General features: G+C 43.7%; 2 long non-coding RNA genes across 6 annotated transcripts; one reads left to right on the top strand and one right to left on the bottom strand.

Annotated features, from left to right (window-relative positions):
* Window positions 1–670: 670 nt before the first annotated feature.
* On the top strand, window positions 671–9,666 carry LOC134738401 (uncharacterized). Of its 4 annotated transcripts, XR_010124110.1 has the most exons (4): window positions 671–805; window positions 3,150–3,840; window positions 5,040–5,109; window positions 6,223–9,666. It is a non-coding gene; the product is annotated as an uncharacterized LOC134738401 (long non-coding RNA). The 4 variants fall into 4 exon arrangements; XR_010124119.1 differs by lacking the exon at window positions 3,150–3,840 and having other exon boundaries at window positions 675–805; XR_010124108.1 differs by lacking the exon at window positions 671–805 and having other exon boundaries at window positions 1,020–3,840.
* A 3,709-nt stretch (window positions 9,667–13,375) lies between these two features.
* Window positions 13,376–63,018, bottom strand: LOC134740019 (uncharacterized). 2 transcript variants are annotated; one of them, XR_010127234.1, is made up of 5 exons: window positions 62,713–63,018; window positions 43,929–44,153; window positions 39,751–39,871; window positions 37,499–38,113; window positions 13,376–13,629 (listed from the first exon to the last, which is right to left on the bottom strand). It is a non-coding gene; the product is annotated as an uncharacterized LOC134740019 (long non-coding RNA). The 2 variants fall into 2 exon arrangements; XR_010127233.1 differs by lacking the exon at window positions 13,376–13,629 and having other exon boundaries at window positions 36,900–38,113.
* Between the last annotated feature and the right edge of the window lie 9,071 nt (window positions 63,019–72,089).

The raw sequence follows: 72,089 nt of genomic DNA, 5'->3' as shown, positions 1-72,089 counted from the left end.
CACCCGGCTTGCAGCGCAAGGAGGGGAATCGCCTGACACCTTCCCCTTCTCCTCTGCCCCGCTTCCTTTCTCTGCTCCCACAGGTGGAAGTCACCAGCGGAAACAACCCTTCACTGTTTGGAGGGCTGGGAGAGAGGGGCCACGAGGGCCCCGGGAGAGCCACAGGGCGTCAGGCAAGGGGCGGGGCAGTCTCCCTTCCGGCTTCAGGGACCCAAGGGTGAAGGGCAAGGGGAGCTCAGGGAATGAACAAGTGCTCCCGACTAATGTTTAACCCAGGACTCCGAGACTCCGACTGGTCACAGTCCTGCAGACCTCCAGGTCCTGCACAGGCGACGCAGCGCTCCACTGGCCCGGAATGCGCACCCCGGGGGAAATGGAAAGTGCCATTGAAATGTCAGATGTCACCGTCTTCATCAGCACTCTTGGAATTTTGGCCAAAGTGGCTTCTTCTTTTGCCGAGACTTGACTCACTCCCGGCAGAGGGATGATAGCGGCCTCGCCCCGAGCTTTTATCCGGCTGCAGGCGTCATTCTTGGTCGCCTGTGTGTCCAGAGCCCCCGCGCAGGAAGGGAGCACAATTCCCACTGCGCCCGCTGGGTGGCGCTAGCGCCGCGCCGTGTCCCGGGCTGAAGGGAAACCGCGCTGCCCAGTGCCCGGACGCCCCCGCGCCCTTGTCCGGCCCCGCGCGCTGCAGCCACCGCCTCTTCTCGGCTTCCTCTTGCTTTCCAGTAACTCTCCTCCTGGGGAGAAGGCTTTTCACGGAGCAGGCTCACAGCCTACGGGGCTGGCCTCGGACTGGATGGGGGTAAGGACGGGTGGCGGCGCTCGCGCCGAGCGAACGGAGGGTTCAGGCGGCCGGTGATCAGGGCCGGGCTGCGGCCGACGTCTTGGGTGAGAGGCCCACCCCGAGCTCTGGGCCAGGGCTCGCGGCTCTCGTGCAGATGCTGGGCGGGGAGGTGTGGGGAGGGGGCTTCCCCAGGCGGGACAACCGGAGGGGAATGGGGTGTGCAGGCGGGGAGGGGAGGCGTGGAGCGCCCGGCCTGCAGGCACTGGGCGGCGCCCTCCCGCCTCCTCTTCTCCCGCCGGGTGCCTGGTGGCTTGGCCTCCCCTCCAGAGCTTCGCATATCCTGGCGGGAGCCGGCGCTCTCTCCATACTTAGGACTTGACCCTTCTTCCACACCCGGGCAGGGAATCATTTGCCCAATCCGAATTTGATTTTCTGCTTGTGAGAGGAGAAACCGTTGACAGTGTCGCATGGACAGTGTCGGGGAAGCCGAGACGTAGACCTGGAAGCCTATACCAGAGGCCTTGTGGACAGCTTTGGAGCATGCATCTTAAGGCACACCACCGGTTTCTGCTGCTTTGGCACAGCCACGCAGCATCTAGGATGCTTCTCTGCACGCAGCAGAGGCCTAATCCGTGCACCCTCTGACAGTGTTGGAGGGAGCTGGGGAGCAGCATCAGATTAACAGCCCCTGGGCTATTTGTATGACGTGCAGATTTCACCCTCTCATTCTTAAAGGGTGAAAGGCTCCAATTCAGAAAGGCGAAGATGGGGCCCAGGAATCTGCAGTCTGCGTAGGTTTTTGTTTTTTGTTTTTTGTTTTTTTTTGATGGAGTCTTGCTCTGTCACTCAGGTTGGGGTGCAGTGGCGCGATCTATGCTCACCGCAACCTCTGTCTTCCAGGTTCAAGCGATTGTCCTGCCTCAGCCTTCCGAGTAGTTGGGACTACAGGTGCACGACACCACACCTGGCTAATTTTTGTATTTGTAGTAGAGACGGGGTTTCACCATGTTGGCCAGGCTGGTCTTGAACTCCTGACATCAAGTGATACGCCCACCTTGGCCTCCCAACGTGCTGGGATTACAGGCACGAGCCACCGCGCCTGGCCAGAGTTTGCATTTTGTTGTTGTTGTTGTTTGTTTGTTTGAGACGGAGTCTCGCTCTGTGGCCCAGGCTGGAGTGCAGTGGCGCCGTCTCGGCTCACTGCAACCTCTGCTTCCCAGGTTCGAGAGATTCTCCTGCCTCAATCTCCCAAGTAGCGGGGATTAACAGGCGTGCACCACCATGCCTGGCTAATTTTTTTATTCTTAGTAGAGACAGGGTTTCTCATGTTGGGCAGGCTGGTCTCAAGCTCCTGATCTGCCCGCCTTGGCCTCCCAGAGTGCTGGGATTACAGGTGTGAGCCACCGCGCCTGGCCTGTTTTGTTTTCTTAAATCCAGAAGTTCTGATTCAAGCCTAAACCTGCCACTTCCATTCCCAATCCTCTGAGCTTCATGAGCTCCAGACACAGGGCTGTTAATCACAATTTCTTTAATTCTTTATATCTCTTGTGGAATTAGAGGGGTAGATGTTCTTTTTGGGAAAAACATTAGAAAATGCCTACATGTCTTTATTGAAAGAACTTAAAAACAACGTATTTCTCTAGGGTTTATTTTCCCTCACGGCTCTCAACCTTCTTAAAAATATAAGGTTGGTGGATTAATTATACTGAAAGTCTTCAGTTGGATATTTTATTATTGTATTTTTAAAGTCGTGTTTTGTAATTGCCCTGACAATGTAAGGAATGATATTTGTGAGGGTGAGTCAACAACACCTTCCCTGTTGGTGTCTGCCCTCTAATAACCCCACGGGCTGGATCCCCAGCACCTGGAAGGAGGCATCATGGAACGTTAATAAGGAGGAAGGCTGGTGCTGGCGCCTGGAACACTTCAGAGACAGAAAGCAGTGACTAGGCCAGACAGGCCCGTTGTTTTTGCGCTTTGAGAGAGAAGTGAGAAATGGAAAATAGTCTCTTTATCTTCTCAGCAAATACAGCCTATGCTCAGAATTTCTCCGACTTCCTATCTCTGAGATGCCAGATGCCCAGTTCCATGGAATTATGGCAAGCGAGAAACTGTCATTCATAAGAGTTCAAGAAAATGAATGTTCTCTCAACTCTGTGACGGCCAGTGGGTTCCAGGCGAGATGAGACAACTTGGTGAGGGCCGTAACTGAGCTCCCAATGCATTTAGAAGCCTCTGGATGGCTGGGGGGTGCATTCCAGCCGTGCTGGAAAAATTATATTTTGAAGTTAAATCTGGTAGTGTTTTTTCCAATATTGAATAGGCCTCAGGAAAGAGATAATACATTTCCTTCTTTGTTCAGAGGGTGCTCAACTTGCTGGAGTCATCTCTGCTATGGCTTTATTTGCCAACAACAGAGAACTTGCTCTGCAGCAGCCCCAGGCTCTCTGGGGACCCCACAGGCTGTGCAGATCCCCCATCCCAGAACCACAGAAGGAGACGGAGCAGAAGCACACCCTGTCTTCCAGGCCCAGGACAGCTGCTGAGCTCCAGGACACGGACTCTTGAAGGTTGATTTTAACTACCTACTAAGCTCCACCTGAACCAGTTCCACTTCTTTAACCTTCTTGTGATCCCTGTGAGGGGTCTGTGGTATTGCTATTTGCAAGTAAAGAAAGTGAGATTGAGGGAGGCTGAAAGACTTGGCCCCAAGTCACAATGCGCCGCTGAATGTGGTGCTGCCTACTGGATATCCTGGGTGCTTCAACATCAACAGCTCTTGGCAAGTGAGTACACCATGAAGGATGGACGAGGGACACGGGGGAGCAAGCCCAGCTGCACGGTTCCGGCTCTTTCCGCCACATCACAGCTTCTGCAGTTGGGAAGCCAGAACAGTGATCTTCAGTTTGTTCATCAAAGGGCCAAGAAATCTGTGTCCTCACCTTCTCTGCTTCAATTCTGGTGCTGCTTAAGCCGATTATCATTTCATGCCCTAAACCAAAAAATAAACTCTACAAACATCAACATTACATAGGACAGGATCTGGCCCACAGGTAAGAAAAGCACCTACAAGAGAGCTGCATGGAGCTGTGGGTGCATTTCCTGTTACCGCCAGGGCATCCCAGAACGCTGACAAAGAGAAAACTAAGACCTTCCCACTCTGATTTGTTACATGTCATAACACCAAGCAAGTGACGGAGGGGACAATTATGGGGCCCAGAGGAAAGTGCCTGTATCGTGTAGACAAAATCCAAACCAGCTTGTTTCAGACACAACATTTTGCTTTGGAAACTTCTGAAACTTCCATGGCCCTTGAATATAGCAGAGATGATCTAAAAATTTTAGAAGCGGTTGAGGTACCCGTGGTAGAGGCAAGGCATGGGAGTGGTGATCTTTAAGGGGCTTGTCTTTAGTTTGAGGGCCACACACAGAGGAGGTGGGCGGAAAACTGAGGTCTCCCCAGAGCAGCTTTCCAGACAAAAACTTAAAGAAAAAATGACCAAGAAAATACCTGATAGAATTGACAATGCCATGAAGTGAAAAGTTTATCATAAATTCTAATAAAAACTACCATGGGCTAGGCGCAGTGGCTCATCCCTGTAATGGCAGCAGTTTGGGAGGAGGAGGCTGGAGGATTGCTTGAGGCCAGGAGTTTGACACCAGCCTGAGGAACAAAGTGAGACTCTGTCTGTATTTTAAAAATATACTTTAAAAAAATTTTTTAAAAAACAGCAGATGGATATCCCTGCTGTATTTGAGACCTGGTTTTGGTTCGGCCTCCTCTAGGGAAGCTCACAAGCAACACTAGAATCTCAGCTCTTTCTGTTCACTGATGTAATCTGAGAGTTCTCTTTTTTTTTTTTTTTTTTTTTTTTTGGCGACAGAGTCTCGCTGCGATGCCCAGGCTGGAGTCTAATGGTGTGATCTCGGCTCACTGCAACCTCCGCTTCCCTGATTCAAGCAATTCTCCTACCTCAGCCTCCTGAGTAGCTGGGACTACAGGCGCCTGCCACCATGCGCGGCTAAGTTTTGTATTTTTAGTAGAGACCAGGTCTCACCCTGTTGGCCAGGCTGGTCTTGAATTTCTGACCTCAAGTGATCCACCCACCTCGGCCCCCCAAAGTGCTGGGATTATAGGTGTGAGCCACCACACCCAGCCCATCTGAGGTTTTTCTAATGTAGAGAATATACCATAGTGTTTTAAATAATCCACCCTCTTACATTTGACTGCACTCCCTTCTTCAACACACAGATTGGGGGCAGGAGCTGCTTTTTCAATGAGAAGAATGAACAGACCTAGTAGGCATTGCCTTTATACCCAGGTAAGAGGAATCTCAGCCTTGGGACAGCACTTTCAAGGGCTAAGCCCATAGGCCATCCTTCTAGAACATTCTCTGGGTAGCTAGGGCTTCATAAGTCACTTGCTGGGTTTGTCCTCCCTGAGTGGACTGTGTTGTTGGTGTGCACACCTGTATTTCCATGGAATGGTATTTTAGTCCTGCTGCTATAACAGAATACCTGAGACTGAAAAATGTATAAACAATAGACATTTATTTCTTATAGTTCTGGAGGCCAGGAAATCCAAGATCAAGGCACCAGCTGGTTTGGTGTCTGGCGAGGGCTGCTCTCTACTTCCAAAATGGTGCCTTGGGGCTGGGCGCGGTGACTCATACCTATAATCCCAGCACTTTGGGAGGCCGAGGCGGGCAGATCACCTGAGGTCGGGAGCTTGAGACCAGCCTGGCCAACATGGTGAAAACCCCATCCCTACTAAAAATACAAAAAATTAGCCGGGCGTGGTGATGCATGCCTGTAATTCCAGCTACTTGGGAGGCTGAGGCAAGACAATTGCTTGAACCCAGGAGGCAGAATTTGCAGTAAGCCGAGATTGCACCACTGCACTCCAGTCTGAGTGACAGAGTGAGACTCTGTCTCAAAAGACAAACAAAAAACCAAAATGGTGTCTCATTGCTGGATCTTCCAAAAGGGATGAATGTATGTTCTCGAATGACAGAAAAGACAGAAGGGCAGAAAGTGTCCAAACTCACTCCCTCAATCCCTTTTATAAGGTGCTAATCACTCCCTAAACGCCCCATCTCTTATTACTGTTGCACTGGGGATTCAGTTTCAGCATGAGTTTTGGAGGGATACAGACAGTCAAACCACAGCATTGTGCACACTCCTTTTTCTATGGAATGGCCAAGGCGCAGCTATTTGCAAGGGCTCTGACAGAGCTCCGCTGTGGAGCTGGGGTGTCCACATGCCTGTATGGAAGAGCTTTCATGGCACCGGAGCCTGGTGGGAAGAGAAGCGGGCTGGGCTGTAGGCTGGGCACCAGGGACTATCACCTTGTGCCACCACATTTAGTGGGAGTTCCAGAGAGGCCACAAATTCTTCATTTGAACTGGACTCCCCAGCCTCGTGTTCCTCTGCAGGATGTAAAAGGTAATGCCAGCAGACGGTGGCAGTGCTGGAGGCGCCTGGTGGGCAGAGGTTACCTGGCTGGAGTGGCAAGCGTGAGGAGATGCCTCCCAGCATAAGGAATGTGGGCTTCTGTTGGATCTCTTGTTCCAGGCCCCACACATGTTCGAGGCAGCCTGGGTATGTCTTGGCCTGCTCAATCCCTCAAAGCCCTGTTTAATTCTCATCTTGCTGTCACCTATGTAGTGCCAAGAAACAAGTCACCAAAATAATGAAATGCTGACCTAAGCTTAAAAACAAAACCATGAGGTCTTTCTAAATAAATTATGAAAAAGCGCAAACTGCAGCTCCCTGTAATGATTTCAAAGACTCCGTTCCAAGAATGCATTAATTTAAAAAGGGAGTATAAGGCAAAGGGGGGTGATTAGAAGAGGAAGGCAGCTGACATCAAACTGAATATACCAAGTTTCCTCCTCAAAAACAAGTGTGCATTATTTGTGGTGACCATTCTTGGTATTGTTCTATTGCTGTAAAACACAGCATAGCATCATTCTTTTAGATGCCATTCATTTCATATATGGGTAAATGTACATGGTTAGGCTAGACTGGAGTGCTTGTCTACACTGCTTAAAAGAAAAGATTTACTAAGAAAATTCGAAGGACAAACAAGAGTGCAAAGGGAATGTTAGGTTTAATTAAGAAATCAGCTCTTTAAAGGGCTTAACCAGAATAATTGTTGGTATGCAAGTGGGGTTGTGAATTATAAATGAATCATCCGTTCTTTGAAGGATGATCTCTTCTTGGAAAGACTTGGGGAGCATTTTAAGTTGTTGAAGGCCAGGTGTGGTGGCTCATGCCTGTAATCGCAGCACTTTGGGAGGCCAAGGTGGGTGGATCACCTGAGGTCAGGAGTTCGAGACCAGCCTGACCGACGTGGTGAAACCCCATCTCTACTAAAAATACAAAAATTAGCTGGACGTGGTGGCATGTGCCTGTAATCCCAGCTGCTTAGGAGGCTGAGGCAGGAGAATCACTTGAACCTGGGAGGCAGAGGTTGCAGTGAGCCAAGATCGTGCCATTGCCCTCCAGCCTAGGTGGCAGATAATAATAATCTGAGTCGTTTTAAGCCGGTAACATTTGTTAGGTGTTTATTACATGCTAGTTCCTCAGTTCCAAGTATTTAGTCTTCACAACAGGCCTATGATTATGACCATTTTATAGAGGAGGAAAATGAAGGCCTCTAAGTATCTTGCCTGAATTACCTAGCTAAATGCTAGGAAAGCAAAGACAGGTACAACAGGCTGTCTGCCTTTAAGAAGTTTACTACCTTGTATTTTTTAATGTAAATTCTCTAATAAGTTCAGGCCAGCTTCCTCTTCCAGCTCATGTGAATTTGGTGAATTTCAATAAAATAAAACAATATGAAAAACATTTCTATGCAATTAACTGTTAATTATTATTAATTATAATAGGAATGAGGGGGAAAGCTGTCTTATAGAATATTGAGTCCGCACTTGAGAGTCAATTGCCTGAAGAACATTCTTATTTCCAGTTTGTAGCATGGTCTTTTTACGCCTGAACAATGACAAAAAGAGTGATGATTTTGTAACAAAACCTCAGGGACGCTATTAACAAGTTGGCATTTCTAATTCGTGTGGAAATGCTATTTTATTTATCAGAGAATTGTAGCAGTGGTGTTCATTTAATTAAGAATCTGATGTTGCGTAAGGGCAATTGAGTGAAATTTATAATATCGTAGACAGACATGTATGCAAACACAAAAGAAAACTGGTTAAGGATCTAAGTGCCAGCTTATTTTCCCTTGAACAGCCCATTTTTACATGATTTGTGAGCTGTTTCATAAAGGAATCATGCAAGTATATTTTATCCTTTTAAAGATATTTTACAGTAAACTCATCTAACTAGTAATTGTACAAGGCTCATAAATAGTCAAAAAGAAAAGTGCCTGTAACTTTTGACAATATTGAAGGTGACTATCTCTGTATTAGAAGGCAGTTTAGGATCTAGTAGCTTTCCCAACTGCAAGTAAAGTAATGGCATATTCTAAATTATATGAACAACATCATAAAACCAAAAAGGTAAAGAAAATAGGTTTGAATGAGAAAGTATTCTGAGAAAGGTGGAGAATGGGTGTCAGATATGGATTGGAAGGAGACAAGAGATTGGAAAGGTGACAGAAGAGAGCCCCCACTACTATTGGTGGCTACTGCCTGCACCTTCACCAGGAAGTGTTGCTCACCTGTCCAAGCCACAAATTCTGGTCATCTTGTAGATCCAAGTGCCTCCAGGTGAATGTGCCACTTCCAAGGCCCAGCCTTCCTAAGCCACCTCACCTCAAGGTCTGGATACATTTGTTCACAGTATGCACTTTTTGAGTGCTAATTATGTGCCAGGCACTGGGCCGGGTCCTGGGGACACACCCAGGAACAAGGAGAGCAGGTACCTGGCCTCTTGGAGCTGACACTCTAGTCAGAGGAGACAGTCTGGAAACACATAAATAAATAATTGCAAGAGTTGCAGATGGCAATTTGCGCTGAGAAAATAAAGCAAGGTAAAGAGATTAAGTGTGAGAGAAGAAAAGGGGCTGTTTAAAGAGGTGGTTAGGGAAGGCCTCTCTGAGGTCAGGACATCTGAGCAGGGAAGGAGCCAGCGATGGGAAGCACCAGGGGCGGGGGGAGGACACTCCAGACAGAGCAAGTACAAAGGCCCTGGGGCAGGAAGGACCCTGATGTGCTGGATGAGGAGCAAGAGGGTGCCAATATCGCTGAGCTGGAGAAGAGGAAGAAAAGTGGGAGAGGAAGATGAAGAAGTCACAGAGGTCAGGCCATGTGGGCCTTTTAGGCAGGGCCAAATGCTTGGATTCTCTTCCAAGGAGAATGGGAAGTCGTTGGAAGATCTTAAGTAGGGACATGATAAGACTGATTTATACTTTCCAATTATTACTCTGACTCTCTCTGGGGACCAGATTATAGGAAGATGATAATAAGGTGAGTGAAAAGAGTGACCAGTTGTGGCATCCGCCTCCTTCCACAGAGGTGAGTACAGGCTGAAGTCTTGTCCTTAAGATGCTTCTGTGGAAGTTACAGGGAGCTGACCCTGGCCTTGGAACTAACTGTGGTGGGATCAGAGAGGGGGGAAGCAGAGATGGTGCAAGCTTTGGCCCAAAGATCAGAAGCAGAAAGGACTCTGTGCCTCTGGCAAAAGGACAACTCCATGTTTTCTGTGCAAACATCCAAGTTACCATTTCCCCAGGTGACACTGCAGCTGTGGGGCCTGTGAACAGGACAACAGCTAACCATTCTGAATTAAAAAAATCAAGGACAGTACCCTCATGTTTATAATATAGGGGTCAAAGCAAAATCCATTGACAAGCATTTCCTTTAAAATACAGGGAAGGAAGATTCCATTGTCTACAAATTCTAATGGAAATTAATAAAGATGAGCAAATACCACAAACGTTGTCTTTATTCTGTGTGGTGTCCTGGTTATATGAGTATTTACAGAAGTTTTTCTAGCTTCTCTGTTGTCTCAACTCCCAACTGTCTGTTTTTCCCCATAAGGGTTTAAATTCCTCAACCACGAATTGTCCTGCCGCTGAAGTTTGCAGCCTAATCCCATGCAGGGTTTAGAGGGGAATCGTTTGGTTTGGAATGACTGGAAATCAGGGTGCCTGCTTGGGGAGGGGGTTTATGAATCTAAAACGACAGGTAGGGGTTAGCTGTGGAAGGGGAGAAAGCCTTCATTTTAAAGTGGTGAGGTCCCGGTGTCCCTTGGCAGGCATTGCTGCCCTTTCACGCTGGTCTTCACCTTCTCCAGCCAGGCATCCCAACACACAGAGTCCTCGGGGGGCCAGAGTCACCCTGTGTGGAAGTGGGAGAAATGCTCTCCTAAAGGGGCCTCTAAAAAGTGCTGCTGCACGTGACTGCATGGGTGTGCGTGACTGCATGGGTGTGCGTGAGTGCATTAAGCAATGTTTAGTGCAATCGTACATCCAGATTTTACTTACGACTCCCTCTGTCCTTAGGAGTAATAAATCAGGGCCAGGTATCTATTTGGCTCTATTAACCAAGGGCCAAGTTAGTGCCAAGCACTGGCCTTTCCTCCTCACGAGGTCCAGCCTGCCCTGTCTCTTAAGTTCTTTCTCAGGTCAGGCAGCATCTCTGGCTCTCAGTAAAGAGACTTTGGGTGGCTCAATCCCACCAGTTCGTCTGGCACATCTAGACACATGCACCCCATCCCATGCCCACCCCAGCTACCTAAAGCAAGGGGGTGATATGAGCCAATCTATGTTTACATAAAATTAGATGGCAGCCAGGGAAAGAATGATTAGCCTGCAGCAGAATCTCCTAGACAGCTGGTTGGAGGTAAAGGTTCCTGTGCCCTACCTGGAAATTCTCATTCGCTAGGCCAGGGCAGGGCCTGAGAATTTGCATTGTAAGCATGTGTACTTGCTCCCTCACCTCGTGATTCTGACCGTTGGCAGACCTTATCAAACACTGGCCTAGAGAAAAGCTAAGCTGGTGGCCAGATCAGTATGGAGCTTGGATTGTGGGTGAGAGTTGGCAAAGGCCTGACTGAAGCAGGCGCCACCATAGAGAGGAAGAGAAGCTGGATTCCAGGGAGAGAACAGGGAGCGAGGACGGGCCCTGGCTGGGTGGGGAGAAAAGGAGGAGGGCAGGGAAGAGGCTGCCCCCAGGGCGGCCTCCTGACCAGCACCTGCTTTTCTGGGAGCTGGCGTCCGCGAGATCTGCAGCATCTCACACATGTAGGGGAGAGGTCCTGGGCTCCCTCTCCTCCTGCTGGTGCCAGCTGGCCCTGCTCTCCTGATAGCAGCTCTCAGCCTGGGGATAAGCCAGGGCCACTCCCTGGGAATGCTCAGGTTACAGATGCACCCTAGTCCCAAACAGAGCCTCTACATGGTCCCAGCTGATAAAGTTACCAAATGTCAGGTGTGACAGATTCCTGGAGGAGGACAGAGAGTGGAAATGATGGCTGATCCCAAAGGGTTGCCTTTTAAACCGCAAACCCATTTAGTGGTAACTACGCCTGACATTTCCAGAGCCCTCCCATTTAGGGAATTTAAAAATGCCTGGACTCCACATGGACATTTTTCTTCTTCTTGCGGGTTTTTTTGTTTGTTTTGTTTTGTTTTGTTTTTGGATACAGAGTCTCACTCCCACTCTGTCACCCAGGCTGGAGTGCAGTGGTGTGATCACAGACCACTGCAGCCTCAACCTTCCAGGCTCAAGTGGAGGTCTTCCCGAGTAGCTAGGACTACAGGCACACACCACCACTCCTGGCTAATTTTTGTATTTTTTGTGGAGATGGGGTTTCACCATGTTGTCCTGGCTGGTCTTGAACTCCTGGGCTCAAGCGATGCTCACGCCTGTAATCCTAGCACTTTGGGAGTGCTAGGAGACTTTGCCCAGGAGACAGCAAAGAGCCAGCAGACAAATTCCTTTTCCTTCCTCTCCTGCTCTGAGGTGTGGTGGGTGGAAGAGAGGCACCTGGCCTCTTCTTCTTTTAAAATGATTTACACAATGGACTGTCATGTACCATGTAGAAGTTATTTTTCTTTTTTATCTATTTGTTATTAAGTAGGGGCAGCATTAATATTTTTATAGATGTGAATAATTTCTGGATATAAATGGCTCCCTACTTTTAGAGATTTTGATTTGAAATTGCTATTTTCTTACAAAGTTGTCCCTTTTGTATTAAAGCAGTCCCTATCATTGTGAGTGGCACCCCTGAGTGCCGAGACCAGCTTGGTCGGGGAGACCCTAACCCAGCGGTGCTAGAGGAATTAAAGACACACACAGAAATATAGAGGTGTGAAGTGGGAAATCAGGGGTCTCACAGCCTTCAGAGCTGAGAGCCCTGAACAGAGATTTACCCACGTATTTATTAACAGCAAGCCAGTCATTAGCACTGTTTCTATAGATATTAAATTAACTAGAAGTATCCCTTATGGGAAACGAAGGGATGGGCTGAATTAAAGGAATAGGTTGGGCCAGTTAACTGCAGCAGGAGCATGTCCTTCAGACATAGATTGCTCATGCTACTGTTTGTGGCTTAGGAATGCCTTTAAGCGGTTTTCCGCCCTGGGCAGGCCAGATGTTCCTTGCCCTCATTCCCGTAAACCCACGACCTTCCAGTGTGGGCGTTATGGCCATCATGAACATGTCATAGTGCTGCAGAGATTCTGTTTATGGACAGTTTTGGGGCCAGTTTATGGCCAGATTTGGGGGGGCCTGCTCCCAACATGTCCCCCTTCTTTGATTTGCAAATCGATAAAATCAAGGGCAGTTTTGTCATGGTGAGCTACTTCTCACAGGAGTCAGGATCCACATCTGCAGACTATACAAAGACAAACAACATAGATTAAAAGCACAGTCATCATTGAAATTACAGAGCTTCCAAGTGTTTTTATCCATTTTAATGGGTTACTAGCTGCTAATTTGTCTGCAGCTCCTTTAAGCACTTCAGTTCCTGGCATTAAGGTCAGTTGTGTCTGGGATGCTTTAAATATTTGTTCTTTTAATTTTGCTATATCCAAAAACAAGTTTGTAGAGTGTCCTTCTAGATGCTTTTTTATTCTTTCCCAAATTTTGATCTTATTAAGAGCATTTAATAGTTTCTGTAAATCCTTATGTTTAGCTCCTAGAGCAGGCCATATCATTTGAGATTGAGGTGCCACTATACCGCCATGGTTCCAGATAATAGGAACTTTTGCCGTACTTCTTAACATTTCTACCATCTGACTGTTTTGTTCAGATCATCTGAACATAGTGTGACTGTGGCACGCAGACTGAGAGGTGCAATTCAAGCTAAACATCCCCTTAGGGGACCAATTAATAAGGATTCCATAGGAATCGTTGTGCAGCACCTCTGCCTGTTCTGCAAGGCAATCTTCTAAACAAGTACGTTCATTTTTTCTAACTGGGTCCAATCCTGTTTACAAATAGGTTTTTGAGGGTGATATGCCTCAATTATAGGAGCAGATTTATTATGGTAAATACTGAGATCAGAAAGCATATGTAACTGTGTCGTAGAGTGATTGCATCCAGGCATTATTACCAGCCCTTATTGTAGGAATACTCATGGCAGTGGTGATAACCGCCATCAATCATAGCTACCATTAAATTATTCATTGTGACTGGTTGTCCCGCTTTCCTCCAGTTTTCTTCCGCCATCTGTGACAGCTTCTTGATCTGTCCCCAGGTGGGTGACTGTGGTCGATGGGTGTTGCTCGTGACAGTTGGGGTCCTCCTCAGCGTCATTCTCGACATGGTTGCAACCAGGGGGTCCTCGGGATCCTCCCAGAATCTCTTCCTCGGCATCTGGCTCATGATAAGGTTTCAGGTGTCTTGATGGTATCCAAATTGGCTGTTGATTTTGACCTGGAGAAATACAAGCATAACCTCTACCCCAAGTTATTATTTTACCTATTTCCCACTTTTTGTTATCGGATCTCTCCACCAAATCAGTTGTTCTGTTTCTGTCTTTGCAGCTGGTTTCTGTAGATGCTGTTCAGCTGCTGATAACATCTGGCCTTTGGGCAGGCTCAAAAAATTTAAAATTAATAATGCTAGGTTCAGTTGCATTTGTGGGGTTCCATACTCTCTGTCTCTCCCTTTCTGCTTTTGCAACTGCTGTTTTAGGGAGAGATTCATTCTTTCCACTATGGCTTGTCCTTGAGAATTGTATGGGATACCAGTAATGTGTTTAATATTGCACATAGAGAAAAATGTAGCTAGAGCTTGGCTAGTATAGCCTGGGGCATTATCTGTTTTAATAGAAGCTGGAATGCCCGTCACTGCAAAACACTGCAAAAGATGACGTTTAACACAGGCAGAAGACTCTCCTGTTTGGCATGTAGCCCAGACAAAGTGAGAAAAGATGTCCACACATACATGTACATAAGCTAGTTTCCCAAATGAGGGAACATGTGTGACATCCATTTGCCAAATAGAGTTAGGTTCCAGTCCTCGAGGGTTAACTCCTCCTGTAAAAGATGAGGAATGTACCATTTGGCAAGTTGGGCATCGCTGGATAATAGCTTTAGCTTCTTTCCAGGTAATGCTGTATCTGCTTTTGAGACCAGAGGAATTAACATAGGTTAAATTGTGAAAGTGTCTAGCATTAGATGTCGCAGTAGCAAGTACGTGATCAGCCATTTGATTCCTTTCAGTTAAAGGTCCTGGAAGAGGTGTAAGAGCCCTAATGTGAGTGATGTAAAAAGGGTACATTCTACTCCTAACTACTATTTGCAATTGGGTAAATAAAGTCATCAGTTGTTCATCTGTATGAAATCGTAACTGAGAATTTTCAATTAACTCTGTGGAGTGAACCACGTATGAAGAATCAGAAATCACATTAATATGCATATGAAAAGCAGTCAATACCTCAATTACAGCTACAAGCCCTGCTTTTTGAGCTGAAGTATAGGGCGTCTGAAAAACTTTACTTTTTGAGCCAGAATAAGAAGTTTTGCCATTACTAGACCCATCTGTAAAAACATTCTCAGCACCTTCAATTGGTTTAAATTTAGTTACTTTAGGGAGAATCCAATTAGTTAATTTCAAAAACTGAAACAGCTTCGTTTTAGGAAAATGATTATCAAGAATACCCACAAAGTCAGCTAAATGGGTTTGCCAAGTAAGACTATTTATAAAAGCTTGCTGTATTTGTACCTTCCTGAGAGGGACAATAACTTTTCCAGGATCATATCCATGTAATTTAACAATCCGAGTTCTCCCAATCCCCATCATAGTAGCGATTTCATCTAAATTAGGAGTTAGAGTCTGTGAATTAGTATGTGGAAGAAAAAGCCACTCTACTAAGTCCTGTTCTTGGACAAATAACACCAGTAGGTGAATGCTGAGTTGAAAAAAATAGCAAATCTAGAGTCTTCTCTCGATCTATTCTATTTATTTGAGCTTTATGGACTTGCTTCTCAATCAGTTGTAACTCTGCCTCCGCCTCCTTTGTTAATTGCTGAGGGCTAGTGAGACTAGGATTTCCTCTAAGGATAGAAAACAGATTACTCATGGCATAGGTAGGAATGCCTAGAACAGGTCATATCCAATTAATAGTAATTGGATACGGCCTAGTATTTTTTGAAAGTCTAATATTTTTAGTTGATCCCTACATATGGTTACTTTCTGTGGCACAATAGTAGTATCATTTACTAAGGTCCCCAAGTAGATGTAGGGAGTAGTAGTCTGAATTTTGTCAGGAGCTATAATTAAATCAGCATAAGAAATTGAATTTTGCAAGTGATCATAACATTGGAGTAATATTTCTCAAGTGGGGACAGCACGAAGTATATCATCCATATAGTGAATAATGTAACACTGTGAAAATCTTTTACGTGTAGGTTCAATTGCTTGCCCCACATACGTCTGGCAAATTGTTGGGCTGTTTGACACGCCCTGTGGCAACACTTTCCAATGATAACGCTTAGCAGGCTGCAGGTTGTTTACTGCAGGAATTGTAAATGCAAACTGTTCACAGGCTTGCTCAGCGAAAGGGAGAGTAAAGAAACAGTCTTTTAAATCTATGAGTATTAAAGGCCAATTTTTTGGAATTATAGCAGGAGAAGGCAATCCTGGCTGTAATGCTCCCGTAGGTTGTATAACTGAATTGATGGCTCTTAAGTCAGTTAACATTCTCCATTTACCTGATTTTTTATTAATTATGAAAACTGGAGAATTCCAAGGGGAAAATGTTGGACCTATGTGTCCATTTTCTAATTGTTCAGCAACTAATTTCTCTAAAGCCTCCAGTTTCTGTTTACTTAGCAGCCATTGTTCTATCCAAATTGGCTTATCTGTTAACCATTTTAAAGGTATAGGTTCTGGAGGCTTAACAATGGCCACCATCAAAAATGATATCCTAATCTTTGGCGGGAATTTTGTCTTTCCGCTTGAAGCGGTTCTTTCAAACCTTGCAATTTTTTTCTAGTCCCATACCAGGGACATGCCCCATTTCATGCATTGTATGTTGACTTTGAGGGCTATATAATTGTTCTGGAATTAGAACTTGTGCTCCCCATTGTTGTAATAAATCTCTTCCCCATAAATTTATAGGTACAGAAGTTATAATTGGTTGAATAGTCCCAGGTTGTCCATCACATATATTTTGCCCTTCACATTGCAAAATATAACTACTTTGATATACTTCAGGGGCTTTATCAACTCCAACTATGTTAAATTGAGTGGGTTGAATTGGCCACGCAGACGGCCAGTGCTGTAGAGAAATGAAATGTCTGCTCCTGTATCTACCAAACCTTTAAATTTCTTTCTCTGAATAGTTATTTCACAGGTAGGGCATTTATCAGTAATTTGATTTACCCAATAAGCTGCTTTGCCTTGTTTATTTGTGCTTCCAAATCCTCCTGTTCGTTTAATTTCACTTTTTCCCATTCCCACATACAGCACAATGAGCAGCTGTTCTATGTGCTCTCCTGGCTCTGCTTTCCAGGGAACAGAAGTAGATATAACAATTTGAATTTTCCCATTGTAATCTGAATCAATGACTCCTGTATGTATTTGTACCCCTTTTAAACTTAAACTAGGCCTTCCTAAAAGTAATCCTATTGTCCCCACTGGCAAGGGTCCACAGACTCCTGTTGGGACATTTTGTGGGTGTTCCCCAGGCAGAAGGCTCACAGCTTTTGTGCAGCATAAATCTACTGCAGCACTATTGGCTGTGGCAGGGGACAGACATTGTACAGGGGTGAGGGAATGGCCTGAGCTGGAAATGCCCTGGTTTAGAACGGGGCCCGGGACAGGCCCCTTGTGGCATTTCCCAAAATCAGGTTCCCTTATCAAACTTAGAGTGACACTGATTAGCCCAATGTTTTCCTTTTTCACCTTTTGGACATATTTCAGGCTCAGCAGTTTTCTTTTTTCCCCTATCTGGTGGCCTGACTCGCTGACTTTTTCTACATTCTTTTTTAGTATGACCATGCTTCCCACAGTTAAAACAAGCTCCAGGAAATGGAGTATTTCCTTTATCCACTCTCAGTCCTGCCATTGCCTGTGCCAACAAAGTAGCTTTATGCAGATTACCTCCGATACCATCACAGGCCTTGATATAATCAACTAAATGTGCTTTCCCGAATTTAAAAGGAAAAGGCTGAAATGTAGCTATAATACTTCCCTGTTGATCAGGGGGGTGTATTCTAACAGGGAACTGCCAAACCTCTATATCACCCTCTCGTCTAGCTTGCTGAATTCCTACCTGAATAGAACTAAGAGCAGTCGCTCAAGGTGCTGCTCAGTCACTGGGGCAACTACTTTTTGTCCAGTGTCCTCTGGGAAAGAAAGATCTGGAGGGTCTTTTTCTTCAAAATAATAATGAGGGGGTGCAAAAGGGTAGGGATGAACCTCTCCCTCCTTTGCTGCTTTAGCTTTAGCTGGCAAATAAACCTGGTCTGTAACCTCTTCTGTTACTGCGTTACACTGTCCTTCCTCCTCATTATCAGTGTGAAAAAGTTCAAAGGTGGAACAAACCACAGCCCACACTTGTCCCATTGTTACCCCGAAGCTTCCAAGCTCCCCTTCTTACACACCACGGGGATTGCTTTTAGAGTACTCAGGTGTTCTCCAGCTAGTTTTCCATTCCAACCGTTGCTCCGGCGACCCTTCGACCTGGATTCAAGCCCCCACGAATGGACGCCACTTGCCGAGACCAGCTTGGTTGGGGAGACCCTAACCCAGCAGCGCTAGAGGAATTAAAGACACACACACAGAGAAATATAGAGGTGTGAAGTGGGAAAACAGGGGCCTCACAGCCTTCAGAGCTGAGATCCCCGAACAGAGATTTACCCACATATTTATTAACAGCAAGCCAGTCATTAGCACTGTTTCTATAGACATTAAATTAACTAAAAATATCCCTTATGGGAAACGAAGGGATGGGCCAAATGAAAGGAATAGGTTGGGCTAATTAACTGCAGCAGGAGCATGTCCTTAAGACACAGATTGCTCATGCTATTGTTTGTGGCTTAAGAATTCCTTTAAGTGGTTTTCTGCCCTGGGCGGGCCAGTTGTTCCTTGCTCTCATTCCGGTAAACCCACAATCTTCCAGCGTGGGCATTGTGGCCATCATGAACATGTCATAGTGCTGCAGAGATTCTGTTTATGGCCAGTTTTGAGGCCAGTTTATGGCCAGATTTTGGGGTGCCTGCTCCCAACACCTGGGCCTGAGAAAACCATTTTACCCAGAGAACTTCACCTGAGAAATTTTTCTTCTCCTGCCTCCATCTTTAGCCAAAGCATCTGGTAGCTTTGCACAGAATGGCATTCTTGCAAATGTCATCCATGAGTCCTCACCGTGACTGCAGGCCTCACCAAGGGACGGGGTCCTGTGCTTTGAGTCCAAAGACTTCATGCTCATGAAGATGAGAGAGCTTTCCACAGAGTGGGTAGGAAATGGGAATTTGGGTCAAAGTGATTGTCTTAACCTAGACTCTCTAGAAAAAAAAAGTCCTTGAGGCAAAGTTTGTGTGTTAAGGCTTAACTGGAAGGGGCAATACCAAGGCTGCTAGAGGGAAGGAAAAGGAGAGCTGAGGCAGGGAAGGAAGGGGTATTACCAAGCTGGGAACAGCTTCACAAGAAAATATACCCTGTCCATGGCAATACCACCCTGAACATGCCTGATCTCGTCTGATCTCAGAAGCTAAGCAGGGTTGGACCTGGTTAGTACTTGGATGGGAGGGATGGGAGAAAATATACCCTGCAGCCTTACAGATGGGCCACATGGACCCATCACACCTCGGAGTGGGAGAGGAGAGAAAAGGAATGTCTGAAGGCTGTTTGCTGTCTCCTGTCTGTCACTGGTCACGGGTCTCTCTGTGGGGCGTTACTACCCCTGAAGTTCTGCTGCCTTGTCTCCGCGAGTAGACACACCTTGTGCCTGTCTCACTCATTCAGGGTTGGCCTGGCATCGGGCACAACAGAAACATACAGAAGCCCAGTGTCCTCCCAGGAGTGAAGTGCAGGGGCGATGGTAGCAGTGGCCAAGGCCGGAGGACATGTGGAGCCAAGCAGCCTGGATGGTGGGTGGGGTGATGACGGGAAGAGAGAGGGAATCATAACAGCCTCTCACCTCATAGAGCACACCAGAGTTTTAAAAATGCTGTGCATTGGTTATTTCCTTGAATTTTCACAAGAATCCTGTTTTGTACATATTATGTTGACCCTCATGAAATTGCCATATTGGCTCAGAGAGGCTTCCTACAAGGAGATAAACTTGCTCCTAAACTTGCTAATCAACTGGGTTTGGTTCAATGATAAAAAGGGAGTTAGGGGTGAAAAAGGTGGTTACCTTTGTGCCATCCCACTGAAACCCCAGCCCTACTAGACCTCCAAATGCCATTTACAACTTCTTTCTCTAGGCTGGCTTCTGTACTCAGCAACATATGACAGTAAAAAGAAAAGTCTTTGAGAAGTTGTGGGGGAAAAATTCAAACTTCTTCACTTTACAAACTACCGGACCTCATCTCTCTGCCACACTCTTAATACTTACTGTGTGTGAGCTTGTGAAAGTCACTTAACTCTCTGAGCCAATGTGGCAATTTCATGAGGGTCAAGGTAATACAATATGGGATTCACGTGAGAGTTCAAGGAAATAACCAATGCACAAGCACCTTTAAAACTCTGCTGTGCTCTACAAAGTGAGAGGCCGTTATTATGATTCCCCCTTAATTCCTGCCGCCCCACCCACCTGCCCTCTTGAGATACTTTTGGCTTCTTTCTTGGCCCCTTTTGGGCTCTGACCCTCAGCTGTGTTTCCAGAAAGTTTCCCACCAGTTTTCTGGCCCCAAATTCAAATCCAATTCTGGCTCCTTTTGCTCCTTGAAGCTCATCTGTCCCTTGAACTACCTAGCCTTGGAGCTATACTAGGGAGAATTTTGACATATCAGGGATTCTACTCTTTTTTTTTTTTTTTTTTGAGATGGAGTCTTGCTTTGTTGCCCAAGCTGGAGTGCAGTGGCACAACCTCTGCCTCCCAGGTTCAAGCCATTCTCCTGCCTCAGCCTCTCGAGTAGCTGGGATTACAGGTGCCCACCACCACGCACAGCTAATTTTTGTATTTTTAGTAGAGATGGGGTTTCACCAAGTTGGCCAGGCTGGTCTCAAACTCCTGACCTCAGGTGATCTGCCCGCCTCGGCCTCCCAAAGTGCTGGGATGACAGGCATAAGCCACCGTGCCCTACCTCTACTTTTTTAGCTATAATGATTTGCAAGGGCAAAAGTTTCACAGTAAAAGGAGCTTTCTTTTGAAACAATGAGTAAGCTCTTCACAAGTACCAACATGTCGGGACCGTAAACCCATGTTGTGGGGGAAAAGCTGGTCTAACTGTATCCTAGAAGCTCTAGGTTCAGGCTGAACGGAAGTACATGTCGGCTCCCTCATGTTGCTAAGCCCCCTTTCCCCTTATCCCCCTTATCCTCCTTTCCTAAGCAGCACCTCATGTTAGCCTCACCATGACCCCGTGAGGTGGGAAGGGCATTTCCATTTTTAAATTGGAAGCAAAAGTTCACAAAACCTGAGAGATTTCCTCCGGGCCCAGTACAGCCAGTCTGAGGCCAGCTGCAACAAGAAATTGTGTCTTCTAGTTCCAAGTACTTTCTATTCAACACCGTTGCCATTCTTCCTGGCTTGTCCCTGTTCCCTTTATTCTTGGTTTTCATAAGAACTTTTATCTCCAGGGAAAGTGTCCTGCCTTCTGACAGATGCTTGTGTTCTCGGTAACACAATTTGTTTCACTCACCGAGAAAGTCAGTCACAGAACCATTCAGCCATAAGGGACTAACCTGAGGCTTTGAGCCCAGTGGAGGCCCAACCCCAAGTTTCCAAGCTGGGTTGAGGGGGCCTTGGGGTGCTGAGGGCCTGCTCCAGAGTTCAGAGCAGAAGAAAGGGCCAGGGTAGCTCCTCACTTGACCTCCTATTTTGGAGGTCCCCTTGTGGTGGGGGTACCTGCATCCCCAGGGGCATAAGGGTCGTACTCAGCACCCACAGGGCTTTCATTTGGTGAATGCTGTTCAGTGGTTTCTGGTTGTCTGAGGGGCGTGTGAGTTGATGAAATTTTGAGAGGGGAACTCGGGGATGGGAGTGGAGTGAGCAGGGGCTGGAGAGGCAGAACAGGAGACTGTGGAGAGGAACTTCAGAGGAGGAGATGATGAATGGGATGGAAGGTGGCTGTGTGACGTGCATTCATTCACCTTTTCTCGTTCCTGTTTCTCCATGCAAGCCTCAGTCAAATTTATGTTACTAACAGGTGCATTTGGCGCTAATGGGGTAGCAGTGGGAGGTAACTGGTTGGGCTCGAGGTGAAGGTAGGGAGCAGCTGAGTGCTCCCGGTCATACGCAGGTCACACACCGCAGATTTCACTGGGGAAGAGGCACCAATCTTCTAATCTGAAGATAAATTTTATCAAGAAGTCCTCCGGCTGGGCACTGTGGCTCACGCCTGTAATCCTAGCACTTTGGGAGGCCAAGGCAGGCAGATCACCTAAGGTCAGGAGTTCGAGACCAGCCTGGCCAACATGATAAAACCCCATCTCTACTAAAAATACAAAAATTAGCCGAATGTGGTGGTGGGCACCTGTAATCCCAGCTACTTGGGAGGCTGAGACAGGAAAATTACTTGAACCCAGGAGGCAGAGGCTGCAGTCAGCCAAGATCGTACCACTGTCCTCCAGCCTGGGTGACAGAATGAAACTCCATCTCAAAAAAAAAAAAAAAAAAAAGTCCTCCTTCACATCTTTTAAATCACTCCTCTTTTAATTCAGATTCAAATCCATTTCTTCTGGTCTGGCTCAAGTTGAGTCCTTGTCAGTGTCCCAAATTTTGAGCCACAAAATCCAGAATTGTAGAAAAAGGAGTAGCTGGGGAAGGGAAAAGTCTGTGACCACAGTCAATGGAAATTGTGGACCAAGCAGTTCTGGAAAATGAATTACACTGTTACAGAGGCTTGGACTGCAGCCATAGGAAGGGAGCTATTGTTCTGCAGAAAAGTTCGTGAACAATTCCCACTTGGCAAAATGAATGAGAAGGAAAATCAGAAATACCTGAGTCTTCCAGTGGTGTAATTTCTAATGCTGATTGACACCAATCTGAAGCAACCGAGAATACTGATAGCAATGTGGAACAAAAATGCCATTCACCATGAGCCCAAATGGGTGCTGAAGCTGCTAAGCGCAATTTAATCTCCTCAGCCCTGTCTGGTTGCACATATAAATCTGCCTTCTGTCTCTATATGTGCCAAAGGGCACTTTCATCTTTGACAGCAAGACCAAAGTCCATGCCTATTTTCTCAGCAAAGATCTCCCTGTTTGTGTTAAATCAGTCCCGTGTTGTTAAGCTAAGGGCATTCTGTGTAGAAACATCTCAGGCATTAAAATTTGTAAAACCTAACTAGTGCCTGCCCCCTTGCAGGGCCCGGTCTGTAGAAGTAACTAGGTCTTATTTATTTATTTATTTTTAAAGAGGTATCATTAGGAAAGCTTCGTTTTTATCAGCTACCATTTAGATCTCAGGACGTATTTTACTTCTCATTTCATTTGACATATGAGAAAATTGTTGCATGCCAATTGAGCTGTAAGGTGAACTTGACTGTGATAATGGGACACAGCTCACCAAAGACAGCAAGGTCAGCTGACTGGTGTTCTATTTTCTGCACGCTGTATCCACTGACCTGGTTCAGGATCACCTCTTTGTTCTGCAAAGGACTATCAGATTACCACCAGGGTGGTCCAAGAGCATCTTCTATACAATTAACTGGTAAGGACACTAACAAATGTATGTGGAATGAATGGATTCAAAGGGGCAGATGAATATTTGTAAATAATCCCAGACACCCAGCTTGGCATTGACCTGTCAGCCTACATTCAGGCATTTTTTTCCTTTTTCCAGAGACGTCTAGAAATTATTGGGTGAGTAGGAAAAATGCTTAGCATAGGAAATGTCTATTAGGCCAGGCGCAGTGGTTCATGCCTACAATCCCAGCACTCTGGGAGGCTGAGGCGGGCAGATCATTTGAGGCCAGGAGTTCCAGACCAGCCTGACCAACATGGTGAAACGCTGTCTCTACTAAAAACACAAAAATTAGCCAGGCATGGTGGCACCTGTAGTCCCAGCTACCTGGGAAGCTGACGTGGGAGAATTGCTTGAATCTGGGAGGTGGAGGTTGCAGTGAGCCGAGATTGCACCACTGCATTCCAGCCTGGGTGACAGTGCAAGACCCTGTCTCAAAATAGATAAATAAATAAATAAATAAATAAATAAATAAATAAATAAATAATAAAGAAAGAAAATGTTTATTAAAATCTCCAGTTCTGGTAGTCAAAATAGGCTAGATATACCACAGTAAAAAAATCCCCCAAATCTTAGGATTTATACAAGTTTATTCATAGCTCACCCTGGTCTGCTTTTGGGTTTGGGTGGCTGCTAACCAGGGCAACTGTCCTTGTGTGATGACTTAGCATGCCATTCGATCTCACAGCTTTTCTTTATCAACATACCCTTCCCTGATTGCCACAGTAGGGGAAGAGCAATTACGTGCTTCCACTTGGAAGCGACATGTGTCATATTTAATTTGCAAAAGCAAGTCCCATAGCCACACTGAACTCCAAGTGGGTGGGTATACCAGTTATTGATTCCTGTAAAACAAACCACCCCAAAACAACACAGTTTATTACTTCTCATGGTTCTGTGATTCAGCTGGGCAACTCTTTTTTTTTTTCCGAGACAGGGTCTGGCTGTGTCGCCAGGCTGGAGTGCAGTGGCACAATCTCAGCTCACTGAAACCTCTGCCTCCAGGGTTCAAGCAATTATCCTGCCTCAGCCTCCCAACTAGCTGGGATTACAGGTGCCCACCACCATGCATGGCTAATTTTTTGTATTTTTACTAGAGATGGGATTTCACCCTGTTGGCCAGGCTAGTCTCAAACTCCTGACCTCAAGTGATCTGTCAGCTGGGCAACTCTTTTGCTGGTTTTGCCTGGGCTTACTCATACAGCTGTATGTGGTTGGAGGATTGACGGTGCTGGAAAGTCCAAGATGTCCTCATTCACATGTGTAGCAATTGTTTCTGGCTGTTGGCTGGGGTGTCTTGGTTCTTCCCCATGTGGCTTCTCATCCTCTAGTGGGCGGTCTCAACTCACGTCCTTACATGATGATCTCGGGACAGTGTTCCAAGAGGACAAAGGCAAAAGCTGCTAGATCCTTTGAGTCCAGGCTCCAAAAATTGCACAAAACTGCCATATTTTATTGGTCAAGGCTAGTCATAGGACAGCCCAGATTCAAGGTATGGGGAAATAGTCTCTTAATGGAGGAGTTGCAAATGTTGTCACCATGTGTTTTAATCTATCACAGCAGGTACATGTACATACAGCCAATTCTCGTTATGTGTGGTAGTTATGTTTTACAAAGTTGTTATGAACACTGACTTAGAGAATATTGAACCATTGCTCCTAAGGGAAATACAGGGTTAGGTTCCTACAAGCCCCTGGACGCAACATTTTCAACACCTATTCAATATATAACCTTGTTTTATGTGTGTCTATTTGAAGACATCTTATTTTTTAAATACATATTGTTGATTTCTTAACATTGAACTCATGGCCAAAAGCACTATAATTCATGCCTGAACAAAGCTTATCTAATACCTGTATTTTCTCCATAAGGCACATCACAGGCTTTTTGTGCTTATAAACATCAGCGTTATAGCATTACATTTGGGAAAAAGTGAAATAACCAGCAGAAAGCAAAAAAAGTAAAAAGTGTGTCACTAAATAGATCCCCAAAAAGGATACTTGTTTATAATAGGAGAACTGAAAAATAAGGCAAAATATAGCCTTGTTTCACTGACAGCTGTTTGTCAGGCAACACAGATTTTTCATCACTCTGCACATGCCTGTGAATGACCAAGAAAGCAACATGAGATTTATTTGGGAATTACAAATAAATTTTAACAAGTAGGTGAATTCACAAACACAGAATCCATGAGTAACGAGATCAACTATACATAAAAGAGAGAATCCAGATATTGGTGAACCTAGTACTTCCTGGCACATCCATTCATGAGAAAACAGGAAGAAGAAATGAACATTTATGGAACACTTCCTATGTGCAGCCCCTGTGCACCTACTAACTCGCTTGTCACAGCAATCCTATGGAGTAGTTAATAATATAACCTTTTTTTATATGTTGCTGGATTCAGTTTGCTAGTATTTTGTTGAGAATTTTTGCTTTTATATTTATGAGGGATATTGGTCATGTAGTTTTCTTGTGATGTCTTTTTCTGCCTTTGGTATCAGGGCACTACTGTCCTCATAGAATGAATTAGGAGTGTTCCCTTCTCTTCTGTTTCTTTTTGAAAGAGTTTGTGAAGGATTGTTGCTAATTCTTCTACAAACGTTTGGTAGCATTTACAAATAAAACCATCTGGTCCAGGGCTTTTCTTTGTGGGAAGATTTTTGATTAATAATTCAATCTCTTGTTATAGGTCAAATTAGACTTTCTTTCTTTCTCTCTTTTTTTTTTTGTGTGTGTGTGTGTGTGTGTGTGTGTGTTTTTGCGGCAGAGTCTCGCTCTGTCGCCCAGGCTGGAGTGTAGTGGCATGATCTTGGCTCACTGAAGCCTCCACCTCCCGGGTTCCAGCAATTTTCCTGCCTCAGCCTCCCAGGTAGCTGGGATTACAGGCATGCGCCACCACGCCTGGAAAATTTTTGTATTTTTAGTAGAGATGGGGTTTCACCATGTTGGCCAGGCTGGTCTGGAACTCCTGACTTCATGTGATCCACCCGCCTCAGCCTCCCAAAGTGCTGGGAGGTGTGAGCCACCGTGCTCGGCCTAGGTTATCTAATTTGTTGGAATACAATTGTTCATAGTATTCTCTTATAATCCTTTCTGTTTCTCTAAGTTCAGTGCAATGTCCCCTCTTTCATCTCTGATTTTAATACTTGAGTTTTCTGTATTTTTTTCTTGGTCAGTGTAGCTAAAGTTTTGTCAATTTTTTGACCTTTTTGAAGAACTAACTTTTGGGTTTGTTGATTTTTTTTTCTACTTTTTTTCCTCTCCCATTTCATTTATTTATTCACCTTTATTACTTTCTTTCTTTGGCTTGCTTTGGATTTAATTTGCTCTTCTTTTCTAATTTCTTAAAGTGGAAGGTTGGGTCATTGATTTGAGACCCTTTTTACCTTTTAATATAGGCATTTACAGCTATAATTTCCCCCTGTAAACACTGTTTTTGTTGCATCCCATAAGATTTAGTATGATGTGTTTTGTTTTCATTCATATCAAAGACTGCTAATATCTCTTATTTCTTCTTTGACCTATCGGTTGTCTAATGTCTACATATTTGTGAATTTCCCAAATTTTCTGCTGTTGGTTTCTACTTCCATTGTGGTTAGAGGACATACTTTGTATGATTTCAGTCCTCTTAAAATTAGAGAGTTGTTTTCTGGACTAATACAGGGTCCATCATGTGAAATATTCATGCACATTTGAAAAGAATGTGTAGGCCAGGTACGGTGGCTCACGCCTGTAATCCCAGCACTTTGGGAGGCCGAGGTGGGTGAATCATGAGGTCAGTTCGAGACCAGCCTAGCCAACATGGTGAAACCCTGTCTCTACTAAAAATACAAAAGATTAGCTGGGCATGGTGGCGGGTGCCTGTAATCCCAGCTACTCAGGAGGCTGAGGCAGAAGAATCACTTGAACTCAGGAGGTGGAGATTGCAGTGAGCCGAGATCGGGCCACTGCACTCCAGCCTGGGCAACAGAGCAAGACCCTGATTTGGAAAAAAAAGAAAAAGAAGAAAAGAATGTGTATTTTGCTGGTGTTGTGTGGAGTTTTCTATGGATATCTGTTACGTCTAGTTGGCTTATAGTGTTATTCAAATCTTCTGTTTCCTTGTGGATCTTCTACTTAGTTTTTATATTCATCATTGAAAGTGGGATATTGAAATCTTCAACTGCTATTGTTGAATTGTTTGTTTAACTTTTCAATTCTGTCATTTTTTTCTTCATATATTTTGGAACTGTTGAGAGGTGCATATATATTTGAAATTTTTTTTTTGATAGACTGACTCTTTTATCATTATAAAATTTCCTTTTTTTCTCTAGGAAAATTTTGTTATATATTAGCATAATATAGTATAATTCATTTGTATTTTTTGTCTGATATTAGTATTTCTATTCCAGTTCTCTTTTGGTTATTTTTTATATGGTGTATCTTTTTCCCTTCTTTTGTTTTCAGACTGTTTCTGTCTTTGAATCTACATTTTGTCCCTTACAAAGAACATATAGTTCTATGATTTTTAAAATCCATTCTGCCAATATCTGTCTTTTAATTGGAGTGTTTCAGTGTTAATCTTGAGGATCCTATGTATATGATGAGTTACTTTTTTTTGCTGTTTTCAAGATTCTTGGTCTATGGCTTTTGACAGTTTGATTTTGAAGTGTCTAGGTGTGGATATTTTGAATTTATTCCACTTGGAGTTTGTTGAGCTTCGTGGATGTGTAAATTCATGTTTTTAATCAAATCTGTTAAGTATTGAGCCCTTATGTCTTCAAGTACTTTTTTTCCCCCTTTCTCTTTCTTGCTTCTTTCTGGTACTTCAGTTATGTGTATTAACACTTGATGGTGTCCCACACAAGTCTTTGAGGCTGTGTTCATTTTCCTTCATTCTTTTTCTTTCTGAGATTGGATAACCACAATTGGCCTATCTTCAAGTTTCCCAGTTCTCTCTTCTTCCTGCTTACACCTTTCCTGGTGTTCCTCTTGTGAATTTTTCATGTTAATGCCAGAATTTCTATTTGATTTTTTAAAATAAATTATATCTCTCTTTTTTTTTTTTTTTTTTTGAGATGGAGTCTCACCCTGTCACCCAGGCTGGACTGCAGTGGTGTGATCTCGGCTCACTGCAACCTCCAACTCCCGGGTTCAAGCATTCTCCTGCCTCAATCTCCTGAGTAGCTGGGATTACAGGTGCATGCCACCATACCTGGCTAATTTTTGTATTTTTTTAGTAGAGATGGGGTTTCACCATGTTGGTAAGGCTGGTCTTGAGCTCTTGACCTCGTGATCCGCCTGCCTTAGCCTCTCAAAGTGCTGGGATTACAGGCATGAGCCACTGTGCCCGGCCAAATTATATCTCTTTATTAATATTTTCTATCTGGTGAGACATTTCTCTTTATTTTTATTTTTTTTCTTTTGTAATAGAGATGTAGTCTTGCCATGTTGCCCAGGCTAGTCTCAAACTCCTGAGCTGGCAATCCTCCCACCTCCACCTCCCAAAGTGCTGGTATTACAGATGTGAGCCACCATACCCAGCTGAGACATAATTCTCACACTCTGCTTTAGTTTTTTTTTTTTTTGAGACGGGGTCTCACTCTGTTGCCCAGGTTGGAGTGCAGTCTCAACTCACTGCAACCTCCACCTCCTGGGTTCAAGCGATTCGCCTGCCTCAGCCTCCCAAGTAGCTGGGACTACAGGCACGTACCACTGCACCTGGCTAATTTATATATATATAATATATAAATTATATTAATATAATTATTTATATATTATATTTATATAGTATATTAATAATATAATTAGCCATTATATAATATATAATATATGTATATATGTGTATATATTATATCATATATTTTATATATATATATATACACACATATATATATATTTTTTTTTTTGAGACAGAGTCTTACTTTGTCGCCCAGGCTGGAGTGCAATGGCATGATCTCGGCTCACTGCAACCTTCACCTCCAGGTTCAAGCAATTCTTCTGCCTCAGCCTCCCAAGTAGCTGGGACTACATGCACCTGCCACCATGCCCAGCTAATTTTTGTATTTTTAGTAGAGATGCGGTTTCACCATATTGGCCAGGCTGGTCTCGAACTCCTGACTTTGTGATCCACCCGCCTCAGCCTCCCAAAGTACTGGGATTACAGGTGCGAGCCACCGTGCTTGGCCAATTTTTGTATTTTTAGTAGAGACGGGGTTTCACCATGTTGGCCAGGCTGGTCTTGAACTCCTGACCTCAAGTGATCCACCCGCCTCAGCCTCTCAAAGTGCTGGGATTACAGGCGTGAGCCATTGCACCTGGCCAAGTTCTTTAGAGATGGTTTCCTTCAGTTTTTTAGACATGGTTTTCAAATATATATTTGAATATATTTAAAATAACTGGGCCAGGCCCAGTGGCTCATGCATGTAATCCTCAGCACTTTGGGAGGCCAAGGCAGGAGGATCACCTGAGGTCAGGAGTGAGACCAGCCTGGCCAACATGGTGAAACCCTGTCTCCACTAAACATACAAAAATTAGCTGGGCACGGTGGCGGGCGCTTATAATCCCATCTGCTCAGAAGCTGAGTCACAAGAATTGCTTGAACCCAAAACACAGAGGCTGCAGTGAGCCTCTGCCTCCCAAAGTGCTAGGATTACAGGCATGAGCCATCACGCCTGGCCCAAACTGACATTTTAAATAATGTAATGTGGCAACTCTGGAAATCAGATTCTCCACCCTCCCCAGGTTTGTTTTGATGGTGCTGTTGTTTTAGTTCGTTTGTTTATTGACTCTTCTGAACCTCTGTTTTCTTTGTCAGGTGAGGCCACTGAAGTCCCTGCTCAGTTAGTTTAATGGTCAGCTGATGATGAACAGAGATTTTTCTTAAACAACTGGAGCCACTAAGTCTCCCAGTCTTTGCCAAGGGCTCCGTGTGAGTGTTGGGGCATGCTTTCAACACTAAGCCAGGCAGTCGACAACTCTGCCTTGGTGTTGTCTTTATACTTTTCAGAAAGGTTGAAAAATGTGGCCTTTATTTAGGAGACCATGTGTACAACTAAAAATGAAGGGGTTTTTACCAAGGAATGAGGGAAACTAGCTGTCTCTGCCGCCTTCATTTTACAGGTGAAGAAACTGAGGTTTAGAGAAGTTCAGTAATTTACCCAAGGACATCCAAGCAATAGGTAGTGCTGCTAGGATTAAAATCAGGCAGCCTGAACGGCTGCCGTGGCTCACGCCTGTAATCCAGTACTTTGGGAGGCCGAGACAGGTGGATCACGAGGTCAGGAGATTGAGACCATCCTGGCCAGCATGGTGAAACCCCGTTTCTACTAAAAATACAAAAAATTAGCTGGGCATGGTTGTGCGTGCCTGTAGTCCCAGCTACTCAGGAGGCTGAGGCAGGAGAATCGCTTGAACCCGGGAGGCAGAGGTTGCAGTGATCTGAGATCATGCCACTGCACTGCAGCCTGGTGAAAGAGGGAGACTCTGTCTCTAAATAAATAAGTAAATAAATAAAAATCAGGCAACCTGACCCTAAATCACTTTGTCTTACAGAATAGGAAACGGGTTCAGAGAAGTTAAAGAACTCTGAGGTCATGTAGCTGGCTAGTGCAGATCTGACTGGCCCCAGGTTTATCCTTTCCCCCTTAGTTGCCCCAAACCATCTATCTTACCCTGGTGGGCCACCAGGAGGAGTGACAAAAAATAGACCTGAATGTTTAAGCTGAAAACACCTGGAAGAGGCCAATTAAGATACCTAAATAAAGTGCCCTTTAAACAACCAGGACAACAATAAATATCTGAAGGTCAGCAAATGAATCAAAATGCTAGATAATCAGAAAGAGCTATTAAGGAACAAACACTGTAGAACTTGCTTGTATACTGGAGCAGGATTAAGGAACCGGTTAGGTCAAGGCTGTGAATTGCCATTAAGAAATCAGTATTAAAAGTTGCTGTCTTGAGTGGGACTCTAAGTGCCTTTTGTTTTGTTTTTCCCACTAATCTCCCAGACTCCCAGGTCCTTCCAACCAGTCAGTAGGTTAGTATTAGTCCCTTTAACCCCCATACATCCCTGGGGTGGGGTTAGGCCCAGTTAAACCCAGGCCTCAAGGTTCCATTGAACCCACCCAAGGTCTGTGGGAAGAGACCCCAGTGCCTGTCTTGACTCACCCATTTCTTTTCTTTGTTAGCTCTTGTTTTTCTTCACCTTGGATTATCCTGAAGCTCAGTTAATTGAGTCCTGAATAAGTAAGGGCATGTTGTAATTCCAAATTCAAGACAAGTTTTCTATTTAACCAGAGGTCCTTTTCATGTTACTCACAGAGGAGACACTCAAGACGGGGCATCAATGGAATTGCAGTTTGATAACTAAGCAGAAGCACAATTGAAACTCTGGTGACTAATACAGCCGCATTCACACCTACCGAAAGACAATCCACTGCTCTGTCTGTGGTTTGAATCTATCACAGAAAACACAGATTTGCTTCCAGCAGCTAAAGTAATTTTAGTTTTATCAAATAGTGTATGTTTGGGTTTCTGGAGTTAAAAAAAAAACTCATGGTTGGACCTTGGGCATCCATAGGAAGCTGCCTAACTGTTCCCACCCTTGCTGCTAGGACTCTCTTCACTGCTGTTAGCACACAGTGGGTTTCTACTGCTAAGAACTCCCTCCTCAACCCTGCCCTGGCACCCTAAAAATGACCTGTGCTGATACCTTCTCTCCCCTGCTCCCCATACACACCACAGGTGCAGGAACAGCTCCAGCTCTGCCTTTGTCCCGCACTTTGAACTTTTTTCAGGCTTCCCCACTGCTCTTTCTTTGGCTTCATACTTGGGTTCTTTTTCTGTACAGGGTTAACAGCTATATCATGAGAATATTAGATTCCATTTAACTTTTTAAAATTTAATTAAATAGAGGTAATTATAGATTCACATCGGGTTGTAAGAAATAATACAGAGAGATACAATGTGTCTTTTATCCACAGTTTCCTTCCAGTGGTAACATCTTACAAAACTCTAGTATGTGCAATATTACAACTAGGAAATTGATGGTACAATCCACAGATCTTGATCAGATTTCTCTCCTGTCTTACATGTACTCCTGTTTGTGTGTGTGCGTGCGTGCATGTGCATGTGTATTTAATTCTATGCCATTTTATCACATGTGGAGGTTTGTATATCAATCACCATCTCTTATGTTGCCTTTTTGTAACATAATCTATTTCCCTCTCCTTCCCTCCTCCACCCCCTGGCCCTAACCCCTGCCAATCACTAAACTATACTCTCTCACACGAATTTTGTGGTTTCAAGAACGTTATATAAATAAAATCATAACATACATAATTCTTTGGGATTGGCTTTTTCACTTGAAATCCATCCAAGTTTTGTGTGTATCCATAGTTTGCTCCCTTTTTATTACTGGGTAGTAGTCCAAGGTCTAGATGAACTACAGTTTCTTTAACCATTTGCCCGCTGAGACATCTGGGTTGTTTCCAGGGCCTATTATAAATAATGCTGCTGTGGACATTTGTATATAGGGTTTTGTGTGAACATAAAATATGTTTTTATGTTTCTGGGGTAAGTACCCAAGAGTGAAATTGCTGCGTTTTGTGGTAATTGCATCTTTAGTTTTATAAGAAACTTCCAAAATGTTCTCTAGAGTGGCTATACCCACCAGCAATGTATGAGTGATACAGTTTTTCTACATCCTTATCAGCAATTGATATGGTCACTATTTTAAATTTTAACCATTCTGATAGGTGTGTAGTAAAATTTCACTGAAGTTATTTCATTTTAAAAAACAATTTGTACTTTTCAACTTTTGCTACTGAATATTTGTGCAGCTTTTATATTTTTATTTTTCAGAAACATTTTAATCACTGAATAGCTGTGTAACATGTTAGAAAAATCCAAGTAATATTTCACATAATTCCATTTCACTTGCCTGTCCATACTTTTTCAGTATGCGAAGAATTCTGTCTATGCCTACTTTTGACACATGACTTGATGTCAAGTTTCACTTGATGAAACCTTTTTGATAATTGTCAACTCAAAAGTTAACATGACATATACTTCATGAAAATGGAGTTAATTGGCTATTCAGGGCCTGTTGTAAAGAGAATTGCTTCATCCACATACCAATTACGTTTCTATATTTGTAAAATATTTTTCTAATCAAAAAATTAATTGAAACTATGAAAAAATAGACACCTGGCTGTTTCTTTCTTTTTTTGTTGTTGAGACAGAGTCTCACTCAGTCACCCAGGTTGGAGTGCAGTGGTGCCATCTTGGCTCACTGCAACCTCCACCTCCACCTCCAGGGTTCAAGCGATTCTTGTGTCTCAGTCTCCCAAGTAGTTGGAATTACAGGTGCACACTGTCATGCCTGGCTAATTTTTGCATTTTTAGTAGAGATGGGGTTTCACCATGTTGGCCAGGCTGGTCTCGAACTCCTGGCCTCAAGTGATCTGCCCACCTCTACCTCCCAAAGTGCTGGAATTACAGGTGTGAGCCACCATGCCCAGCCAACCTGGCTGTTTCTTTTCCAGCCCTTCCAGAATGAGAATTCATGTAGGCCATCTGCCCCACTCTGATCTGCAAGCTGCCTCCCTGATTCCTTGACTCCCTGCAACCCACATCCCCTCCTGTCTTCAGGACATCATACTCGCACCTGGGGGAAAAGGGGAAGTAAAAAGGGAGGCTCAGTGTCCCTGGGTCTGCTTTGTCTATGAGAGAAATCTGACATTGTTGGCAGAAAACTAACATGTCTTCTTAGAAAAAAGTAGAGCCCCAGTTGCCTGGATACGGTCAGGAATACATATCACTGGATCTGTGGGTGACCTGTAGTTACTTTGTCCCTATTTGAGTTTCCTGAGTGTTAAGAGGAAAATGGAGCAGAGCTAACAAATACCTCATACCTGCTTGGGCTTTCTCCGCCGGTCCTCTGTGTGTGCATCACACACCCACACATATGCAAAATAGCTCAGTGTAAAAACCCTGAAATAAACATCAATCCTTGTAGATTCCTGGGGAGTTCTAGTTGGATTTGCTAGCAAAGCAACTTCCCTAAAGACTATAAATAGCAGGCATGTGCCTCTGTAAGCAGTGCAGCTATTTTTTTTTAAATAGGGGATTCTCATGTTACAAGGACATCACAGATTACTGAATAATTTATTTAATGGTAGATTATATGGGCTTCACTCTTTGCCAGTAAGCTCATACCCAAATGTCTAAAGGAGATAAGGTGAGCAAAAGCTAGATGTCAGGCTTGGGTGAGCTCTTTATTTATTTTTATTAGATATGTGTAACTATTGTAGCCATTTATATTTTACTTAATATTATCTCAGCTGCAAAGGTCATATATATAATAGTGTCACTACTTTATTATAGACATTTAGCTAACTTCTAACAATGCATATCGCACACAGCATGAGAAATACAGAATAGAATAATAAATAACTTTGGTTGCACTTGATTTTAACAAAGGACTGTGATATATAGGAGTATGTTTGTTCTCTATGAAAGTATAGGGAAATGAGGGGACAAAATTCAATAAAAGGATGTTAGATTTGAAAATAGAGATAAGAAAAAATGATCTAAATCCATGTTTTTCTGTGAACTATTGTTATAATCTTTTCAATGACTTATAGTAAAAAAAAAATCGCTTATAAGCTTACAGATCTTAGACATTTTACCTTTAGCTATATACAGTTCTCAGGTGTGCAGAGGTACTCTGGAAGACGGACATACTTTTCTGTCAAATGTAATTTTAATGAATATGAAATTTATTTAAAAAGGACATTTAAATTTGGCAATAGCAAGATGTCAAAGATTTGAACAGGCACATAACAGGAAATTCATGTGGCCAATTAACATAGTAAAAGATTCTTGGTTTTGTTTAATAATCAGGGAAATGCAAATTAAACTCACAGTGAAATGTTACTCACTACACAGCCACCTGATCAGTTGAAGTTTTAAAGTTTGACAATAACAAGTGCTATTGAGGATGGAATATAGTGAGAACTGCTGCTGTTGGGAGTTTGTTTTTATTTATTTTTTGAGTCAGGGTCTTGCTCTGTCACCCAGGCTGGAGTGCGGTGGCACGATCATGGCTCACTGCAGCCTCCACCTTCCAAGTAGCTGGGACTACAGGCATGTACCACCACACCCAGCTATTTTTTTTCTTTTTTTGTAGACATGGGGTCCCACTGTATTGTTCAAGCTGGCCTTGAATTCCTGGGCTCAAGCGATCCTCCCACCTCAGCCTCCCAAAGTGCTAAGACTACAGGTGTGATCACCGCACCCAGCCTGCTTTTGGGAGTTTAAATTGAAGCAAAGTTTTGGCAAATAGTTGCCATTCTCTACGAAGGTTAAAGATTCACACACCCTATTCACAGGTGGAGAAATTCTGATGTGGGAAAATGCCATCGAGGCAGGTGTACATGCATATGCTGTGGACCAGGATGTATACAAGAATGTGTAGAGAAGCAATGTTTGTAATAGCCCCAAGCTGGAACCAAACCAAATACTGGCCTGTCATAGAAAGCATAAGAATTAGAGCCACTTAACAACAGCATGGTTGGAGTTAATAAATATAATGTTGAAGAAAAGAAGCAAGACGCGAATACTGAGAGTCAGAGTCCATTGATATAAAGCTTATAAACGGGCAAAGCTAAACTACATTGTTTAGGGATGCATATAGAGATAGTAAAACTCTAAAGAAAAGCAAGGAAATTGTTATAATAAATCTTATAAACAGGCAAAGCTAAACTACATTGTTTAGGGATGAATATAGAGATAGTAAAACTCTAAAGAAAAGCAAGGAAATTGTTATATAAAAGTGAGGATGGTGGTTACTTTTAGAGGAGAAAAAGAATTGTGACCGAGCTTACTCTGAGACTTCTGCACTCTGGAAATGTTCTATTTTTTGACCTGGCTGTGGTTTCATGGGTTTTTACTTCATCATCATTCATTGAACTGGATCTTTACATCCATAGTTTGTGGATGTATGTTGTTTCACGCAAACATACATACACACACACAATGCTTTCTAATACTACTAAATACCAAAAGATCAAAATCTAGAAAAAGAAACTCCCTAGTTCAATTTAGTACCTTTAAAAAATGAACTTTAAGTATTCAGTTCAGTTGAATGAACATTTAAAACAACAAGCCGAATCTATGCACCGTTGTGCATCAGAATTCTACAGTGTTGTGCTGGAAGGACAGCCAGAGGAGAGGAAGGAGCACCGGCTCCCAGGCAAGGGCTGCTTCCCAGCCAGCTCTGCTCCTCCACATCTCTTTCCCCAGGCAATTCTCTAGGCTTGGTTTCTCATCTGTAGAGAAGCCCAGACTGGATCTGCTCCTCTGAGAGTCTCCTAATATATTACTGGGAGTCGTCTGTTGGAACTTTGTCATTTTTAAAATATAAAATTCTTTTCATTTGGACAAGAATCTAAAGAATATAAGCATATTTGGGGTCCTCCCTATGTCCACCTTTGAGCGTACAGTGCCAGCCTTGCTCAGTGTTCACAATCACAATGCAACCTAGATGCGCTATTTTAATTGCCAGTTGTCAACTGTTAATTGCCAATCAGAAGAAAACGCAGGAGGCCTTAGTGAGTAGAGTATGTACTTGCCAAGTGAGCTCACAGAAGGCCCACAACCAGTGTTTCCATAGGAGTTTGAAGAGACTATGCCACGTGAGATTTAAGTCATGAGACAATGCAGATGTAAGGCGTGCCCAGCTCAGAGAACCGACTCGGTGCTTGAGTTACCAAGCAAGGGGCAATTTGACTCCACAAAATCACACTATCTGTCTCATTCAATTAATGTTAACTTGAGTTTTATTGATTTTATATTTGATTTGTCAAATCATGAACTTATTTTGATTTTATAGTTGTAGAAAACTTACAAGGGTTGTACACCCAATTTTATGTTTGTGTACATCCAACTAACAATCTTTATAAAAGCAGTTTATGTTAACACTGGAAATCATCCTTTTTTTTTTTTCTCTTGAGAAAGCAGTGCACATCACTCAAATTTCAGCCATGCTGAATTCCGTGACCTACAGACACTTCTGGGGTTTGTTTCTATTTTAGGGAGTCGAGCCCTTTCCAAAGCAGGCGGCCGGGGGCATCCCTGGTGCTGCCTGGGACTCCATCCCCTTTAATTTGTGGCAGTGACTCTCAGCTGCAGGTGATACTGCCCACAGGGAGATTTTGGGCAGCATCAGGAGACACTGTCAGTGGTCACACGCAGAGGAAGTGCATAGTCACAGAGGCCAGGGTACTGCTAAACATCCTGCAATGCATAGGACAGCCCCCCAGAACAAAGAGCTAACCAGGGAACAGAACCCCCAATTCTGTTCTCCCACTTCGACTTCCCTAAGAAGAAAATCTCCTCTATGTCTGTTCCCAGTTAATCAGGGAAAGGCAGCAGTTTTCTTTTACAACTTACCTTTCTCAACACTTGTTTCCTTTAACACAGCAGAATCAGACAAAAGCAAAAATAATCCCTCAGGTGTGAAAAGGTTCATTGCCTGACTGGCTTGATTGAAGAGTGGAAGGTGGGGTGGATGTCAGCTATTATTTTTTGGAGGCAACCTTATTCCTGGTCCACCGTCTACACAGAGTGACTCTTCTATCCTGGCGCCTGATGTCTGTAGCTGGTCTCTGGAGGGGATTGCTGCAAAGTGATTCCCAGGGGAGCCAACATCTCCTCCAGAATAAATTATTGAAAACAATACTTAACCGGAAATGTTCATGAGAGCTTCAGACAGACTGAAGTGGTTTCAGATCATCTGAGAGAGCTGACCTAAGGGCCCGCATAGCTGTGGCTGTCTATGTGCCTGCCAGGGCTGCTGGGGAACCCTTTGCTATCTATCCCCATCGTTCATGGGACTGTGGAGTATGTGATTCTTGTATTTGTTCATACAGATTGCGCTGTTTGTGCCTGGGTCCTGTCTTCTCTTCTCCATCAGATATTTAACTCCTCAAGTCCTCGAGAAGAGAGGCTTCTGTGTCATTTGTTGTCACTGTGTGCCATCCAGTGCACTCAGCAAGGTGGCCAGCTCTGTAGGGAACCAGTCATCACTGTCAATGAACTAGGAAATACCACCATGTAAAAAAAAATAGCCCAGGGAGGATTACGGGCAACGATTTCCTAGACACTTCCCCGTCACAGGCTTCAGCCTTCCTTGCTGTGATTCTAGTGACCAGAATCCACTAGAATTTGGAAGCATTAGAATCTATAGCTTTCTACTGACAAGAGAACAGCCCTTAAGCTCCAGGACCAAAAAAAGGAATGCACTCTTCCTCACTGGGACTGGGTGGCTGCCCAAGGTGAAGATGGGATAGGGGGTCTGATCTCTCCCTACTCCATCCTCCCCTCCCACCCCACTAGCACAAGGTCTCAGAGACCACTAAAGACTTCACCCGCCCCTGACACCCACTGACACATGGCAATTTCTGACCCTAAGTGGATGCTTCACATCCTCTGACCACCACCATTCCCTCCCCATCCCCCCTCCACAGGGCACATCCTGAACTCTTTATAAAAGAAAAAAGAGGGCACCATGCCTTTAGCACAACACAGATGCCCTGGAGTGTAGCAAACAGGGCCCTTGTTCCTGCCCTGGACCCTAGGAGTGGCTCAGATCCCACTTCTGGGAGGAGGGGGCAGCTGGTGGAGGAAGAAACAAGACCTGAGGGGTGCAGGCATCCCCTCAGCACCAACAGCCTACACCTCCTCTCCCCGTGCCAGTCCCTGATCAACACCCTCCCGCTCCTCTGGTCTTTGAGGCTGCTCCCTCCTCCAGACTCCTGGGTCCTGCACACATGGGGAACTGGAGGAGGTCCTAGGAGTGAGCCACGTGGCTCAAGGCAGCTCATCGGAATAGGAATTCAAACTGTGGCCAAAGAAGAGAGAAAAATGGGAGGCCAGAGAAGCTGAGCATCGGGTATGGGGATGAGGCTGGGCCACAAAAAGGAAGGCCCATCTAAGGGTCAGAGCCTGGCAGGGTGCCAAGCAGAGCAAGTGACGCTGTAGAAGACTGGTTAGCAGAAATGGTACAGGCGAAGTCCGTGAGCAAACCAGACTGGGGTCTGCTAGTATGGAATCCTGGTGATGTCTTAGCTCTGGGATGGAGAGAATCCTTCAAGTCCATCTTAGGTGTTAAATCGATGATGTTCAGACTTGGTTGGGGGAAGGGAAAGAGTAGTTGTGATTACCCTAACCTTACCCAAATACAGCAATGGCCTGGGACCCAATTCAGGACTCAGAGGGCAAGCCAGACCCTGCCCTAGCCAAATAATGCAGCGAGCCCCTCGCTCAGTGGTGAGAAATAGCTAAATGTAGCCCCTACACCTGGGGTGAACCAGAGCCTAACTTTAGCTTCCTACGAGCATATGCAAAATGTGTGGCCAGCTGCCCCTGCAGCCTCACCCAGGGCCACTTCTCTTTTACATCCTGCACCTGTGGGGATTTGCATGTTTGGCCAGCTCGCAAGCCAGTTCTGAGGCTGAGAACTTCCTAGACTCTCAAATGGGATTCCTTGTTCCCTTGGGAACCAGCTCCTCCCTCCCCTCCCACCCTAGAAGCAAAGCCTTGCTTTCTGCATTTCTGCCCTTGTGGGTGGGTCCCGTGGAGGGGAGCAGCCTCGCAGAGGAGGCCTAAATTTTTGAGCAGCGTAAAGGACAGCGACACCTTACTTGCGTCTTTGAGAAGGGAAACAACCAGCTCAGGAGCCATGGTCCGGTCTGGTCTGCCAGCTCCTGTTTCCCCCTCCTCTTGGCTGCCGGCCTTTTGTTCTTGTCATGGTTCATTAGCTCCCTAAACAGAGGTTGATTAAAGAAAATAAAAGGAGAAAAATAGGGAAATTAATTGCACTGGTGAAAGGTCTAATGGGGAAGGAAGTTAAAACCAATTGTCTTGAGATTTTAATTATCCCATCTGCTCTCTGGCCCCTTGATGGTGCATAACCAGAATGAAATGTTAATGTGGGCACCAAACATATTTTACACCCACTTCCCAGTGAGTTATCTGGTCTCCTACCTGAAAGCTGGTGAGCCCAGGCATCAGGACGCGCCACTGGGACCTGTGTACTGGGTGATGCCAGGCAGACGGGAGGACAGGAGGCCCTGCCTGTGAGGACTGTGGAGCAGGGACTATGGAGCAGTGCGTGTGATGCTTCCTTGGCACGATGGAAAGATACAGGGTTGGGTTGCAGGAGTGAAGAGAATAGAAGAGAAAAAGAAGCCTCCCTTTCTATGTCACTCCCTGGAAGAACGCAGAGTCCTGATGTCTGGTCTTAGAAGGACTGGTACATTTTGGAGGAATATCAAGAAACAGATATGAGCAGTGGGAAGAGGCCAAACAGTAGAGCCCCAAGTGCCCCTCTGGCAAGAGAAGCAGATTTTGCTGCCAGGAAATCAGAGCTAGAGTTCCCCGTTAGTGGCCTCTCTCCTTTCACCTCATTTATTCTTCCTCTTCACTGGACTATGCCACTCAAAAGAAAATGCAAAGATGGGCTGCACAGTTCCAGCAAGAGTCTCCACGGCTCGGCTCCACTAAAGTCAGATGGACTCTGAACCTATAGGAAATATCCAAACAGATGGGAAAAGAAGTAAATCCCTTCTGAGTAAGCAGCCACTAAATTAAGCTCTATTAGTCTGTAGGATGTGTGGCAGATTGGTTGCCCCCATTTGAAGTCCAATTCCTGGCCGGGCATGGTGGTTCACACCTGTAATCCCAGCACTTTGGGAGGCTGAGGCAGGAGGATAACTTGAGGCCAAGAGTTCAAGACCAGCCTGGTCAACTGGTCAACAGAGCAAGACCCCTTTCTCAATCAATCAATCAATCAAATGAAGTCCAATTCCTGCTCTGCCCACAATGGGTCATTGAAACCATTGGCCCTTCAGGTGAGCCCACTGGCTCTCTCTTGAGGCGGGGACTATTGATGTCACAGGCCTGAAACCATTCTACTAGTAGATATCACAATAACACCAATTGAGATCCTACCCAGAAATCAAAGTCTATCCCATTTAACACAATACCTACACCCACATGCCTTTGGTATATAGGTGGTAACTATATATAGCTGGGAACATGGAGATAAACTCATGCCACTCTCGTCAGTTTCCCACTCTTAGTGTTGTGCAATACAGTAGTCCCCATTATTTAAGTAGTCTTCACTTTATTCAAAGGGGGACTACTGTATTGTATGACATCCAAGATCCCTAGTAGATGCCTGAAACCTTGGGTAGTACCAAACCCTATATATACTGTTTCTCCCAATATATGCATGTGATAAAGTTTAATTTACGAATTAGACACAGTAAGAGATTAACAACAATAACTAATAATAAAATAGAACAATTATAATGCTATGCTGTAATGAGTTATGTGAATGGGGGCTCTTTCTGCCTCAAAACATCTAATTGTATCATATTCACCTATTTTCAGACCATGGTTGACCATGGGTAACTGAAACCATAGAAAGTGCAACTGAGGCTAAGAGGGGACTACTATAGAAGGCAACCCTCAGCAGTGCGGACTGCTAGTGGAAAAGCTAGGAACAGCACAGGCACCAGAATGTACAAAACCACCTCCACATTAAGCCCGTTATTTAAGTCTGCCCAGGACCGTGAAGGATTGGCATGGTCCTCTCTGTTGAACCCCAGCATTAAACCACTTTCCGCACCAACACCATCTTCATTCCTAACACCTCTGGCCTCAAGAGGAAGGATCTGGGGTGAGTACACTGTCACTCTCTCGGGTATTTTTTCCACGTATGATGCTGCAACATAAAGCATTGAACAATAGGAGAACCGCTAGAAATAAGTTTCCCTGATGCAACCCAGAGAAGAGAGTTGGTGCTTTTCTTTTGTATGGACCTGGGGTAATCTTGGAGAAGTAGAGGAAATGACGTTGATATTCTCTGCTAAGATGGATTTTCCAGAGAGTTATAAAGTCTAAACGATCAGGTTCTCAGATGGGGAAAGAAAGAGCTGAGGGCTGTCAATTTGGGGACGTTCTTCCTGGACTGACTTCATGGGATGCTGCCTGGTCAACTCCATGAATCTTGTCCGGCAAATCTAAACCCCTCAGCAGACTAACTCAGCCCGCCCAGGCTTCATCAGCTGCTGCAGCCCAGTGCCTGGTAAGCAATGCTTCCAGGCTCCTCCCAACCTGGCCTCCAATGAGATGCACACTCACCTTACAGGTTGGCCTATGTTGGCAAATCACCTGTTCATGGTGCAAGGCCATTCAAGGTGTCACTCCCACCAGCCTGAGCCCTAAGACCTCCCAACAGTTTGTCCTTTTCCTCCAATCTCTTCTTTCCATATGGCTCTGCCTGCTCCTCAAATGCTGTTCCTAACTTTGCTGGTTTTGGCTTCCCTGTAGCTGTTTAGAAACACCCTCCTACTCTTCCCTAGCTTCCCGGCCAGCGAATATTCTGGCTTATCGAGGGCCTCCTGGCGCTGTGAAGAGTCAGGGCAAACCATTTAATGTTTGGTTTTGTCTCTTTATCCTGGACCATTAAAAAGCTGCCTGCTACAGAGAAAAGACTTGTCTGAAGTCGGCCTCTCTGATCATCATGGCTGATGGGCCTAAATAAATCCCTTTGTTCAGATTTTATAAAGCACGTATGACTTGGCTTTTGTTATTCATTTTCACATCTCTCTTCGTAAACTGTGTGTGACATAAAGAAATCAGACAGACCTGGGTTCAAATCCCAGCTTTGTACTTACTAACTATATGATCTTGGATAAGCTACTCAAGCTTTCTGATCTTCTTTTTCCTCACTTATATCAAGAGATAATACTATCTACTGCACAGGGTTGTTCTTGTTTTTTAATGGAGAATAAATGAGATAAAGAATCCTTTACAGTGCTTGGCACAGAGTGAGAGTTCAATAGACACTAGTTTCTTCTTCATCCTTTGGATAAAAACCAAAACTTATCCACGTTTCCCCAAAACCTAGTAGAGTGGCTGGCACATAATATACTCTCAGTGAATATTCATTGCTGGAGTGAAAGAATGAGGCGTGACCTCAGCTTACTGCCATCTCTGCCTCCTGGGTTCAAGCGATTCTTCTGCCTCAGCCTCCTGAGTAGCTGGGACTACAGGTGTGTACCACCATGCCCCAGCTAATTTTTTGTATTTTTAGTGGAGACAGGGTTTCACCATGTTGGCCAGGCTGGTCTTGAACTCCTGACCTCAAGTGATCCATCTACCTTGGCCTCCCAAAGTCCAGGGATTACAAGGATGAGCCACTGTTCCGGGTAAAACATATTTTTAAATGAAATGGTGTGTTATAGCATGTACTCACTCTTTTAAAATTATTTATCTATCTTTCAAAAGAAAAAAATGCCTGGAAAAATATTAGCTGGCACTGGCTATGTCTGGTGGGTGGGAGGGTAGTAATTTTTACTTTATATATGATACTTTCAATATTGTTTGAAAAGTTTTTTAAATGAGCATCATTTTTATAATCAGAAAAAAATAACTTTTTGGGGGCTGGGTATGGTGGCTCATGCCTGTAATCCTAGCACTTTGGGAGGCCAAGGTGAGCAGATCACTTGAGGTCAGGAGTTTGAGACCAGCCTGGCCAACATGGTAAAACCCCGTCTATACCAAAAATATAAAAATTAGCCAGATGTGGTGGCAGGCACCTGTAATCCCAGCTACTTGGGAGGCTAAGGCAGGAGAATCTCTTGAACCCAGGAGGTGGAGGTTGCAGTGAGCCGAGGTCACGCCACTGCACTCCAGTCTGGGCAACAGAAAGAGACTCCGTCTCAAAACAAAAAACAAATGAACCAAAACACATAAAAGGGTATAACAATTAGTGTGTATATATTTTTTGGTTATAAATGTCAATACCTACCTTAAACTCATTTACACTCAAAGGAAAATGTATTTGGAAGGCTAAGAGGACTGCAGGAAGGTCAAGGTGTGGCTGCACCTCGGAAGAGCTGGAAATGGATCTGGCATGCTGCTGTTACGTTCCCTCTCTCTGCAGCTCTGGGTGTGGGTGTCAGTCCTTCAGCTACAGGCCAGCTTCCTCCACCTGGTGGGAAACGCCATCCCAGTGACTTCAGAGCTGCTAACCCTGCCACAAAGAGACAATGAGCACTACTCTCTGGTCCCTAGGTCATCAATTCCAAGCACACACTGCACTGTCCCTACTTGGGTCAGATGTCCATCCCTTACCCAGTCTCAGGCTCTACAGCTGGCCCACTGTGTGGTCCATTCCCAAACGTGGGTCCATCACTGTGGGCCAGGAGGCAGAGTTGTGTAAGAAGGACTGTATTAATGGCTTGAGAAATAACTGTTCCCTCTCCCCCTGCACTCTTCTGCTGTGAGCTGCTATTTCCTTGGAGATAGGAAGAGAGGATAGGAAGTTCTGAGCCTGTTGGCTTCGTTTCCATCTTCAGAGGAGGGCCAGGGAAGACTGGAGCTAGGAAACTGGGCAGGCTTGGATCAACAGTTGTTAACATCAGAAACAATGGTGAGCTTCCCTGACAGGTTCCTGTGCTGGTGCAAAGTCATTTCATCTGAGTTCTCATGGAGCTCACAGCTCAACCCAAGAGATGAATGCTGGATAGAGTAGCCTTCGTTGTCATTCCTTTGCCTCTCTTCCTAGGCACCTTCCATCACTTCCGTATAAGCAAGAAGAAATGTGTCTTCTAAATGATGAAGGGTTATCTTGCATCAAACACCCCAGAGCTCAAGAAAGCATTAATTGGCTTCTATTCTCTGTGCACTCTCTGCTTCATTTACTTAGGAGATGGTAATTTAATTTTTTTCCAAAATAGAATCACTTTGTCTAAAAACCATGTTTAAATACAGTAGGACCTCATGACATCATAGCTCATGGTTAGAATTCAATTTGGAATAAGTCATGATGTTGGAATGGGATCACTGCACTGGGAGCCCCTGGTGGTCAGGAGCTGTGCTTTAGCCATCGCCGAACTCCAGCATCGAGTGCAGTCCTGCTCCCTGATACACACTCAGAAGTTAAAGGCACTCAAAAGTCCTATGGTTCATTCTTTTTTAAAAATTTAATTTTTAAAATTTGACACATAATAACTACATATTCATGGAGTACATAGTGTTTTCATACATATAATGTATAGTGATCAAGTCAGGATAATTAGCATATTCATCATCTCAAACATTTATTATTTCTTTGTGTTGGGAACATTCAATATCCTCTTTCTAGCTATTTGAAACTATACATTATTGTTAAATATTCTACAGTGGTATAGAACACTAGAACTTATTCCTCCTCTCTAGCTGTGATTCTGTATTCTTTAACAAATCTCTCCCTGTCTCTCCCTTCCTCCTACCCTTACCAGCCTCTAGGATTCTCTGTTCTACTTTTTTCTTCTATGAAATCACCTTTTTTTTTTTTTAGCTTCCACTTATGAGTGAGAACATGTAGTGTTTAACTTTCTTTTCCTGGCCTATTTCATTTAACATGTCTTCCAGTTCTATGTTGCTGCAAATGACAACATTTCATTCTTTTTTATGGCTGAATAGTATTCCCTTGTGTGGATATATACCACATTTTCTTTATCTATTCATCTGTTGCTGGACACCTAAGTTGATTCCATATCTTGGCTATTATGAAAAGTGCAATAAATATAGGGATGCAGCTACTTCTTCAAAATACTGATTTCTTTGCTTTTGGATAAATGCTCAGTAGAGGGATTGTTAGACTGACTACCAGTAGTTCTCTGTGTAGTTGTTTTTTGTTTGTTTTTTTGTTTTTCGAGGAACCCCCATACCGTTCTCCATAGTGGCTGCATGAATTTACATTCCTCTTATACACTGTTGGTGGGAATGTAAATTTATGCAGCCACTATGGAGGACGGTATGGGGGATCCTCAAAAAACAAACAAACAAAAAACCCAGCAGTATATAAGCGTTCCCTTTTCTCCTCATCCTCACCAGCCATTGTCATTTTTGTCTTTTTGATAATAGCCAGTCCAACTGGAGTGAGATGATACCTCATTGTGGTTTTGATTTGCATTTCCCTGATGATTAGTGATGTTGAGCATTTTTTCATATATTTGTTGGCCATTTGAAGGCCAAAAGTCTTCTTTTGAGAAATGTCTGTTCAGATCATTTGCCTATTTTTAATCAGACTTTTTTTTTCTGCTGAGATGTTTGAGTTCCTTGTATATTCTGGATATTAATCCCCTGTGGAACGAGTAGTTTGTAAATATTTTCTCCCATTATGTAGGTTGTCTTTTCATTCTGTTGATTGTTTCCTTTGCTGTGTAGAAAATAATCCCATTTAAAAATTTTTGCTTTTGTTGCCTGTGCTTTTGAGGTCTTATTCATAAATCTTTTCCCAGACCAATGCCATGAAGTGTTTCCCCTATGTTTTCTTCTAGTAGTTTTATTGTTTTGGGTCTAACACTTCAATCTTTTATCCATTTTGAGTTGATTTTTGTATAATGTGAGAGGTGGGAGGTCTAGTTTCATTCTTCCACATACAAACATCCTGTCTTTCCAGAATATTTATTGAAGAGAATATTCTTTCCCCAGTGAGTGTTCTTGGCACCTTTGTCAAAAATCAGTTGGCTGTAAATACATGTATTAATTTCTGGGTTCGTTATTCGTTTCATTAGTTGATGTGTCTGTTTTTATACCAATACCATGCTCCTTTGGTTACCAGAGCCTTGTAATATTTTGAATTCAGGTAGTGTGATGCTTCCAGCTTTGTTCTTTTTACTCAGGGATTGCTTTGGCTATAGAGTTCTTTTTTGATTTCATACAAATTTTAGGAGTGTTTTTTCTAATTCTGTGAAAAATGGCATGGTATGTTGATAAGAATTACATTGAATCTGTAGATTGTTTTGAGTAGTATTGTAATTTTAACAATATTAATTCACTTGGTTCATGAGCACAAGATGTCCCTCCATTTGTTTGTATCCTCTTCAATTTCTTTCATCAGTGTTTTGTAGTTTTCCTTTGTAGAGGTCTTTTGCCTACTTGGTTAAATTTATTCCTAGGTATTCTTTTTCATAGCTATTATAAATGGGATTGCCTTCTTGATTTCTTTTTCAACTAGTTTGTTGTTCATGTTTAAAAAATGCTACTGCTTTTTGTATGTTGATTTTGTATCCTGCAACTCTGCTGAATTTATCAGTTGTAAGAGTTTTTTGAGTAGACTATGTTTTTCTACATATGAGATCATGTCAAACAGGGATGATTAGTTGTTTCTTTGGGTTTCTGTTAATTTTTTTTTTTTTTTTTTTGTCTATTAAGGATGTCATGCATTTCTCCAAATCTTCTGTTCCTACAGTAAAACATTTTCAGAGATATGTTCCTCCTCTCAGTTTTGGGGATGATGTTCCCTTTATCTTGTTCCTAGATTTTCCCACACATAATTCATTTTTTACCTCTCTACTCATCCTTGACCAAGGTACAATCTATCCTTCTACTAACAGAGAGAGCTACTTGAACTACCTGGGTTTGGGCTTGCCTAAGACTGAGAGCTTTCCTAGGGTGCAGGACTTACAGTTCTAAAATTAGGACAGTCCTAGGTAAACTAGAATGGTTAGTCACCCTAGGGGTAATTACCAACATGAAAGGGGGTAAGAGAGAGGGAATTTGGGAAAGAAAGGAAGAATTGAGAAATTATGGACTTTCAACCCAACTCTAGTTTTATGGTTTTTCTTTCCATTTTAATAACTGAAGTTCCTGCACATAAATTCACCCATGATATTTGAACGCAATAATTCTTCAGGTTAATTATTCTTTCAACCTATACGTAATTGTCCATTTTTCACCCCTCAGTTCCAGCCCACTATAAATATTTTTCCTAGTTTCTAGCCTTTGTTCGTCTAATTTGATGGCATTTTAATGACTGCTTTGAAGCTCTCTCTGCACCAACACACAGCGTGAAAACATATAACATATAAAAGAGAATTTAAAAGTCATAGCCATGCCCCAAAAATGAGATACACATGTCCATGGAACAGAGTCAAAATGCAAAACAATGAGTAGAGGGCCTGCTGAGCTCTGGATCTCAGAGTAGGTAATAGCAGATGTGAATTTGACTTCTGCAGGTAGACAGGCTGCACAGGGTAAAAGGGCTCCACATGAAGCAGGGGAACCAGAGCCATGCTCAGGACCTGCACCCAGAGGCCACGGCAGGGTTTTCCTGGCTAGGGAGAGGAGGCCAGGAAATCTGTTGCCAACCACTGCCTGGAGTGTAGCTTAGTGCATAGAGTGAACTCAAGCACAAGTCCCAAAAGGAGGATGCACAGAGAGAGAGAGAAAAAAATAGAGGCAGAGGTAAACCTTCTGCCCATGATGACCTTAGAAGCTTGATCTTAAAACACATGAGGAAATCTTACACCCAGAAAGATAGCTAATAAAATCAATAATTGCAATATGAGTTTTTTCTAGAAAGACACAAAATTTTAAATGTTAAAAAAGACTTGAAAATATGTACATTTAAAATCCTTGAAGAGATGGGTAAAGAAATTACATCCTTAAAATAGATATATGCCACCAAATAGGGAGAAATAAAATAAGCACAGGTAGTTTTAAAAATTAAAAACCTTGGAGAAGAAAAATGCAGCCATTGACAGGGGGCAGGGGGCCACTCAGTGGGATGGATTCTAGACTAAACATAGTTGAAGAGAGAATTAATGAATAGGAGTAAGGAATTCATCCAGACAGTAACAGTATCAAAGGGGCTATTTGAATAAGACAGAGAATGACAGGCACTGTGGTTATGGGTCAGGAGCTCAGGAAAGGCTGGTTAAAGGACACATTTAAGCAGCAGCCTGACTCAGTAAGAACGAGTCATGTGATGACTAAAACACCAAAAGCAATGGCAACAAAAGCCAAAATAGACAAATGGGATCTAATTAAACCAAAGAACTTCTGCACAGCAAAAGAAACTACCATCGCAGTGAACAGGCAACCTATAGAATGGGAGAAAATTTTTGCAATCTACGTATCTGACAAAGAGCTAATATCCAGAATCTACAAAGAACTCAAACAAATTTACAAGAAAAAAACAACCCCGTCAAAAAGTGGGCAAAGGATATGAACAGACACTTCTCAAAAGAAGACATTTATGCAGCCAACAAACATATGAAAAAAAAGCTCAACATCACTGATCATTAGAGGAATGCAAATCAAAACCACAATGAGATACCATCTCACTCCAGTTAAACTGGCAATCATTAAAAAGTCAGGAAACAACAGATGCTGGAAAGGATGTGGAGAAATAGGAATGCTTTTACACTGTTGGTGGGAGTGTAAATTAGTTCAACCATTGTGGAAGACAGTGTGGCGATCCCTCAAGGATCTAGAACTAGAAATACCATTTGATCCAGCAATCCCATTACTGGATATATACCCAAAGGATTATAAATCATGCTACACTAAAGACACATGCACACACATGTTTATTGCAGCACTACTTACAATGGCAAAGACTTGGAACCAACCCAAATGTGAAAATGTGGCACATATACAACATGGAATACTATACAGTCATAAAAAAGGATGAGTTCATGTCCTTTGCAGGGACATGGATGAAGCTGGAAACTATCATTCTCAGCAAACTATCACAAGGACAGAAAACCAAACACCACATGTTCTCACTCATAGGTGGGAATTGAACAATGAAATCACTTGGACACAGGGCAGGGAACATCACACACCGGGGCCTGTCATGGGGTGGGGGGAGGGGGGAGGGGTAGCATTAGGAGAAATACTTAACGTAAATGATGAGTTGATGGGTACAGCAAACCAACATGGCGCACGTATACCTATGTATCAAACCTGCATGTTATGTACATGTACCCTAGAACTTAAAGTATAATAATAAAAAAAAAGAGTCATGTGAATGAAATAAAAATAAATAAATCCATCCATGCATAGATATTATGCAAGGCATAATACCTGTTTTCCAAGTTGTTGTGAGGATTCAATTAAATAACATAAAGCAGCAAGCCCAGTACCTGAGACATAATTAATAACAAATGTTAAGAAACATACTTCCCTTCCTAAGAATCTGAGTTACAGAATGAATTTAGCATTCGATCTCTATATTGAGGAGGCTTTTGGCCACCTTGCTGGAGCCCAGCATCATGCTGATAGGACTCAAATTGACTGATAATCTTTGGATCCTAATAACAGTGGATTTAGTTATTTGTGACAAAGTGGCTGGAACATTGTCAGTTGTCTGTGTGCCTGTTTCCTCCTTCTGCTTCTCTCCCTTGAGAACAAATTCTGTTTTCCCCTCTAGCATTAACTAAACAAGCTAGTCACATCCAAAATAGAGATGACATTTTAATATAACCAGGCAGCCTGAACAGGAATTTCTTTGCAAATCCCAATATTCCATCAGTACAGCTCTGAGCATTTCTCCCATTATGTCTTCTGTGGAGCCCAGAAAGAACTCCTGACAGAGGTCAGGAAAGGGGGAAAGACAAAGCCACCCTTTTACTCAGCATGAAGCCTTTTCAACTCATAGGCCCCTGATGAAAACATTCCATAATGAAAAGAACAAAATAAGACGGGCTCACAGTGAACAGCAACAGAATGTTCCATAGGACGGAGAGCAGCTTCTTGGGATGTGGGAATCTGAGACTGGATTGTATTCAAAGAAATTACCCCCAGAGTGATAAAGTACAAGTCCTGGGGGCTCAGCAACATTCAAAGTTCCATGCTTTGAAGGGGGGTGTTTCCCTGCCAAGGCCTGAGGACGGGGGCTAGCTATCCTAGAAACAGAATTAGACTGGGAAATGCAACCAGGTGATGAAGGGCCTTTGGCATGGCAGTTTCCCTCCTTGAGCAAGGCAGATACAGGCCTCTGTGATGAACCAGAAAAGAGAAGCCAGAGGCGCAGCACTGGTATTTGTTTTTCTAACCAGAAGAGAGAAAACATGTTCCACCCTCTCTGAGTCCTTGGTTAGGAAAAGGTTGTTTTAAGAAGAAGAGAAGGAAGAGGAGGAAGAAACAACCCTCCTTTTTGTAGCTAAACTGGCTTTTGCACTCATTTCCCAGGGGCAAGGCAGCATAATGACTCTTCCTTCCTGCCTTGGACGTTGGGTGGCATCCAGCGGGTTCCCCTGGTCCCTGTGGTCGATCTTCCCTCAGCAGCTCAGTCCTGCCCAAGCTCCAGCACGATTGTCACACACTAGCAAATCTATAAAAATAAGTCTTCTCCTTATTTGAGTTATTTCCTTGTTTTTTCCAAAAACTGCATATCTCACCAAGTACGAATTATTTAAAAGAAAACAATAAAGAACTAAGCATTTCACCTTTGGCTGAGTTGGAAGTAAATGTTCACACTGGGAATGGGAGAAAATAAGAGGAATTTGCAGGGGCAAATGCTAGGATTTTAATATCTCCCACATCCAATAATGCATATTGTGCCTGATATCTAAAACAAAACCAAATTTAAAAACAGCTATTCGGGTGAGGTTAGAGAGACGATGTATTGCACACCAGCAAAATGAGGGTGATGTGAGCATGAGCCTGGAAGCTGCATCGTTGTCTTGGTGGTCCTCACATACACAAAGATGTTTTGTTTTCACTTTGCTTGTCCATCTCCCACACATATACAACTTGAAATTCATTTTTAATAAGACTTCAGTCCCAGTGGTAGGCAGATAGGAGAGACATTAAATAGAAGAAACTTCATATTGAGAGTAGGGCATTGGTCAGTTATTCGCATTTATTAGGCTGGGTCCCTGCATTGTAGTTGGTTCATTATGTCTGTTGATTAAATTAACGCAGGACACTATACTGTAATAGCAAGTGGAGATGGATTTGATTCCTTTCCTAAGATAGTCAATTTGCTGGTACTCCCCAATCATGCCATAGAACCAGTTTCACATCCATAGAGATTGCCATAGAATATATGTTTGAATAATTGAGTTGTAGTTTTATGGTTAAATTATTTTTAAACCTACTTCCTCATTCTCATTAGAAACACTGTACTGATCCATGTTCTTTTCTTCTGCTTCATTACCTAAGATTTTTGGAATTTACCTGCTTTTTATTTATTTTTTAAAATTAATATTTTTTTGAGATGGAGTCCCATTCTGTTGCCCAGGCTGGAGTGCAGTGGCGTGATCTCAGCTCAATGCAACCTCGGTCGCCCAGGTTTAAGTGATTCTCATGCCTCAGCCTCCCGAGTAGCTGGGACTGCAGGCATGTGCCATGGCGGCTGGCTAATTCTTGTATTTCTAGTAGAGGTGAGGTTTTGCCATGTTGGCTAGGCTGGTCTCGAACTCCTGACCTCAAGTGATCCACCTGCCTCAGCCTCCCAAAGTATTGAGATTAAAGGCGTGAGCCACCGTGCCCAGCTTACCTGCTTTTTAAAGCTAACTCCCTTTCCTCATGTGACTCTCTGAAAACCAAAACCCCTTGTGACAACCAGGAGAGTACGCTGAAGGCAGATGTGACTGCAATAGCTCAATACTCAAAGGGATTTCCAGGCCACCTACCCTCAGAGCCTCTCTTCCCTATGTCTCTGCCTTAATAAAAAAGGCCTCTGTGAAGTCCTAGAGCTCAAGCACTTGTTTTCATGATTCCTGCAGAGTGAGAGACTTGAAAAATGAGGGCCCAGAAAGGAAATCACCTGTTCAATTTTATAGAGCAAAATAGCAGTTAAGCCAAACTAGAAACTAGAATTCACTGTTCCCCGAGTCATCTTTTTGAGAAGCACATTTTCAAATTCAGTTAGAATATATTGAGAACTATATGTGGGGATTTGCTTTGTATCAGGCTAGTTAAGTGCAATCACATAAGGGGCATATTGAAAAACAATGCAGGGCAGACGCAAATCATCCACTCTATCTATTGAATTTAGGAATATTGATTTGAATAGCTAATAACTTAGTAGATGGAAGTTACTCTGCCTCTTCTTGGATGTGACTCTCAGGAATCATCATCAGTAGCCTCCACTCCTTTGTCTCATGAAATCAACAGTGAGTTTAGCAGCAGCTCTTTTGTTATAATTCAGCTATTTTATTTCTATCTTAACCAGAGCAGATTACTTTGACCAAACTAGCATCTCTTGACACAACCTACCTTGTATGACTTCTTTCAGTTAATGAGAAATGTTTCCCTCTGATCATTTCATGTTTATGCAAAGCTAATTTATCTTGACCAATATTATTATGCTAATTATATAAGTGCAGTTGTCTCAGGCAATTTCTGCTACAAGAGCTCTTGAAAGTGCAATGAGAAGAAAGAATAAAATGGAGCAGACATGTAATTAGGGAGATTAAGAAAATCCTTTCCCAGGTGTTTAAAAATGTATTTTAAGTGTAGGAATTTTGGTCTTTGTAGTGTGATGTCTGCAACCTCTTCTGGGCCAGGTTTGTTCTTCAGTTCCATGGGCTAAAATCTCAGCTGTCTACAGGGGCAAGGAAGAGAAAGTAAATGGAAAAAACAGGTAGGGTTCAAGTGCTATGCATCTGCCATGTGCCTAAGGGCCATGGACTCCTGGACTAGAGGGAGTGCTTGCTTCCTCTGAAGGAGACCACCCACCTCAGTCTAGCGCTTGATATTATATCATAAGGAAATGAGGCCCAATGCAGCCAGAGAAACCAGAAATCTGAACTAAGTATCCTGATTTTTAAGTGGCTTTATTTTTATTTTTGTAAGTACTGAGCTGGGTCAAATACTTTTATCCAATGGTAGGACCCAGTAGGCTGCCTGAAGAGAGGAAGAAAACCCAAAGTGCTTTTTCCTTCTCCATTCTCACCACTCAACACAACACTTCTGATGCCAGATTGGAGAGAGGGTGTCCCACATGCAGAGCAATTCTCCAGTAGACACTAACCAGCTGGGTGTCCTCTAATTCAATTCTGACACCGTGTACCTGCAGACAGCATCAGATCGAACAGGTTGGGGGCTCAGTCCCATAAGACTGCCACTTCAGATGCCAATCACAAGACCCAGGTAGTGACCTGTGCTTCTGACCAACCAGCCATAAGCCAGGGTTCCCACAACCTTCTCCTCAGGCTCAATTAATTTGCAAGAGCGGCTCACAGAACTCGGGGAAACACTCTACTTACATTTACTGGTTTATTAATAAAGCATATGATAAAGGATAGAAATGAAAAGCCAGATAGAGTTGCATAGAACAAAGTGTGGGGAAGGGACACAGAGCTTCCATGCACACTCCAGGAACATCCACGTGTCCAGCAATCGGAAGCCCTCTGAACCCCTTCCTTTTGCTTCCTTTTGGGTGTTGATGGAGGATTCCTTGCATAGATGTGATTGATTACATCATTGGCCACTGGTGATCAACTTAAGCTTCAGGCCCTCTTTCCTGCCTGGAAGTTGGAGGAGGGGGGTGTTGAAAGTCCCAACCCTCTAATCCTGTCTTGGTCTTTCTAGTGACCAGCCCCCATCCTGAAGCTACCAAGGACCTGCCAGCCACCAGTCATTTCATTAGCACACAGAAGACACTTCTTTTTTTTTTTGAAACGGAGTCTCCCTCTGTCGCCCAGGCTGGAGTGCAGTGGCACAATCTCTGCTCACTGCAAGCTCCACCTCCTGGGTTCATGCCATTCTCCTGCCTCAGCCTCCCGAGTAGCTGGGACTACAGGCGCCCGCCACCATGCCTGGCTAATTTTTTTTTTTTTGTATTTTTAGTAGAGACGGAGTTTCACAGTGTTAGCCAGGATGGTCTCGATCTCCTGACCTCATGATCTGCCCGCCTTGGCCGCCTTGCCCTTTTTAAAGTTGGTAGCTGCCCTGCTTCCAAGCTCCAAACAACTCCTGCCCAGCAGCCTGGTTTTGACCCTCAAACCATTGCTCCTATGCACATTGCACAACTCCAGCCCTGCTTCTTACCCTACACATACTCCCTATTTTTCTCTACCTCTGCCTGGGCCACTGGCTTTCCTCAGGCCAGGTCTTTCTCAGGCCCAGCCACACCCTCTGCACCCAGCTTCACTTAGGCTCACCCTACCCCATCCTCTTCTTATCCTCAGCCTGAACACTGAAAGCTGTGCCTCTAGGACTGTTCTCTCCATCCCAGAGCCTCCTCCATACCCTCTCCTCAGAGGACTCAGGGCTAAAGGAAGGCACATTACATATGTGACTTGAGAAAAATGGGGATGGGGAGAGGCTGCTGTTCATTTCCACTAAGGATTAACAAGAGAAGAAAACTCTAAATGGTAGGAGGACAGAGAAAGGCTGGAAAACACTCGAATCTACTGTCTATGGAGATTTGGCAATTTCAGGGTCTTTCAGAGCAGAAGACCAAGCCCAGTACCTGGAATGGGGATCGATCGGGAGAAGGAGCCTGGGAGCCAGGGGAGGAGCAGATTGGCTTGGAGATCAGGCTTGCACACTGCCCTGTCCTCTTCCTGGCCAGGTAGAAATGGAGATATTGATATTCTATTAGGAAAAAGTATGAGCTCGCTTAAAGGGAGTTGAAACAAAACCATGCCAGGCAAATCTCTGTAATGCCAAATTGCAGAAGAGCATTCAAAGAGATGGGAGGGCCCAGGCCAGGAAATTCAGGGGCCTGGCTTCAAATCTGGTCCGAGCGTGTGAGAGTGTAGGAAAAGGACTGACATTCTCCAGGTCTCCATCAGCTCTCTGAGAATACAGAAATTGGACTGGATGAAGTATTCATTATCTTAAAAGACACAACAGATTAACTCAAAGCCTAGCAGCTTGAAACAAAGAACTCTGATGATCTCATGAAGTCTATAGTCAGGAACCCAGGCACTGTGTGGCCAAGCCCCCTGCGTCAGAGTCTCCCTGAGGCTGCAGTGGAGGCGTCAGCTGGGGCCACCATCGCTCAGGGCTCCACCAGGTATGACCAACTTTCTAGCTCGCCTAAGTGATTGTTAGGCAAAATTCAATCCCTCTTGGAGTCCCAGAGTAAGAGTCTCAGTTGGAATAAGGACCTCAGTTCCTTGCTGGCTGTTAGCTGGAGGCCTCCCTCAGTTTCTGGATATCTGGGTCTCTCCATAGGGCAGCTCATAACATGGCGACAGGCTTCAATCGAGCTAGCAAGAGACACTTCTGCTTTCTGGTACTTCGAAGCTTGGAAGATGCCACTGCCCCCTAACAACAAGCAAAAAGCTGAACAAACTGAATAATCAACTCTTCTTAGAACTCTAAGAGAAGTGAGGTGCCAGGGACAATCACTGCCCCCAGAATTGAAGAGACAAGACAGGCGGATACAGAGAATCACAACTTACCTACCAGAGCAGAAATTCATGAGCAGAAATCTCTGTGGGAACTAGTGCCAAGATAGAAAAATCCAGACTGTAAATGATGAATTACTGTTGGCTCCGTGTGGATGAGTCTGAGAGTAAAAAGACTCCAGGGGGACCCAGACATAAGGGGGGCTCCATCCACAATTTTGTGAAAATTAACCTGCAAAATCTTGACCAAGTTCTCACATTAAATGTCAGAGAAAAATGCCTTCGTGCTTCTGGCAAAGGGAGGGGGAAAGGAACCATTTTGAAATGCACAGAGCACCCTGTTCTTAACAAGGCCTTCCCTCAAGAAAAACTATTCAACCAGAGCCTAAGCCCCTGAGATTTTATCACAGCCTACCCAACATGGAGGAGGGAAATACCCCACTCCAGCAACTCTAACCATTCTGTCCCACATAAGGTGGGGAGGAGACAAAGGACTGAGAAGCACTTGTGAAGTTCAGAGGCACAGGCTCACTAAGAGGCTGAGACTAATCACAGGACCACAGAATGCCTTCCCCACTTCACCCCCCCCCCCCCATTACTAGAGGTCTGTTTACAGCAGTTCCTTTTACCCAGTACACCATGACCAGCTAACAAGAAAAAACTACAAGGCATACTAAAAGTCAAAAAATACAGTTTAGAGAGACAAAGCCAGCATCAGAACCAAATACGGCAGGGATGTTGGAATTATCAGAATTAGAATTTAAAATATCTATGATCAGTCTATTAAAGGTTCTAATGGAGAAAGCAGACAGCATGCAAGAACAGTTGAGCAATGTAAGCAGAGAGACGAAAATCCTAAGACAGAACCTAAAAGAAATGCTAGAGATCAGAATTACTAAGGGAGATGCAGGATGCCTTTGAAGGTCTTCACAGTAGACTGGACATGGGTGAGGAATTTCTGAGCTTGAGGATACATCAATAGAAACCTCCAAAACTGAAAAGCAAAGAGAACACAGACTGGAAACAAAACAAAACAAAAACAGAACATCCAAGTACTGGTGGAAAACTACAAAAGATATAACACATGCACAATGAGAATACCAGAAAGAGAAGAAAGAGAGAAAAGTACAGAAGAATTATTTGGAACAATGACTAACAATTTCCACGAAATAATGTCGGACACCAAGTGACAGATCCAGGAAGCTTAGAGAACACCAAGAAGGACAAATGCAAAAACAAACAATCCCAAAACTATACCTGGGCATATCATATTCAAACTACAGAAGATCAAAGATATAGAATAGGAGAGGGCAAGCAAGACAGAAGTCAGAGTCTACATGTAATTTTATCAGGAAAGTAACATTCTGGCCAGGCACAGTGGCTCACGCCTATAATCCCAGCACTTTGGAAGGAGAAGATAGGAAGACCACTTGAGCCGAGGAGTTGGAGACCAGCCTGGGCAACATAGTGAGACCCCATCTCTCCTAGAATAAAATATTAGCACATTGTGGTGGCACATGCCTGTAGTCCTAGCTACTCAGGAGTCTGTGGCAGAAAGACGGCTTGAGACCAGGAGTTCAAGGCTGCAGTGAGCTGTGATTACACTACTGCACTCCAGCCTGACCAACAGAGCAAGACTCTGTCTCAAAATAAATAAATGTACTAAAAAGTGACATCCCATCACATTTGCCATATTCTGTTCATTAGAATTGACTCACTAAGCCCAACCCATACCCTAGGGAGGCTATAGGCAACTGCACAAGAGCATGAATACTAGAAGGGGGAAATCATCAGGAGCTATTTTATGATTTTATTTCACTTCAATTTTTATTTAATTTTTTTTTTTTTTGAGAGACAGGGTCTCACTCTGTTGCCCAGGCCAGAGTCCAGGCATGCAATCATAGCTCCCTGCAGCTTTGAACTCCTGGCTTAAGCAATCCTCCTGCCTCTGTCTAGCTAGGATACAGGCATGTGCCACTATGCAAGGCTAATTTATTTTATTTTATTTTGTCAAGATTGGGTCTGATGATGTTGCCGAGGCTGGTGTCAAACTCCTGCCTCAGCCTCCCAAAGTGTGAGTCATTGCACTGGGTTGTCAGGAACTATTTTAGATGCTGCCGACTTCAAATTATCTCCCACTCTCAGCACTCAGATTCTGTGAATACTCCTTCTCCCATCGAAGGAGGCTACACATTCAGTTTACAACCTCAGCCTCCAAGATTCTTAGCCAAACACCTTCATGGCTCTGACATATTCTACATATGGAGTTAACAACATGAAAAACACAGTCAAATAGGAAAATCATGTTATCCAACAGAGTTAGACTGTGAAAAGCAGACATTGCATTTTCTCTATTTCTGTGGCATCTAACATCAGAGGACAGGGTAGACCAGATAGCTAGCTGGCTAGCTAGCTGTTTATCTATCTATTTATTTTGAGACGGAGTCTTGCTTTGTCGCCCAGGCTCAAGTGCAGGGGCACGATCTCAGCTCACTGCAACCTCTGCCTTCTGGGTCCAAGCAATTCTCTTGCCTCAGCCTCCCGAGTAGCTGGGATTACAGGCACCCACCACCGCACCCGGTTAATGTTTGTATTTTTAATAGAGACAGGGTTTCACCATGTTGGCCAGGCTGGTCTCGAACTCCTGACCTCAGGTGATCTGCCTGCCTCAGCCTCCCAAAATGCTGGGATTCCAGGCATGAGCCACCGTGCCCAGCAACAGTTATCTTTTTAGAATAGCCATAAAAAATATGTCTTTGTTTAGATCACTTCAGAACCAAATGCTCTGAAGCCGGCCTATCCAGACAGCCTAAGTTGATTTGAGGCCAGTCCCTGCAATGCAAGGAGGGGTGTCACAACTCAAAGGCCACTCCTGAGCTTTCACTTTCTTTCCAAAATAATTGAAGTCAGTGGACTGTCCCCAGAGCTTCTGTAAGGTATTCACATTTTCTCTGGAGTGACGTGACTTTCGTAAGACATCTAAGGCATGTACATGTTATACTTTGGCCTGGCTAAATCTGGAGAATGACAGAGGTCTCCAAACCCCGAGGACTGCTGGGTTGATTTGAATTAAATGAGATACCCCCCTTTCCACAGAAAATGGAAACTAACATGGCTATCTCTGTCCATTACACAAGACTTTTGTAAAACAGTCATGGTTTCTTTCTTAAAATCTGTTTTAAACAGTTGGAAGTCCATATTTCCTTCACTAATAGTCCTCTTATAAATTGTGGTCATAAACCATTTTTTCAAGACTCAGAGAGCTCTTCTCACTTGGAAAGCCATCACACATATTCATCAATTTGGAATCTGCAGCAAAACTGAGCCTTTTCAGCCTGTTACCTATAGATAAAAAGGCTGAGATCCATGTTTCTACTTACAATTTCTAATTTTGAGAATCCCTGAGCAATACATTTTGATCTTGTGAGATTTTAACTGATCCCTTTCAACTTTCTTTTCACCATACTTAAGAATCTAAGGCTCACAGATACCTTGATTCCCAACTCTCAAAGCTTTTTATATGTACTTTCTTATTTGTTCTCTCAAATCTTACAAAAAGAGGCATTAGTTCTTTCCCAGAAGGTAACATGCATAAAGTATGTAGACTTGGCATCAGATGAGCTGGTTTAGAATCTTAGATCCACCACTCACCAGCACTCAGACTTCGGGCAAGTTACTTAACCTCTCAGGGACTCAAAGAGTCATCTGTAAAATGTGTTTGCCCATGCCTATCTCACAGAATTGTTCTGAGGACTAAATTCCACACATATATCTATATAAAGCATTTAGCATGGTGCATAGAACTAGTTAATAAATGTTGGTTTCTTTTAAAGTTATGAAGAAACAAATGGAGATCCTGGGAGTGTCTCCAAATGTTCAACCTTATAGGAACAAGAAGGGAATGGAATCCTGAATCTAGATCATCAGTCTTCATTGTAGTTACTTCACTCATCCCTTTTGCAAGTTATCACCAAAACATCCTGGTTCACCACTTTAAGAAACTCTCCATAAGCTGAGCCTGAAATGTCACAAAAGACATGCTGTTCCTGTGACCTCAAATAAGAACAGGTTCACTCTTGATTTGTCCAGGTAAAAAGAGCATTGCAAGTGATAGATGCAGAAATGCTTATATACCTCCTTTTTGAATTTATATTAGGTTTTACATTTTAGCCTCTGCATCTGAATGGATGAAAAGTGAGCATATATAACAGTGGGAAATAGGTTTTTCTGTGGAGGCTCCCAATAAGTAGCTCCCATAGACTATTCACAAAGCCAGGTATATAGTTGGAAATTCTTCTCCTTTACTTCTTGAGTAGCACAAGATTGCCTCAGGCTATCCAGAAGTAGCTTTGAGGTATAAGCAACCACATGGACATGCACTACACCCTGAAGCCTGGCTATAAGGGGCAGAGGACTGAAGGAGGCAAAAAGAAGTTCAAAAGCAGGGGTAGATACCTGACCCAAGTGCCCAGGGCCTGCCTCTGGGAGTGCCTTGCCCATTTCATTAGATACGAGGGAGAGTCACAGAGCAGACTGGCCCAGTGGGTCCTCTTGGCCACTGGAGGATTATAAAGGTCTTTACCAGTTATAAAATAAAAGGGATGAATGCTGATTTTTCAACAATGTTAAATACTCAGCTTTGAAAGGAGGATTGTATGGCATCATCAGTCTCATCTGTCCCTGCTTTCTCTTTGAGTTCTTGCCTCTAGCACTCAGCTCCACCCGCAGTTTTCCCTCCTCCCTGGGACTCTCTCTGCCCTCCTTCATGAGTGAATTGCTGCCCTCTTGGTCTCCTAGTTATGGTAGCACCTCCTAAATGCATCCAAGAACTCACTAGAAAACACAACCAAGATTACAAAAGAGACTCTTTCTTTCTTTTCTTTTTTTTTTTTTTTCAGACGGAGTCTTGCTCTGTCACCAGGCTGGAGTGCAGTGGTGCGATCTCAGCTCACTGCAACCTCTGCCTCCCGGGTTCAAGTGATTCTCCTGCCTCAGCCTCCCAAGTAGCTGGGACTACAGGCGCATGCCACTATGCCCAGCTAATTTTTTGGTATTTTTAGTAGAGACAGGGTTTCACCACGTTGGCCAGGATGGTCTCGATCTCTTAACCTTGTGATCCACCCGCCTCAGCCTCCTAAAGTGCTGGGATTATAGGCGTGAGCCACCGTGCCTGGCCAAAAGAGGCTATTTCAAGCAAAGCAAGTCTTTCGGAGCTCAGAGAAGCAGCTTGGCCAAGATAATGCACATCTGCTCGCATACAGGCCAAACGGACACAGCTTCTTGGGGAGTTTCTTTCCTTGAACTCAACATGATCCCTGAGACCCAGCCCAGAAGTCTTCCTTTTCAGTCCGTAGGTGCTCTAGGAGCATCCCATCTGCTTCCTCCTTTTGTACTCCTCCCTGCCTTTCACAGCAGCTGCTCCAGGCAATCTCACCAATTTCCCGTGGTTATGGAGATAGCTGGTATCTCTGGATGGAGAATGGGGATTCCTTGTGCGAATGGAGGACATTAACATAAAGGACATGTTAAGATTAATTTTTTAATCTTGCTATTAAATATCTTCTGGTATCATCTGGGATTATGGTGGTATTTTGTAGGAAAAAAATCCCCATATAAATGCCATATAAATTAATACTCCTGGATATATAATACCCCTACAGCTTGTTCATGCTTAACTTTTCAGTTAGGTAGTGAGTCCTATATCTTGCCATTTTTCATTTTCTCAGTCATCCTTCCTGTGTGTGTAGAATAATCTGTAGACAAAAGCTCAAGGAAGGGAGAATCCAACCTAATGGAAACACAACGAAATATTGTGTCATTTACTACCCTTCCCCTCCAATCTCCTCTCCAGCCTTTTATATGTCTTGAGGGTTAGTTTTTATATAAAACTATTAAAATGTATGCTTAATATGTTATATACATCTATACTATGTTAAAAAAAAAAAAAAAACGGGAAGAGATTCCTCTCCCTCTACTTCTACCTACCTGCCTGGCCCCCACCACAAATCCCTTGGGTTGGCAGGGTTGGCAGCAGAGGCCTGATCTGGAGGCCAGGTTGAACCACCCCCGAGAGTGAAAACCCACAACAAGAAAGCATCTACAGGCCGGGTGCAGTGGCTCACGCCTGTAATCCCAGCACTTTGGGAGGCTGAGGTGGGCGGATCATGAGGTCAGGGGATCGAGACCATCCTGGCTAACATGGTGAAACCCCGTCTCTACTAAAAATACAAAAAAAAAAAATTAGCCAGGTGTGGTGGGCACCTGTAGTCCCAGCTACTCGGGAGGCTGAGGCAGGAGAATGGCATGAACCCGGAAGGCAGAGCTTGCAGTGAGCCAAGATCGCGCCACTGCACTCCAGCTTGGTGACAGAGCAAGACTCTGTCTCAAAAAAAAAAAAAAAAAAAAAAAAGCATCTACACAGCATTATTCTGTGCAAAACACAGCCCACGGCAAGTTTCCCATTGTCAGAACTGACTCCCCAGTGCGAGCTCCTCCACTCCTCACCTGTCGTTAAGGGCGTCATTTCCATAGTGAACGTTCTTGAAAATCAGCCCTTCTATGAAGCTTCTTTCCAACATACCCCTCCCTGTTCTTTCCCTTCCACCTGGCAACAGAAGACATTTTCTCTTCTCTTTGAGCACACTGGCAATACATGCAGCTCCTGGGGAAATTCTGCAAAGAAACAAATTCTTGCTTTTAATTCCTGACCTACTCACACAACAGAGCCCATGGCATGAAGGCCCCATTCTCGGCCTAGTGAGCTGAGGTGTTGCCACCCACTAGGCACAGCTGCTCTGCTAATTTTAGACCTCTCTGAGAAGTCACCTGACTTCAAGGCACTTGGAGACACACATCACACCCTGTCTCAGGAGGTGGTCCGAGGTGGGGCTCACTCTGCTTTCAACACCCATAACACCTTGTAACCTACGAAAGTGACTTTTTTGGAGGCTCTCCTCAATAAATGATAAAAAATAAATGACAACACTCAATGAGCTGTGAAACTGAAATTTGTTTCCACCTGGTCTAGCCCTGAAGCCTTAGGTCTATTCAGCTGCCTGATCTTTACCAGGCACCACCTCGTATTCCACACATCCACAGCTTACCCCTGGTGAGTGCCGCCTGGGGCAATTTTAGTCACCCAAGCTAGGACCCTCAGGACAACCCTGACTACCTTCCATCTCTCTCCAGTCACTAAATCTTAAACTGAAAACTATTTTATCTCCTAAATAGTGTTTGCAAACTTCCCCTCTATTCTGGCACCCTTGTCCCATTTCAGGTTCTCTTCAGCGTCTCCCCGCACACTGCAGCAGTTTGCCCACAGTCACCCTGTCTTCCGTCTCATCCTCTAAGTCTAGCATCCATGGTGATCTTTCTAAAACCATGTCTATATCTCACTTAAACCCCTTCAAGGCATGCTGTCAGGTTCTCCATCCTATCTGCTCATTAGAATCACCTGGGCCCTTAAAAAAAAAAAATCAGTTCCTGCTTCCATTCCCAGAGATTCTGATTTAAGTGGACTGGATGGGAGAAAGAAACCATATTTCTTTTTAAAATTTCCCAGGAAATCCTAATGTGCAAACATGGTTGAGAACCCCTGACCTGCAGGATAAAGTCCAGGCTCCTTCCCATGGCACCCAAGATGCTCCTGACTGGGCCCCTGGCCAACCTCCCTGGCTAGCCTCACTCCTGGCCAGTCCATGCGTTTATGTGCCAGCAACACTGAACTGCTTGCAGCTCCCAGCATTGCTTATGCTGTTCTCGCTGTCTGAAGTGCCCTCCCTACTGGTCCAACCAACATCACCTTCTACAGAAAGCCATTATTGACTACTTTCCCTCACCTCCAGGTGCCCCATGAAACTTTGGATGTGTCTCTATTACTGAACATTCACATGATTTTATGATATCCATCTTTCTTAAACACAAGGGAGACATTTATTTATACAGGGATAGTTCATAGAGCCCAAAGCTGCTGAAACTATAGCTGGGCCTCTCAAGCACTGAAACCCTGAATTAGAAAGCTTTCAGGTACCAAGGTGCTTTCTTTCAGTCATTTTCTCTCACTGGGTTACGTGGCTTCTGGTGTCTGTTCATTGCTTTTGGATCTCCTTGGCAGACAACATTCTCTACCTCTGTGTACCTGGGTGGGCCAAAAATGGGCACTTCACAAAGGCTGAGTCAACTCCTGAAGGCCACGTTCTCACTTCCAGCAATACTGACCAGCATCCTGGTTGTCAATTCTAAAGTCCCTGAAGAGAGAATCTTATTGGCCCAGGGGTCACCCTTGTCCATCAGCTGTGGCCAAATAGGGTTGCTGTGTAAGAGGCAAGTCTTGAAAAAATAAAGAGGAGTCATAGGATTAGCAGACAACCTAAAAGGTGATAACTATGCCCCAATAGTCAAGGAATTCTTGAACTATATGATAACAATGTATAGGTCAGCAATAGAGACCAAGTGCTGTGTGAACCCAGAGGAGTAAACCATAGTAGTCTTCGATGTCAGGGAAGTCCTTGCAGGAAAGTTGGCACTGGGCCAGGCATAAGAGGAAATAAAGGGCAAATGGCAATATCAGCAAGATACCTAAAAATTAGGCTTTTATGTGAAAGTACAAGAAATGGACTGAAACGGTGGCAAGATACTGGGATCAGCAGATGGGCCTAAGTTTGGTTCAGACTGTGAGGGTCTTTAAGTGACAGATTAAAAGTCTGGTCTTCACTGCTCAAGAGGGGGTTCCTCTTAGAGGACCTCAGTCACTCAAGTAAGGAGAAGGGGGGTCAGCAGACCCAGGGAGAGGCCCTTTGGGTCTGAGTTAAAGCAATGAGTCACTTCTTACTACTTAACAATGCAAAAAGCACTTTGCGGCCGGGCACTGTGGTTCAAGCCTGTAATCTCAGCACCTTGGGAAGCCGAGGTGGGTAGATTACCGGAGGTCAGGAGTCTGAGACCAGCTTGGCCAACATGGTGAAACCCTATCTCTATAAAAATACAAAAAATTAGCTGGGTGTGGTGGCAGACACCTGTAGTCCCAGCTTCTCAGGAGGCTGAGGCGCGAGAATTGCTTGAACCCAGGAGGCGGAGGCTGCAGTGAGCAAAGATCATGCCACTGCATTCCAGCCTGGGTGACAGATCAAGACTCTGTCTCAAAAAAAAAAAAAAAAAGCACTTTGCCTGTGATACTTCCTCTAATCCTCACAGTATCGTAGTGTGGGGGAGAGCTGGTTTTTATTTTACCCAGATTACTGAAGGGGAAAATGTGGTTCAGTCCGGTTATGCAACTTGCCTAAGATCACATAACTAACTGGCAGAAGCATGACTTGAACATAGATTCTGAAGCCTAATTCTGAAGTCTATTCTCATTCCAGGGCACTGGGCTACCCAGCAATGGAAAGCTCAAGCTAAAACTGCCTTGAGTTATAATATAGAGAAAGACTGAATAATGCTAGAAAAAATATTTTTATTATTGACTAATGACATAGAAAAATGCTCATGATATGATACTGAGTGGTGGAGAAAAGATTGACTATCAGACTACATAAGCATTGTGGTGCTAATCTTAAAAAGTGTATTCTGTGCTCATCTGTCCTGTGGACAGTGGTCAGGCTTCAGCCCCATCCCTGAGAATGGCCCCCTCTGAAAATCTTCCTTCTTTTCAACTATACCTTGCAACCATGGTGCATTCTTTTTGGTTATTCAATCACAGGGATGAAAATTTTAGTGACTGCCTCGTACCATGAATCATAGCAATTTTAGTCATAAGATAACTCTCATGTTCTACTATAAATAGGGCTGGGCTTTCATTACTAGATACACAGTAACAATTAACAATAAACAGTAGTTTTTCTTAAATGGATACTGAGAGAAAATATTACAACCCTGAGTCACAATCTTGGCTAAAATAATTGTATAATTATCTGATGTATTTCGGACTGTTGAAATATATACTTCATATTGCTCAATGATGGAACATTTTTCTTTATAAGTATTTTGTAAAATAATCTCTTGTTTTTACATATATTCAACTGGCAAAGGTTAAAAAAAATTTAACCCACTAAAACTTAAAGTATAATAAAAAAAAATTTAACCCATAGTTAGTGAAGGTGAGGGCAATTTAGCAATAACTATCAAAGTTGTAAATATACATGCCCTTTTGCCTAGTAATTTCATTGCTAGGTATTGTTCATATATAATAAAATGTATGTGCAATGTATAAGGATATGTAGTGTAGGCTGGGCGCGGTGGCTCACGCCTGTAATCCCAGCACTTTGGGAGGCTGAGGCGGGTGGATCACGAGGTCAGGAGATCGAGGCCATCCTGGCCAACACGGTGAAACCCCATCTCTACTAAAAAAAATACAAAAAATTAGCTGGGCGTGGTGGTGGGCGACTGTAGTCCCAGCTACTCGGGAGGTTGAGGCAGGAGAATGGCGTGAACCCAGGAGGCGGAGCTTGCAGTGAGCCAAGATCATGTCACTGCACTCCAGCCTGGGCAACAGAGCGAGAATCTGTCTCAAAAAAAAAATAAAGGATATATAGTGTATTTATAATAGCGAAACACCTCAAAGCATCTTAAATACATCTGAAAAATGGATTGGCTAAGTCAGTCATGATAAAACCATTCAATGGAATCCCCTGCAACTGCTATAAAGAATGAGGTAAATACAGAGGTTCTAATATGAAAATATGACCAAGACATTGCAAGTGAAAAAACAAGATGGAGAACAATATGTGTAGCCTGCCTTTATTTGTGTGTCTTTTTAAAAGTGAAATTATACTTCTATGTGCATAGAAAAATTCTGGAAGCATACTATTTGGCTATTTGACCACGAGAATATATAATTTTTATAATTAAAAAACATTTATTGCTCTCACTTAAAATTAATACAATTTTATGGTAGAATGTTTAGAAGACATAGAAGTGTATAATGGCCAAGGCATGGTGGCTCATGCCTATAATCTCAGCACTTTGGGAGGCTGAGGCAGGAGAATCACTTGAGTCTAAGAGTTTGAAACCAGCCTGGGCAACATAGTGAGACCCCTGTCTCTACAAAAAAATATAAAAAGTATCTGGGCATGGTGGTGCATACCTGTGGTCCCAGATACTCAGGAGGCTGAGGTGGGAGGATTGCTTGAGCTGGGAGGTCGAGGCTGCAGTGAGCCATGATCGCACCATTGCACTCAGCCTTGGCAACAGAGTGAGACCCTGTCTAAAAAAAAAAAAGAAAAGAAGAGTATAATGGTAAAATTGAGAATTACCCAGCTAAAAACAGGAATTATTCAAAAACAATTTCGTGTTTTTCCTCTGGTATTTGTTCCGACGCACATATACTTGTAACTGCCCAGGGGGTTCACCTTGCCCTCTGCCTAGACAGAGCTCATTCATCAAGACGGAAATTTCAATAGAGAAAGAGTAACTCACACAGAGCTGGCTGTGCAGGAGACCAGAGTTTTATTATTACTCAAATCAGTCGCCTGAGCATTCAGGGAGCAAAGTTTTTAAGGATAATTTGGTAGGTAGCGGAGCCAGTGAGCCAGGAGTGCTGATTGGTCAGGATGAAATCATAGGGAGTGGAAGCTGTCTTCTTGCACTGAGTCAGTTCCTGGGTGAGGACCACAAGATTAGATGAGCCAGTTTATCGATTTGGGTGGTGCCAGTTGATCCATCAAAGCTAAGTCTGCAAAATATCTCAAGCACTGATCTTAGGAGCAGTTTAGGGAGGGTCAGAATCTTGTAGCCTCTAGCTGCATGACTCCTAAACCATAATTTCTAATCCTGTGGCTAATGTTAATCTAGTCCTCAGACAAGAAGGAGGTCTGCTTTGGGAAAGGGCTGTTACTGTCTTTGTTTAAACTATAAACTGCAAAGTTTCTCCCAAAGTTAGTTCAGCCTATACCCAGGCATGAACAAAGACAGCTTGGAGGTTAGAAGCAAGATGGAGTGGGTTAAGTTAGATCCCTTCCAGTGTCTCAGTCATAATTTTGCAAAGACGGCTTCACATTGTCCAGGAAACAGGGGTAAGAAGTAGTCTGGGCCAGGTGCAGTGGCTTATGCCTGTAATCCTAGCACTTAGGGAGGCTGAGGTGGGAGGATCACTTGAGGTCAGGAGTTCGAGACCAGCCTGGCCAACATGGTGAACCCCTGTCCCCATAAAAACACAAAAATTAGCCGGGTGTGGTGGTGCATGCCTGTAATCCCAGCTACTCGGGAGGCTGAGTCAGGAGAATCGCTTGAACCTGGGAGGCCAAAGTTGGAAGTTGCAGTGAGCCGAAATCCCACCACTGCACTCCAGCCTGGGTGGCAGAGTGAAACTCTGTCTCAAAAAAAAAAAAAAAAGAGTGGTCTGGGTAAACCACTGAGCACATTTCAAAGACTGCCAGTGGTGGGCCTCCTAAAGGAAAGAAACACTCCTAAATAAACTGTGCTTCTTTCATAAAGAAGCACGGGCTTTTCTGAGCTACTGGGTTAGTTGGTTTGTTTACTTGCTGGCTTCTTCATTTTTTTTTTGTTTTTTTGTTTTTTCTTGCTTTGAGTTGTGAGTCAAGTCTGGATATTACTGTATTGTCCACATATCTATTCAAGTGATAGGTTTTAAATTACCGTGCTAATATGATAAATTTGTAAAATAACTTCATTATCACAACAGCTACCAAAAAATTATTCAAACCAATTCAACAACTATTCTTTTAGAAAACTAAATATTTGAATAAGGAGAGTTTCTCTGTTAAAGTTTCTTTCATAAAGAAACTAAAGCTAAAAGCCAATATTATATAAAATAGAGAATCCCTTCAAAGTAGAAACAAAGCCAGTCTGCCTTTGCCATCATTACACTCAGCACAGTACTGCGATGCTGACAGTAATGTCGGAGAAGGGCAAATGGAGGGAGCTACACAAGAAAGGAAGAAAGTATCATTGAGAGATGATATTATTATATATTTATGAAGCCCAAGAGGCGAGAGGTGATAAGGAGCTCTGGAGTACAGGCTAACTCCACAAAATTTGGTGTTATTCTTTGTACTGGTGATATACACAAAAAAAGAGATTCCATTCTATAACAGTAATAAAACAGCATACATTCTTCAGTATTGACTCAACTTGGAATGAAAAACTATCTTATTCTAAGAAATGTAAAACACCATAATAGGAAACACAAAGAGAGACATTAAAAAATGGCAAAGTCATTTACTCTGTTTCTGGCTGAGAAGAGAATACAGTAAAGATAATATGTCTTAAACGAGTATGTGAATTTAATGCAATTAAAGTTCCCAAAGATCATTTATATAACTTGACAAATAATGTGAAGTTAGTCCAAAAGAGCTGTAAACAATAACAAAATCTTTTTTTTTTTTCATTTTTGGTAGGCTCTATTAGATTTTGAAACCTATAACAACTAAATCTTCATGAAAATATGGTATCAACTTCAAAACAAGGAGCAGAAAAAAATCACTAATTGAATAAAATGGGTATTCCAGAAATAGATTCAACTGCTTCAGTTGAAAATATATAGGGAGAGGGGAGGGAGGAACATAAGCAGTATAACATTGGAAAAAAGAGGCCGGGTGCGGTGGCTCATGCCTATAATCCCAGCACTTTGGAAGGTCGAGGTGGGTGGATCACCTGAGGTCAGGAGTTCAAGATCAGTCTGGCCAACATGGCGAAACCCCTACTAAAAGTACAAAATCACAAAAAAAAGTACAAAAATTAGCCAGGCCTGGTGGTGGGCACCTGTATTCCTAGCTACTCAGGAGGCTGAGGCAGGAGAATAGCTTAAACCTGGGAGGCAGTGGTTGCAGTGAGCCAAGATCGCGCCATTGCACTCCAGCCTGGGCGACAAGAGCAAGACTTCATCTCAAAAAACAAACAAAACAAAACAACAACAACAAAAAATGGAAAAAAGAAACATTATTTAAATAAAATTGTAGAGAAAATTCAGGAAGAATTATAGCCATATATATCCTACTTAGAGTGGATTGTTGAGAAATTATCTAGTGTTGTGCCCTTTTATTTGTGGTTTTTGGTTTTGTGGAGGTTTTATTGTTGTTGCTGCGGATTGAACTGAAGGAAATTCTCCCCTAACCTCAGAGAAGGCAGCCAGCTTCAGTGTTTTTATGTCCCCGGCTCCCAAGGGACACGTTTGGTGCCTAAGGACCAAATCTTGGGAGCACTGGTTCCAGGCAGGAGAAGACTGAGGGTGGAGGTGGGATCAGGGCCATGAGGCATTTAGAGTTGGGGAGAGACAGTGCCCAGGAGCCGATAGGACCTTGACTGGCGGATGGCTGTGTGGATGTTGTCGAAGCTGGACCTCCAATTCCTCGGCTCAGGAACAGCTGTCTGCTCTAGTGAGGAGGAAGTATAGCTGCAGGGCTCCCAGCCATCAGAGGTCCATGAAGCTTGCGTGAGAGCATCTTCTCCAGTGACCAAATGGATTAATGACAGAGGCTTTTCTCCCCATCCTCCTAGACTGAGTAAGCCCTGGAAGCCTGGGACAACTCAAGAGAGGGGTGATGGAGAGGGAGGACCCCTCCCCAGATGATTGCTCCTGGGCTCAGAGAATACTGGAGATGAATTTGATGAGCCAGAAAAACAAAGTAATATTTCTTGCCCCTCAAGTGCCGTGAAACACTATACTGATTATGCACATCATACATTTCAACAAATTCAGATGACCAAAAAATTATTAACCACAAACTATTTGGAAAACCAAGCTATTCTTTATCTCAGCAGTAGAGGAAAGATAAATATCTGGGTATCAAAATAACAAAAATAAAAACAAAGGAAATTAGACAAATGGGGTCATGGAGAAACACACAGGCTGACCAGCACTTACAGAAATGTAATCACATATTGTAGCCAGGTTGTGCCCAAACAGCTTGGATTCATTCTAACTCAGGACTGACTATAATAAATCCCGAAGGGCCCATTAGCCAAATGTCTTCATTACAGTGGTATAAGCCCAGTAGTTTAATCTGCGTTTTTCACCAAGTGTGACATAAAAATTTATGCGGAGTCTGAGTTAACAAAGGACTTATTCAGTTTATGCAGTGTCTTACCAGAGATGGCTTCCTGAAGCCATGCCAGAGAGGGGTCTGGCCTCTCTGATACTTCTGAACCGGCCATTCATGCTCTCTTAGGCCACAAGATGTCTGTCCTTGCAATCTCTAGCTATGAGGCAAGGCCTAACTAGCAGTTCCAGACAGGGCCCGACACATCACCTCGGTCTCCACAGCATTATGGTATAAATCCAATGGCTGGCAAAGGGTCCAAGGCTAAATGGGACCCATCTGCCTTCACAGTGTGGCCACTGAGATTTGGAGGAGAAAAACAGATGTATCTTATAACTAGGGGTTCCTCAGGGACTATTCATCTGCCTAACACTATGTTTGCGAAACTAATCACCAGTGTGTGTCTCTTTAGCGGGCTTGAATTAGCTAATAATTCTAACTGAACTGAATCATAATTCATGAGATAATTTTGAGTTCCTCAGATTTACTTCCACTAAAATTCAGAATGAAACTGGGACATTATGGATTTCTGACAAAAGGAAAGTAAGTATCAATTCCTCCTATGTCCTTGACCCAGGTTTGAGTCACATGGATTCTCATTCAACACTGTCATTCTTTTTTTGTCTGTTCGTTTGGGGTTTTTTTCTTTTACTTTTTTTTTTTTTTTTTTTTTTTTTGAGACGAGTGTCACTCTGTCACCCAGGCTGGAGTGCAAGTGGTGCACCCTCGGCTCACTGCAACTTCTGCCTCCCGGGTTCAAGCCATTCTCCTGCCTCAGCCTCCCAAGTAGCTGGGATTACAGGTGCCTGCCACCATGCCCAGCTAATTTTTTTTTTGTATTTTTAGTAGAGACAGGGTTTCACCAAGTTGGCCAGGCTGCTTTTGAAC

Source organism: Pongo pygmaeus, chromosome 1 (assembly GCF_028885625.2).
Source record: "Pongo pygmaeus isolate AG05252 chromosome 1, NHGRI_mPonPyg2-v2.0_pri, whole genome shotgun sequence".
NCBI lineage: Eukaryota > Metazoa > Chordata > Mammalia > Primates > Hominidae > Pongo > Pongo pygmaeus.
Note: the sequence above shows the minus strand (reverse complement) of the source record. Positions and strands in the feature narration are given on the sequence as shown.